The sequence below is a fragment of the Struthio camelus genome, chromosome Z (assembly GCF_040807025.1).
Source record: "Struthio camelus isolate bStrCam1 chromosome Z, bStrCam1.hap1, whole genome shotgun sequence".
NCBI classification, from domain to species: domain Eukaryota; kingdom Metazoa; phylum Chordata; class Aves; order Struthioniformes; family Struthionidae; genus Struthio; species Struthio camelus.
In genome coordinates, this window is record NC_090982.1 from 66,683,315 (window position 1) to 66,749,782 (window position 66,468).

At 42.3% G+C, this 66,468-nt stretch overlaps 1 long non-coding RNA gene across 1 annotated transcript; it reads right to left on the minus strand.

Moving 5' to 3' along the window:
- Nucleotides 1-16,756: 16,756 nt before the first annotated feature.
- Nucleotides 16,757-59,921, minus strand: LOC138064781 (uncharacterized). The gene is made up of 4 exons (XR_011138033.1): nt 59,536-59,921; nt 36,585-36,665; nt 34,070-35,027; nt 16,757-16,925 (listed from the first exon to the last, which is right to left on the minus strand). It is a non-coding gene; the product is annotated as an uncharacterized lncRNA (long non-coding RNA).
- Between the last annotated feature and the right edge of the window lie 6,547 nt (nt 59,922-66,468).

Consider the following 66,468-nt stretch of genomic DNA (forward strand, 5'->3'; position numbering starts at 1 on the left):
CTGCTAAAAGTGATTGCAGAGCCCCTGCAGCCTGTGAGCACCACACACGCACACACACACACACACATGCACACACACACAGAGATACACACAGGCACAGACACCCCCCCCTACACCCAGGCCTTGCTCTCTGCCTTTGAACTTATCAATGTTATAGCCAACAAAAAAAAAAAAAAGAGAGAGCGAAGAGCCAAGGACCCAAAAAGTAGTTAGGCATCAAATTCCTATGTGAGAGTACTTTTAAGCGCTACTGGGTCTGTGTCCAGCTAACTCGTGGTGGGAGTTTGGTTCCTAACAGTCAGAATTACTTCTGAATGTGATCACCGGACCTAGGTAACACAAGCACTTCCCTATGGTTTTCCCAGGGTCTACGTTTGGATAGTGAAATCCTAACTGCTGAAGTCAGTGTTGAACTCCCTGTAAACTTTGACAGGGTCATATTTTCACTCCAAATAATCAGGTTTGCAACAGAACTCAGCTTCTGCTTAAAATAATGTGAAAGAAAGAAAGAAAGCCCTCCTCACAATCCTGGATTTGTAATGAAGTTATTTAAGAAATCGAAAATACCACTGTCATTTTCTTTTGAAAAACCTTCCTCTGAGCCTAGGCCTAGGCCTCTGACGCTGCTGCCTCTGCAGCATGAGGGTTATCAGAAGAGTCCTTCTCTCATCCTTGGCTATAGCTAGGGAGAAGGAACACCTTATAGTGGTGGTGGGTTCCCCAGAGCTTTCACAGCAGTTCAAGTATGGGCAGGTAAGCGGCCTGTCTGGAGACTGGAGTGAGCGGTCTGAGACCGCTATAGCTTTATACCAGTCTGGAGAATTGAAGTTTCTTTATAAGAGCAGCCCAGAACATTATGTCTCTGAAGCAAATAAGCTTCAAGCTGCACGCTGTGAAGGCATCTTTGGGAGGACACCTCTCTACACTCTGAGATCTTTCCTGTGTGCATGCTAGATGTTTTTCCTAGTGTAATTCGTTCTTATGTCCTTGTCCAAAATGACATTTCTCCTCTAGTTATGTAGTATGTGCTGCAGTATCAGCCACTCTTCTACCCCAAGGAGGTAGCATTTCAGTGCTATTTCATTGGCTTGCTTTGGTTTGACAGGTGCCGTGGAAAGGTAAGCTGTACAGTGATGATAATGATAGTAGATGTTAGCTTTGTATGGTAGGTATTTTAAAGTTAGCCCCATTCTGAGGCTGTTAACAGTCGCCTATGAAGAAAAAAGATATAAGAAGGCATCAGGCTGAAAAACTGCTACATGGCTCAGGAAGGTGCCAGTGGCACAAACTCACAGAGATGCTTCTCCCCTGGGTAAAAGAGGAGAAAACAAACATGTGACAGATGCTAGTCACATTGCTTAATGCATGACCAGAAGGTGCTCAGTGACTTTGCTGATGACTGACGTAAAAGAGCCTATGCAAACCAGAATCCTACTCGGTACAGTCACAGGGCTGGATTAAATGATTTCCTTTTTTATTAGAGACTTTACTGTATTTAAAATAATCATCCCAGATAAGTGAAAAGTTGATAAGTGGGCTCAGGCTGCACTCTGCTTTGCAATAGCTGAGCTGTGGATAATTACAAGATTACCCTGGGGGCTGCTCCTTTACTCAGATGGGTTTGAAAAGGCAAAGCTTTGCGACGTGGTGTGATGGCTCTTTCAGAGACACAGGCTTGGGATCAGTCCTGCCTTACTATTACACCTACAGTCTGGTCATCCGAGGGTCTGTGTGTTAGTAGGAGGGAGAGAAGATGATAGCAAGGGAAAAAAGCAGTGTCAAGTGTTACTGGCTGCAGTTAGGCTGAAAGCAGTTAAGTTTCTGATAGTTTAGGTTTTGAAGTATCTTTTATAAAGACGGCTATAAATAAAATAATAATTTATTCATTCCGGAGGAGCGCATGGTAAGATAATTAAAATCTCCAAAGAGAGAGCCTGAGATCATGATAAAAGGAAAAAAAAATTAGGAAAAAATCCAAGAATGAGGCCTCAAACAGCAGATGAAAGAGAATTTCATCTGTTGTCATCAACTGTTATTAACAATAAAACACCTCCCCCTTCCTCTGTCCTTCAAAAAGTTTGTTCCATTCCAAAATGCGTTCTGCCGAGATTAGGCATTTTCCTGGTCCTGAGATTTCATCAGTTTTCCTTCCATTATGGTTTTCTTTCCGAGCTGTGGTAGTGTGGAGCAGACAAGTGCCCAGTGTGATTGTGTTGCTACTGACCTTATAGCGATGCTGTGATGTGGCCTCGCCTCTTCTCTTTGCTGATACTTCATGCTACACAGGCCTGAAAGGCAAAGCCAGGTCTCCCAGTGGCATCTCACTGGCATCTCCAGTAAAGGCTAATTCACTTATTTGACTGGAACCATAAGTGAAACCAAGAAGTTCTGATCTCATATCAAAAGATTTTGCTAGCATCAAAAATACAGAGCACTGTTCACAGAGGAACATCTCAGCCCAGTTCCACCAAAACAGTCCCACTTCTCACTGTCTTTACTGTGGATCTGGAGTGTTTTAAACCATTCTTGCCCTGCATGCCACGAGACCTTCAGAGCCAGGGAGGGCCTGTCACCTGCTCTCACTTGTCACGTTCCCCTCTGCTGGGAGGAGCTGTATGCCAAAGTGACTACTTTTGTAAATAATTTCATCCAGTTCTAAAGCTGTTCCTAAAGAAAATGTTGTTCCTTTACCACAGTTTGACTCTGTACCAAGCCTTGCAGCTGAGTGTCTTCTGTTTCGGGCCCAGTCTCCTGGAAGCTATCCTACATGCAGAAAGTTAAACCTCCTTCCTCCAGATCTTTGGTATTTCATTTCATCCTGTGGGTGGAAGAATTCAGTCAGACCCAGGAACAGACACTACAACTGGGGGTGAGGACAGAGTGGAGGATTGTGTCGCCTATTGCTCTGGAAGATATGTCTGCCCAGGTGAGCACCCAGCTGCCATGGCCTTGGGTCACAACAGGCTTGTGGTTGATGGGACATTTTGTGGCCCCTCCAGCTTGTCAGAGCTGATGGGATAGTGGCAAGGATAAGTGGGTGCCAGTGGGCACCTTCACCCACAAGGGGCACCTCAGGGTGGCCAGTGGCTCCAGGGGACAGGGGTGTGGGGAGACTGCCTCACCAGCAGCCCAGGTCCACGGGAGGGCACTCTCGTTCCACACAAATTGAGCAGCGAGAGCATTTATCTTTCTTTTAAAAAGGCAGTTTAGCTATGACAGGTAATTTGGCACATTTCTAGTTGAAATGTGCCAAATGATTTGGCAGATATTTCACATACATCTGAAAATAGGAGCACCTGCTGCTGGCCTACAGGGAGGCTAGGGATAGGGTGGGGGGAGAAGGGAGGAAGGGATTTTATTAGTTGCTAATTACAGGCCCTGCAACAAAATTCGAGCAGAGGATATGCCAGGCAGCCCTCTGTGAGGGGAAGATGGTCTTCTCAAAGGCATGAAAAACGACTCACTTTAAAATCAGTTTCTTTCAGGCACCTGGCATCTTTTCAGATATCTTGGGCTACTCTATCACCTTTCAATGATTAGGAGCATGATTGATCCAGTTTAACAATCATATTGCGTGACTGTATTTGCATGATTTAATGCGGTGTGACGGATGGAAGTAGATTTGATGCACAGGGGATAGAAGAAGTTTGTGAAAATTCTGCTTTAATGTTCCAGGAACGTTCCTTTTTATAGATCCCCAAAGGGTCTGCTAAAGTTTAAGCTGAAACAGAGAAGGCTTCTGTCACTAACAAAAACTTCATTAAAATACATACAGACAGAATACAGAGAGACTTGAGAGAGTATTTAATTGTGAGCATACCAGCCTTCTGTAGTTAAACCAATTGATTTCCCAGGATTCATCATAGGCAAGAATTTCAGAGTGGGATAAGAAATGAAGAGATTCTAGATTTGTTGAAGATGTAGGTAATTGTAATGTGAAATGTATGTCATATACAAATGAGAAATATGCACTGAAGTTTCTTTTTCCATGTATCTATAAAATACACCCACTTTTCTGTTTGAATAATCTTTTTGGTTTGAAAAATCAATCAAAAGTTGGTCTTAAGGCAGACAACAGTCTAGCCTAGATGTGAATAAGCACTTCTTCTCCTTTGGCAATCTTAATTACCTGTATTAATAGAAAAATAATGCCAGTGTCAAGTCAAACCCAGTATGGCATATAAACAAATTAATAGCTTGTGTAGCAAGAGCTTCGCTTTCCTGTCTGGCTACAAATCTACATGATAGACAGGTGATCAAAGCTGTATTACATTTTAAAAGTAACTGAGTAAGCCACCACAGGTTTCTTGCTTTGTGTCATAGCTTTAGCCCTGTCATAGTATCTCCTTATTAGCTTCATGAGGGGTTTGGAGGTACATTTGATTTTCTCAGATCTCCTATCAGTGCAGCCTTCATCAAAATCTAAAATATATTTTTAATTATCAATACTTATTAAAAAAACAAACCACAATCAAGAACCAGCTGAATAAGATACAGTGAGGAAAGCATGCAGCAAGACCAAGCAGTGAGGATGTGGGCCCAGGGGAGATAAACATTGCACAGGTTCATATATGGTCTGGAAGACGTCCCAGGCTGTGCGAGGCCAGATGAGAGGGGACACTGTGCAGTACCAAGCTGGTGCTGGAGTGTTACTTATGCTTGAAGAACAGGATCACTTCCAATCGCATCCCTTGTATTTTCATGCCGCATCGACTCTTTGCAAACACCGTGCTGACCCAGAATGCCTTCTGTGAATACCTATAGGAAACAATTAAGAAAAATTAAGATTTCCATCAGAGCAAACATGCAACATCAAATGGAGCGCTTTTGCTCATTAAAAAACATTTCCCACCCTTTGGCAATGACTAAGCCCTGTTGAGCCAAGCCTTTGGCCCGCGCTTCGCTCTAGGCCTAGCGCAGATGGTGTGTCAAATCCCGGGGCGAAGGGGCTGCCCGGAAGCCTCCTGGCCAGGACCCCCAGGGCCACGTCCCCTCATCACCAGTGGGCTGGGATGTTTGATGGCCAGTGTGAGTGGAGCGTACCCCAAACTGCTCCACCGCACGGTTCGTGCAGGGTGATGCAGACACATCCTGAAATGCCAGAGGACTGTCAGGGTGCTACGGGGGCTGGCACCTCAGACACGGCTGAAGGCTGGTGTCGGTGGGGGCTGCTGGTGGGGCAGGGCAGGGCACGGCCTGGCTGCCAGGGCCCGTCCCCCGCCCCGAGGGAGCAAGGCACGGGTGGCCGTGGGGCCTGCAGGTCGGGGTCGGGATCGGGCCTGTGGCTGGGCAGGGGCCGGGTGGAGGGAGGCCCCGGGACGGACAGGGACAGTGAGGGCCAGGGGTGCCCGCAGTGCCCTGACAAAGGCAAAGTTATTTTTTCCCTGGCAGCTTCCCTCCTTTGCTCCCCGCCCCCACTTTTCTTCGGAGAGTCCTGAGAATCTGGGCCTATAAATCTTTCAAACTGTGTAGCAGGAAACCAGGTGCAATTTCAGGCTGAAATAATTTAAAATGGTAAATGCCGCTCATTAGAAACCTTATAACTCTTTTTAATAGATCCAAAGGTTAAAAATAAAGAATTTGTTGCTGTCTGCATGCAAAGGGACGTTCCTTTCATTATTATGTTAAGTGAATTTAGAGTTTATGTAGTGTCAGGCCCTGCAAAGGCCTTGAGCCAGCCGCAGGGGAGATGAAGAGCAGCGGCCGCAGGTGACGCTTCTCCGGTCTGTCCCTAACACAAGTCCCTCACTCGATGCAAAGCGGCTGCTTGGATGAGTAAGTGAGAAAAAGTTCATTTTTAGTTCAGTAATAGGCTGCCTCCAAGGGTGTCAACTGTGATATAAGTGTATGTCCAGGGGGAGTCAGGATCACACAGTTATTTAGTACACCAGATCAAAAAAAACCACCTGTAGGCAGCAACAAATTCCCTTCACTTTTGAGATGATCCATATCTGAATTGGAGTTTTGAGGGGAAAAGCTCATTTCCAAGGTCTGAAGCATCAAAACTTGGATTTCTTGTCCATTTGTGTCTTAGAAGCAACCTGGCAACCATTCGTCATTCCCCCTTCCCCTCCCAGGGTAAAGTAGGAAGATGAAGGTTTAGTTTTAGCATGCAATAATGCGTGCTCTGGATATGTATGTGCTGTGAGGATATAGTCCCAATCTAAGAAAGAATAAGAGAGTTGGGCATGAAGAAGAGCTCTGCAGACATAGGAAGACCACTAGATGCTCACTAACAACATAGCAGTGACCGCTAATGTATAATGTGATGTAATCAATCTTTCCCTTCTTGTGTCATATTAAGGGGGAATTATTGGTTTCACAGTCATGCACCTCAAATAACTTTAGCTGAATTATTCCTGTTCTATGCTATTGAGAAAGGTACGTCAGGCCCCATTTTACCATGTTTTCAGTTTCTGTTTGTCTCACCTATGGAGAAGGAATTTTTCTTAATTTAGTATCTTATCTAGTATATCTTACTGGGAGTGCTACTGGGAGAGTATGGCAGAAGTACAACATCCTAGCTCAGCTTTTTAATGATGATTATATGAGTTTTCCCTGAAGGCTCTCATTTCTCTACCCATTAGGATATCTGCAGACCATGTTTCATTCATTGGGAATCCTTTAAACTCCATTCTTCTGTTAAACTTCAGCCATCTCAATGCGCTGCTCCAAAAAAAGAGCAAGTCTTCATCAGGATCTGAGGCAGTGCTACTTAAAAGAGTGCGGTACTCAGGAAAGAGATGACTGCAATCAGTGCCTGGCAGAGATCACTCACCCAGTGCAGGAAAATCCTTCAAGCTGCTTTGAGCTTGGTTTCCACATGATGAGCACAGGTTTGATCCAACACCCGTAGCAATCAATAGAAAGTTTATTTCTGATTTAAGGGGAATATGATCAAATCCTAGGATAAATGCATTGGCATTATCTTCCTGGTCATCTATGATAGATTTTGTATACCTCAGTTACTAATATGATGTGCTCTTCTTTGAGTATATTCTACTTCTTTGGCTTTATTTTTATTTCAGGTTTGCATGATGAACAGGAAATGACAAACATTTCTGGGGAAGCTGGATGGCAGAACTCTAAATAGTGCTACTGTTAATTTTTAAATATTTTTTTCACTCTGCTTGGGAAATAGTGAATTAATGAAAATCGTATCTTTATAATTACAGCATCTGAACAGGGCATGAGTTTATGACATTGAGACAGTAGCAAGGACTGGGTCATCTGCACCATTTTCTCATTCCCTCTGCATTCTCTCTCAAACAGAATTAAATATTTTATTATTATTTTTCTTCTTGATAAAATCTCTAGACTGATAACAAAATAGCTAGAGAACAGTGCCTGCTGGAGTTTCGTAGCTGTTTTAATTTTCCTTCTCAGGATAAAGAGTGAAAAGTGGCATTGAATTAATCCATTCTAGAGAACATCTTAAAATTATAACGAGGACAAAGTGGTACAAAATGTATTCATTCTCACGACTTCTTCATGATTGTAACCAGAATAGCAAATGGCAAAATGTATTAATTCTTATAATAAAAATGTAATGAGGACAGAGGATGGTGCAAGATGAATTAACTGTAGTGGCAAACTTATAACTTTGAGGTATGGCCTTATTTGAATACCACACTGCATTTCTGTAGAAAACAAGTATGTTTAAAATACTGCTGTAGAGGTGCTAGGAAGACACTAATCTGGTCATGTTATTGTAAATCCATAGTAGTTCTCTGCTCTTTTGAGAAACAGTGTTGATGAATAGATGTTAAAGAATTGGGAATCTGGTCCAATGTTTAGTAATCCTAATACTTTACAATCTTGCTAAAGCTGAAATGAGGAAAAGTCGGTTTGAAGAGGCGAGAAAGTCCATAACAGATGCTGGTAAAGAAAGCACTGAATTTGAGGAAGAGGTAATGGGATGAAAATGAGGGTGAGGCTGACCTTGTGGGTTCTCTTGCCACCAAGAGTTAATCCAGCCTGAGGGCAAGATTCCTTGTGGCTTGTGGCTGATTGGAATAGGATGTCCATAACCACCTTTAACTTAGGGTAAGCTACCAGGTGATTTATCACTCCCTTGAAAGACAGGGTTGCAGCGGGAAACGACCAGTTTATTCATGGATTCAGTACCTATTTCACTTGCTTTTCAGTCTGATTTGGAAGAACCCAGTGGAAGAAACGGTGTGTTTGCCACCATCTTCCTTGTACTCACACTGCATCCCTTCTCAGAGTAGCTCTAGCCAACAGTTTTCAAGTTACATCATAGCAGGCATCTGTATATGTTTTGGCACATCATGGCACAAGACATAGCTCTATCATACAGTGCAACACCATGTCAGATACACCTGACCTGTCCCTATACATACTGGTATGCTTATACAATAAAAGCAGTGCCATGCAGGGCTACTATTCCAGGCCCTGGAAGCTGTCTGGCTCCCTCAGGGGACAGCATGGGGCCATACAAGCACTAATGAAACCTCTCTCTTAGCAGGGATATTTAACCCATGAGCAGTGTTGCCCTGACAAACACACTCACACGTGCATAAGCGCACATGTACGCACACACACTCACACACTCCTTCCAGCCCCTGAGCTGGCTCTCAATGGTAAACATGACCCCACTGTAAATGGTGAGGAATCCCTGCCTGATATCAGAGGTGGGTTTACCAGAGATGCCAAGGGGGCTGGAGGATTTTTGCTCCCAACAGCACTTCCAAGTATGCATGCACTCCCAGCCACAAGACATGGGAACAGCCATGCCTGGGTGGCTTCAGCAGCAGCAGCAGCTGCAGCTGCTGTTGAAGTGCTGCTGCTGAAGCTGCTGCAGTGCAGCAGCAGCTCTCAGCCGAGTAAGTAATGCCATAACCACAGCTACATGGCTCTTCATTTCTGTTGTCACTCATATTTTACTGTGGGAGTAAGGGAAACACCACATTAGTGAGGAAAGTGGGCAATATGGGGAATAAAGAGAGTGACGTTTCAGCAGTTTGCCTGGTGGAGTTGGAAGGGAGATACTAGAATGAATTCAGGGATGAATCCCAATAGGGCCTATTTCCATGACAATTTAACAGTCCAGTACCATCGAAAATTCCCCACTGGGTGTGCATAGCTATTACTTCATAAAGGGAAAGGAGTTACAATTTTTGTGAGTATCTAATTGTAAGGGTTTAGAAGATAAGAAACACTTCTCACCATGAATGAAGCAGGCAGCATTTGTATGTATGCATGTATATGTGTATCTATGCGGTTCATAATTACAAGTGGACAGAAATAACCATCTTACAGCAAAGGTAATGACGTTCGTATCATTACTGAGTGGAAGGCCGATATGGTTGACTCTAAAACGAAGTTATCCCTGCTTTTAGTATTGTTTTGGAGAAAATGCTTACTGTTCAGCCACTTAAAATGAAGCAGATAGCTTAGCTTTTAAAGATTATTTAATGATAAAAGGGAGCTAGAAACTGGCTTACAGTTTCCCCCGCAGGGCTCCCACACTGCTAATGTCGTAACGATCACTTTCCAGAGAGCTGGCCACCTCTAGCATTATACTGTGCTGCAGGAATGCCAATTGTAATTAAACATGTTAAAAATACATTTCACAGCCTATTCAGGGTGACAAATACTTCCTGTTCTGTGAACCTGTGAAAATCGAGGCAGCTCGCCTCCCAGATTTTTTTTTTCCAAAGTACTTGCTTCACTTTAATGAGTTAGAAGAACACTGGATTTTCACAGGATTTTCCTCAACTCTTTTCAATGCATTTCCCCCAAAAGGGGGGACCTTACTGTCCCAGTTTTATAGCTGGGGATACTGAGTCACTCTGCAGCCCCCTGCCGCTTTCAACTTGGCACCTAACTGAGCCACTTGGTCCACAAGAACATCTCCTACTAATTATCTATCAATCTTTCGATTGACAAGTACAGTACCCATCTGTTGAGAAAATGTTACTGGGCAAGGAAGGGCCAAACAATGGGAGTAAAGTAATAATGTGATGGCCAAAAAAGGAGGAAACTCACTGAGCACAGGCCAGGCTGGGAGTACGGCTAAACTCCATACTGTCCAGTTAAAAGTAGATAAACTCTGCTGAACCCCTGTTATAGGACCTTCACTAAATCAACAGAGAAGCTGCAGTATCCAGATTTGTTTAGATTAAGGAAAAGAGATGGAGCAGTGCAGAAGAGATTTTCATAGGAATACTCTAAATCCATGGGCAGGAAAACTCACTTGGGAAAATGCACAAATAATAGGGGATGGTGCACGCTCATCAGTTGATCAATGGAGAAGAAGGGACAAGCGTGGTGTGGGAAATCTGCTTAACAGCATTAAAACACACTTGCAATGAGGATGATATGACAGGGTACTTGCTCCACTACCATTTGGGGAGGACAGAGAGGACAAAATAAATGTGTGCAACAAGGATAGGGCTGACAGTTGCTGGAGACCCAGCCGAAAGTCTGGCTGCCACACTGCTTTCAACCCCGGTGCATGGGCACTGGGCTTGGCCAGTGGCGATGGGGTTCGATACTGGAGTGCCTGCCCTCTCTTTTGCCCCATCACTCAGCTGGAGCTCTGGGAAAAAGCAATCTTTTTTTCTCCCACCACGTAGCCCAAGCTAAGGCCCTAAGAGATGTCATCCCTCCATCCATCCAGCATCATGGTGCTGAGTAGCAGAGAGCAGAGCCTGTTGCTTGCCTCTGCAGACATCTTGGTGTTGCACTCGCAGTAGGGAACAGAGCACTCCTTTCCCTGCCTGCCACATACAGCTATGCCCCTCTCCTGCTGCTCTCACAGGAGGAAGTAGCAAATATAGGCAATAACTTTTCTGTGACTCTGGATGCTGTTGTCCTCTGAAAGATGTGACAAGTAGAGCTCGAGGGAGGAAAAGGAGTCACAGACAGTGGGTTCAGTGCCTGACTTGGGTAAGATCAAATGGTGCTTCCCATTAGCTCTAGTGCTGGGATAGAGTATTAGTAAGTGAGAACCACAAATGTGTTAATCAAAGGCTGCAATGATTCCAGCTGTGGAAATCTCAGATCATCTGCTTACTGCCACTGTTCTGAAAGCTTTTCAGAGGCCTGAGATGTTCCCATTCTGCTCGTGCTTGGCTTGAAGGTAAACATGCGCTACAGGACGGTCACACCACAATCTGAAAAACCTCCTCTGAAGGGAGATCAGAAGGATCAACACACTGCAAATCTACAAAGTGGCTCATCCTATCCAAGAGCATCTGACTGATGATCTTTGAATTGGATTCAGCCCACCAAAACAACAGTTATCCTTTCAGAAGGGCCTATGGAAAGCCCCTCTATGACAGGGACCATATGACTTGTTTTGGTTATCTTTTGCTAATCACTTTCTTTTTCTTGTCCCTTCAGTCCCTCCAGTATCACCTCATTGGGACACCATGTCACCTGAAGTAAAAGTGGCTTGCTCTGTGGTCAGTGCATGTTTAGTAGCAGATCGGCACACATGCAGTGAAGGACACACTCATTAAGCGTTCACTCACAAGTAGGAAGCGCATGCTGGTCCTGTGCAGTGTGTGCGATGGGCCACATTGTACAGCCCGCAAGGTACTCCCCAAGATATTAATCTGGCCTGCTCTGCCAGAATGTCCAGGCAGTATGGATTGACCATCTAATCAATCCTTGCTGCTTCACAGACGATTGATTTCATGACTCTCAAAACAACTTTTCTAGACGAGTGCTTATTGTCTGCCCCTGAAACACACTTTTATGACTGTGACAAGTAAATAGGTAGGAGATCAGCATATCACTCTTGCTAGACCTGTTGGACCCATGCGTTGCATGACAAAGTCCATGGCCATAAGGGCTGCCCTGTTTCCACTCCATTATAAACGTGGAAATTCTTGTGACAATAGCCTTAAGTCCTCAATTTCCTGCTACAGAAACAGATCTTTACCCCTTTAGCTGAAGAAGAAGTTTGTTAAGATATATAAGATAATATAAATAAGATAATAAGCAGTGATATATACTCAGTTTTGATCAGCTAAGAGATGACCAGATCTGGACTTTTTTTTTTACAATGTTAGTTGTTTGTGAACTATGATTTAAGCCTCATTATCTCTTCATTCACCACCCTTCAGTATTCTGCCAGTTCTTTTGCTCTCTGTACTGGGAATTAATGAAAAGAATCAGATGATGTGGCTGTCTGTGATAGCATAGGATTGTCCATAATGGCTGATATTGGTATCTCCTGTACAATGTTGTGAGGTTAAGTAAAAAATTCAGCATGCTATACCACAGCCCATTAAGAAATTTAATTCTCGCATCACCCAGGGCAACACCTTTCATTTGTTTTTCATCTTTTCATCAGAGAATGTCAGAATTGACATAAAGGCTGTCAGGTGTGAACATGGGTCAAAATTTCAGAAATGAGGTCTCAAACCTACTAACTTAAGGAGTTCCTCCTTCTTACCTTTGCCCTCAGAAGCAATAAGGAATATTAACTGGTACCAAACAACATCAAATTTTAGGAGGCTTTTAAAAACTAACAGAAAGTTATGACTGACATATATAGCTGAATACTCATGCAATCTGCTGACACAGTAGTTCTAGACTCCTCCGATAATAGGACTCTCATTGACTTCGGATTAAACTGTGAAGCAAGGTCTCAGGTCTTCTAAGAATCAGGCCCTACAGACCTTGCCCTACAGACAATCACAGATCTGTGATTGTCTGCATGTTTAGGAAGTTCTCACATTTTTCTGGGATGGTTTGGCTCATAAATTGGTTTATAATCACCCGTGATATTTTATTTACAGTATTAGTATAGCTACGAGAGTATTAATTTTTTCTCTGTGATAGTTTAGTGTAATTCATGCCTTGCTTTTAATTGCTGGATCAAATTACTTAGCATATTATTTCATGCCACATCCCAAGACAGAGAAGTCCAGAAAGGTACCTGTATGCCTAGCCTTTCCAAAAAAAAAGGGTGACTCAAAGGTAATTTGCCAAACAAAATGTTCTTCTGTTCTCGGAGCATAATTTTAAGAGGCAGAGGGCCAAATAAATACAGTATGTAAGTAAATGCAAATCCAGTAAAATGAAAAGGATTGTACCTATTTACTTCTGGAATGACTGGCCATCTTGGCCTAGATGAATCGAGTGGCACTGGCTTTCTTTAATTAACACTGACGTTAACATTAAAAGGGAAAATGCTGAAACATAATTAAGAGTTGGCATTTAGCCATCTTGCAAGACAGAGAACAAAGGACAGGATCTGCGGTCTGCTGTCTCCAGTTTCCCTGACTCGCACCAGTCTACGTTCTCCCTGCAGCTGGCGGAACCAAGCAAGCACAAAGGTGAGCTTCAAGCTGCCCCCAAGCAAAGTTATGTGCTACAAGTGTCCTTGCTTCTGCTGCCGTCTCCCATCCAAGCTGAAAAGATCTGTCCTGCCATTTAAACCTGCATAACAGCCAGCTTCACCTCTGGGGTGAAGGATTCAATCCTCTGGGGATTCAGATTCAAGCAGAAGGCAGAAAGCTGCCAGGCGGGCAGGAAGTCGGCTGCCTCGTGGCAGGTACTGTGGGAACGGCCAAGCAGGTGGCTAGGGGTGGCAGAGCAGTGGGCAGAGCTGCAGAGAGGGCCATGAAGCACAAGAAGGCTGTCAGCTGCAAGGGTGCACGATTCCTCAGTCCGCCCCAGCCTGGCCCAGCCCCTCCAGCTGGGACGAGGGCCTGGGCTGCTGATGCACAAACACTCCTCTCCCCCAGCTATCTCCTCGCTGCCCGTCGCCCAACACCAGAGCAGGCTGGTGGCAATTATGGTGCATGCAGATCCCCCATGCCCCAGCCTGTTGTTTGCCAGGGCAGTAGATGTGGGGAGGTTCCCCGTGTGCTGCGGTGCGGCCTCTAACCCAGTGGTACAGGGAGCCTGTGGGACGTGCCAGCCTGGCTCCTGCAATAGCAGCTGTGACCTTGGCCACCGTGGGAAGCAGGTTACTGGGCTACATGGATTTGTGTCCTGACCCCGTCCTTATGTTCTTAAGATTAAGCAGACATGCTGTCCTAGAGAATCTGGTCCTTCGTGACCTCTCCTTAAATAACTGCTTTACACATAAGCAGTTAATTAATTTTAGAATAACCTATTAAAGAGTATAAAATATATTCCCATCATAGCTAAATGTCATCTCCTGTAAAAACAAAAGTAATTCAGCAAATAAAAACCCTGTAAAAATAGCACTTGGCGAAGTATATTTTTAAACTTCCACTGATGTTTATTTTTGAAGCCCTGAAATTTAATTCATGTGTTGAATAAATACCCTTCAGATATTTTATCTAGTTATTATTCACATCACAAAGGGTAATATGGTCTCTTCTGTTCTTTTTGCTACATCAAAAATAACTATGGCCATTCCTTCAGACACTGATGGGTTAGCATTTCCCTATAGGACAATGGGAGGGTGAAAACAGAAGAGGGGAAATTGACGTCACATCATTGCTACCGAGAAGCGTGTACTGTGCTATCTGTTTCAGCACTGTGATACACCAAGTTTAAAGCAAAACGGATTCATAGCAAAAGGACATCCGTCATGAATTGTTGCCATAATATGCTACCATAAGGTATGCCAGGACTGGTGTGCTGTCAGAGGCAGTCATCTTATAAAATACATCCCCACTGTAACAAGCATAGAAATTCCATATCTGCGAGTCGTTAAATGGTAGCTGTGTGCATATCCAAAGATGCTGTCACTGATGCAGAGCATTTGTGTAGCAGTAAATAAAGCAGTCCCTTTAATCCTTCTGCTTGCTAGGTAAATAATATGAAAAAGCAGTACACATAAGCAATGTTAAAAATGTGTGTGGCATTAGGAAGAAATGTACCTTAACAGCAATGATATTTGCAAGAAGATAAAAGGATCTGCAAAAAGGGGGAAGTGAGGAAGAATTCCCCCTGAAGGAGCTGCACAGACTGGCCAGCCACCTCTTCGATGGTCCATGCAGGGGCCCTCCTTAGGCCGGCTGTTCAAATTACCCACATCTCTTCTAGGCGAAAATTAAAGCTGAATTGTATTGTTGGAACACTGTTCCTCCTCTTTAGACGCAGGAGGTACATCGGTACATCTATGCTGTGCAGCCATGGACTAATCAGCCAGCCTTGGTTAAGGCACTAGTGGCAGTGTAGCTGTGGCAGCAGACTTGGTGTAGCTTGCAAAGCCATGTAGGAGATGAGGGAACACCTATGTCACTGTCTGTGTCGAGCAGCATACTCCTGTAACTACAGCATTTGCAATAATCAAGATGGCTATTTTAAAGCTAGTTCAGACCTGCCTGTACAAACTGCAGAACAGAAATAGCTTGCAGGCAGCTCTGCTTTAACCTGTTTATCTGTCAGTGTTTTCTATCTCATAATCATATTGTAGAGTGAATAGGAGGCCTAGCTGAGCTGGCTAAATGGTCCTCCACCTCACTGTCCCTCATTTCAATGTATATTACCCGTTGGCACTTCTTGGTATTGTAGACTGATGAGACCAGCTTTGATGTGAAGACTAAGCAGATGTACAAGTCACTAACAGGTTTATTTAAGAGAGAGGCAATTTCTGTCTTTTGACGGGACAGGCAAAACTACTCAGTGACCCTTGCCATCTAGGGGCAAATAGTGTCAGTCTTTTCTTAGAAGAGACAGAAGTCCCTCTCACAGACAAACACAACTGTCATGTTAAGCCTTCCTCATGGCAGTCTCAACAGAAAACTCAGCCAGGCTGGATGCAAAATCTAATCTTTACTCACAATAAGAACAACTGTGCAGAAGGTGACAGCTGTGTAGGAGCTGGAGGGAAACAGGGAGATAGATGTCTGTGTCTAGTAAAACTGGGCACTGTTCTGATGGGAATGGTGAGGCTTAGGCTACTATTCTGGGCCCTCCTACATGCGTAATGAGGTGAAATGTGATCTCTTGAAGCCCAGACATGAAAAGGGTCTGGTTTCTGTGATACTGAGTTGAAGCTGTTCAATACGTTCATCAGTGATGTGGATGATGACGCAGAAAGCCTCTCCAGCAAATCTACAAATCACACTAAATAAGGGAGAATGGCCTACACAGCGAATGGCAGGGCTTCAATCCAGAAGGACCTCAAGACACTTGAGGTTCAAGCCAGCAGCCACTCCATGAGGTTCAGCCAGAAGTGCAGCAGTTGGGATAACCCGAAGCACCTGTACAGGCCTGGGAAAGACTAGCTGGGTTGCAGCCCTGCTGCAAAGGACTTGGGGGGTTGCAGTGGACTACAGGCTGAGCCAGCAGGGCACTCCCCTCGTGAATAAGGCAACCTGCTTGCTGAGCTGCATTAACAGAAGAGTGGCCAGCACTCTTTTTTTATTCCTGTCTCCTCAGTGCTGGTGAGGTTGCACCTGGAATGGAGCCCAGTTCGGTTCAAGAGGGAATTTGGGAATCTGGTTCAGTGAAAGTCGATCAAGATGAAGAGGGCCTAGAGGACCTGACCTGCAAGAAAAGGCTTAGGGAGCTGGTGTTATTTAATCATATGAAAGGGAGGCAAAAGAATAATCTAATAGTGAGCTACAACTACCCAAAGAGGACTTAACAGAGCCAAAACAGAGCTAAATTATTCTTGGTGGTGATAGATGATATAAAAAGGGGCAATGGCTAAAAACTGTGCTTTGCGAGGGTAGGAAAATTTCTTTGCAGTGCAACACTGGAGCAGGTTATCCAGGGAGGCTGAGGAATCTCAGCCTTGGAGGTTTTCAAGACTCATCCAGGCAAAGCCACAGCTGACCTGATCTAGTCTTGGTGACAATCCTGATCAGACGAAAGACTTCCAGGCTCCCTTCAGTCAGCATTTCTGTAATTCCAAGGTTACGTGATTCTACACATTGGGCACATGAGTGGTGTCCCAGTCACAGAGGGGCAAAGAGATCAGAGATAGTGAGCAGGTAAAATCCCTGTAGACAGCAGATCTGCAGATGAAATATATAGGAGCAAGTTATTAGTATTACTTGTTACTTTTTAGCCACAGAAAGCAACAACTGTACTTAGAATGACTTTACATGGCCGTACAACCCTAAATCCTGCAAGCACGCAGCAGGGTTACAGTATTCTAGAGAAAGTGTCCGAAAGAGTGGGGCAACGAGCAATCCTGTCACAGATCTGGGCACTGAGCAGAAGTGAATTGCGAGCTCTTTGCATGTCTGTTCTTTCCCTGTGCGCAGAGCAGGGTAAAAAGGGGCCTGAGGCAAGGAGAAGAGGGCATCATTAACGAGACTTGGGTTTGACTGGAACTGGAATCCTTTTAGTGAGGTGCTAAGTATATGTCCCCTCCCTTCTCCTGGGAAACGAGAAAGACCAGTCTGCGGTTCAGCAGTGTCCCTGCAATGCTGCGGTACCTGTCTGTGCTGTGCTTCGAGCGCCAGGTTGCTCCTCCTGTTCCTCACATGCTGACCAAGCCTCTGTCCTGACTTGTTGCCCCTGGGCTTTGACAAGGCAGTGGGAGCAGCGGGTCCACACATGGCCCACAGGGCAGTGAGTCCCATGCTGGGCAGGATTTAGCCCATGAAGTGCTCTCCTGCTGTATAAGGAGCACCTCGGAAAGAGGGCTGAGTGACCTGGAGGAAGGATCTGCTACTCCTCATTTCAAAAATCTCTTTTTGAAGCCTGCAAAGCAATGTAAGACACAAAGGGTAAGCTTCGTCTGCTTCAGTTTCTGTCTTTTGGGGGTTTTGTTATACACCACGTGACTGTGGGCATACTGCCTAGTTTGTGATGAGGAAAGGCAGCTGCTCCCTCCAGGTCATTTCTGACATAACATGATGAAGCAAGCAGTGCGTTGTACCTGGGCTGTGAACAAACAGGGGATCTCAGTTTCCAGTTGACAAATACATCCATCCACTTAGGGTTTTTTATTTTTCTAATCTGGGGAGCAAATCTCCCATTACAGTGTATTCTCCATGTCCCCAGGCCCACATATATTTTCCAGCAGCTCGCCTCAGCATTCCACATTATAAAATCAATCTCTATTTAAGTAAGAGGAGGATATTTATTTCTTAATTTTTTAATAATGTATTTTGTGATTTGTTACAGCTCTCAGTGTTGTATTATTTATTTATTATGCCTATAGGGTGCCTTGCCACATGGTAATAGAGGAGGTAGAGGAATTAGAGACCTAAGCAAAACCAAGTTCAATAATTTTGCTGCACTGTAGGACTTGGGCTAAAATTAACAAAAGAGCAAAACTATAATGCAGTGACAATACCATAGTGTTTTTGCTCCAGAGTTTGTACTAAGCCAATGAAAGTAAGCTAAAAATACAGAAAGATCAATCATCACTGAAAGCAAAAATCAGAACTGGATCTTAATATAGCTCCCATGGTACTTCAGAATCCTATGAAGGAGTTATTTATTCCGAGTTCTTGTAAGTTAATTGTAAATTTGCATAGATACCTGAATGAAACAAATATCAAAGTTTCCTTTTCCTTTCTTGTCTTCTCTCTGCAAAGATGATTCTCTTTCAAAATACATTCAGAAATCCTCAGCTCAGAGAAAGGAGGCTTGCTTTAGCTTACAAAATACATTTTTATTAGGTGATGTTTCAGCCCGGTTCATTCAGTGGCAAAGCTTTCATCAGCTTCAATAGGGGTAGGGTTTAACCAAGTTAATTTATCACTGAAATCTGAAAAGCTGAAAAGCAAGAGTCTTAGGCCTTGTCTACATTGTATGCTAACCCTCAGGAAAGTCATGGTTATACCTGATGAGGCATGATAGCTACTGCACGCCTGCCTTGTCCATGTTCGTACACTGCTGTTATGCATCCATCTGAACAAGGGTTGCGTACAGTGCAATAAACACTGCCGTTATCTGGGCTCATAGCCCAAGGTTCACAGCCTTGCACTTGCTGGCTCACAGTGCACTCTCATTCTCCACACGCCAGCAGATGAGCACTCCCCTCTTGGGACCTAGGGCTGGGCAGACTGCTGCCCAGGAGGCTACCCCGCTTGTGAGGTGGGCATATAATGTTAGATGCCGTTAATATGTATCCTTGGCTGAAGTTCCTGCTTTTTGTGGGGACAGCGCTGGTCATCCACACCCCTCCACAAACAAGTGCCAGAAGGCATTATGATAGGTGTATCTCAGAGGTGACTTTAGAGCCAATGAAGAAAGAAGCAGCAGTTGACAGTAAGTAGTGACCATAGCAACAGCTGATGGGTCCGTGGGGAACAGAGGCCTGAATCAAGGAAAAGAGCTGCTTTTATTAGTGGGAGCTTCCTATGCAGAGCCAGGGCTATACACGGGACCCCACCAAACTGAAAACAAGTGTGACCAGCAGTGACTGAGAACAGTTGCATGAAGAAAGGCAAAGCATTATATTAGGACCCTCCCTCAGCAAGCTGAATGAACGAGCCAATAATGATCCTATAATATATTGCTCTTGTGTTGTGGGAACTGGCAACCGCAGGCACACAAACCTAATTAGCTCAGGCAAACCAACCTGCTGACAGGGCTGGACTCCTTCCACTGCGCTGAATGACAAAGCAATCATTACTGGACTGTCCAGGCCAGCTCAGATTAGGGATGATCCAATACACACTCTACTGCTCCAGCTGATGAGACTTTAACCTTATGTGCCTCGGAGAAGAGGCAGTTTGACTGCAGCACTTAGGAAGTGCAGGTTGTCTGTGCGATGCACCGTTGGCAGTACCTACATGGTGGTGCTAACAGCTTAACTTGTTTGACTGTTGTGTTCTTTAAATTGCATATGCAGTTGGGTAACACTAGGTGTTTCACATTGGTTGGGGAAATAAGGTGGAGCGGTCTGAGATAGACTGCGTTGTTAAAAATTACGAATGAGGACTTAATTACGGACAACCAACAAATGAGCCTGATGGTGCCACAGGACATGCTACAGCAAAGGAAATAATGGAGGCCATTTTCACTGCATGTTTGAGGTGCAGAGTGAGTCCGGTGTGGCTGACTAATGGGACTGTCTGGCAGTTCTGGGCTATTGGGCAGATGGGAATGCAATAAAGCTAGTGTCTAAAACTTAGATGTAGTGTTTTTGTATGTATGAAAAAATAAAAATCCTTTCTCTTCCAATTTATAAAAAAGAGTCTTATGGAAAAGCAGGTTGCCAAAACCTGTGAAAATTTCTGCTGTCTTTTTTACTGATTATGACAATACAAATCATCATCTGACATCCTTCTTGGTGCACTGGATCTGGTCTAGGGAGGAGCTGGAGCTGCCGGGAATTGGCAGTTTATTGATTGTTTCCCTCAGGAACCATTTACCAGACTTAGCAAAGCTTGTTAAGGTGGAGGTGATTCAAATTTCTCAAGGTTTGACTGTCTGGCTCACAAACTTAAATTCCTCTGATATTTTTGTGAAACTCCATGCCTCATTCCCTCCTCTCAAGGTCGTGTTAGATGTATTTTTGGCTGTTGCGTCTTCTCTTTTGTTTCTCCAAGTCCATGAACACTCCTGGCCTCCACAGGTATATCCTTTTTCAGCACTATTTCTCTGTTGCTGTGAATCCTGTCACTGACCATGACAGTGGTCTCAGCTGCCAGTCCCGAGTGTCATACTTCAGGATTTACTCCATAAGTCCACTGTGAAATCTCTGCCTGTTGAACTTTTCTGTGCTGATTCAGATATCAGAATAATATGAGGACCAATTATTTGGGTTTTTTTCTGCCTTCTGGAGCTCATGAAATGATGAATAATTAGGCAGAGATTTCAAATTCCAGCAGCAAAAGAGTGAGGAATCTCAAATCCTACCTGGAATATTTACAGAGGAAAAAATAAGTTTTACTACTCAGCAGGAACAGTTTCAGTTTATTAGAGGCATTCATATTGCAAACCCATGCTCATCCTGGCTCTGTTGATGGGTTGGTGCTGAAAAGGGCTTCTTCACTTACGTGGCTGCTCAGAAGTCAACACGGTTCATTGCAGAACTGATTGATTGCTGGTAATCACAGGCTTCTGGGACATCGTCTTGACTCCTTGTCTTCTCTCTCTCTTCTCCTGAGAAATTTGCTTGTCTTCATTCGCTTTGGCTTCAAGTTGCACAGTGGTCATAAGATGCTCTCTCCACCATACACTAGTGCATAAGTATTTTAAGGACAATTGTTCTGCATCAAATATAGGGCGAACTTGAGAACTGCAGTTTGGGTGAAACGACATATGTTAAGCAAGGGGATAAGAGGCCTACGTTGCAATGTCTAGGCTTCAAGACACAGAAGATCAATGTTACAGGGCCAAGTGGTACAAAGAATAGTATCCATTGCATTTATAGGCTTATGTTTGAGGTGGATGTCCATGCCTATTGATAACCTCCATATTCTTCTTACTGATAGAGACAACCTGCCTCAGCAGTGTGGTAATTATCTAGCTACAGGACTAGACACCTGGTGTGAACATGTACTGTAGGAAGGAAGAAAACTTGGACAGAGCATGAGGTTAGCACGCAGTAAAGATAGAGTCTTTGTGTGACAACCCTGTTCCTTGTGGATTGCCTATTTTTATTGTGTTAACACAGATGAGATGCAGGACTATATGGAAGTGATATATGAAATGAATAGGAATATCTGTTGACTTTGAAGACTCTTTTTGTTCTGAACACACCACACTGGAGGCTGTTGGAATTAAAATTAAAAGTTAACTCTTGATAGTCCTAAAGATTTTTTCAGCCTAAAGATTTTTCCCTCTATCAGTAGCCTGAATCATACCTGAGAGGAGCTTCTAAGAAACTATTCTGCATATCATTTACTCCCTTGAATGGGATAGTCCCTTGACAGTCTGTGCAGTTGTCACTGATCCTCAGAATTAAGGGCCTGGTTTTCTCCCATTTGCAACAAAAAGTTGAGTGTAACTTATAGGCAAAGTAAAGAAATTTGAGTAATGATCTTCATTCAGACGCTTACTAATTGGCTTCAGGCAGCCAAAGCTGGTTTGAGCCAACTTCATCTGGTTCAGTTTCAACCAGCCAAAAGCTCTCCAGCTCATGAAAGTCAGAGATGAATCTTTGGTATGAACAGTTCAAAGTCTGACTCAATTCAGAGGGAATTCTGACTAGCTAAATTCCTTACAAGTAAAGTGGAACATATCCTTTGCTGAGGCAAAACAGTGTCTCTCTTTCTGTTTATCCTCAGGAGCTTGTGCTGGGAACAGAAAATGTGCTTTGACGTCAGTGCTTCCCAGCAGCCCTGCTGACTAGCTGAACTGCATAGGCAGTCTCCAGCAGCACAAGTACTCTCCTCCGTCTGTAGCAGATGTCATGCTCCCTTCCCAACCAGTAAGACTTACTTTCTGATTCTACAGTCATCTCCCAACACTGTTACATTCTTGATCTGATTTTGGACATCAAATGCTGTCACTCTGACTGAATGAAGGGCTACATCATATACACTCAGCAACGTCCGTTTCCCTCTTGCAAGTAGGTATTCTGGTGCTTCATCGTCTCACCTCACTTATGCCATGACAAAAGAAGAAAAGAAATATCCTGCTGAGCCCGAAAGACAATTTGTCCATCTCAGTATTCTGTCTTTTGACAGTAGATGCTGTGTTGGGAGAGCTTATGAGCCTGGGCAATATGTGTATCTGCATGCACATTTCCACGCACTCCCCCAGCATCCACAGTTGATATATTATGGGATGCTAGAGGGCATCTCCTTTTGTAGTTCTTTTAGTATCTCTTTAAGGATCTGTTGTCCACGAATTTGTCTAATCGCACGTGGAAACTGCTGACGCCGTCCGCCTTCACCACTTCTTGTAGCAACAAATCCCAGGTGTTCACTGCTGACTGCATAAAGAAGGATTTTGCTTCGTCTGCTTTAACCTGATCTACTAGTTTTAATGAGTGCTCCCTAGTTCTAATGTTATAGGATTTAGTGAATAACAGTTCTGAAGTCACCTTATTACTGCCTTCATGATTTTGCAAACGAAATTGTTTCTTTCCATTGCTAGAAAGTAAACATCCCACAGCAATGCCTGAGATTTCCATTCCCTTTGTCGCTTCGGGAAGCTGGAAGTCACAGATTGCAGTGCACTTTTAAGAGAGCAGCATATGTTTTAGACCAGCCTTTTGATGATGAGTGGTATTTTCAGAAGGTTAGCTGCTCAGCTTCTCAAAGGTGCTTGCCACAATTAACATCTGTGCCTAGGGATAGGGATTAGCTACTTTCCTAGCTCGAGTGCTTGTGAAAACACTGCCAGGTACACATCTGCAATTTTAAGTGCCAATATGCCTTTGAAAATTCATAGGTCCATTTTGAAAGCCGAGGGTTGCTGCAGTTTGCATAGATACTTTTCTTATAGGAACCAAATGTCTTGCTGTGTTTTTGAAAGATTCACCCAAAGACTGATTTTCGTTAGAGCTCCTTACTACTGAAATATGTGGCACAACTTTCAGAAGAGTGCAAAACATTTTGATGGTGATCTTCAGGAAGTCTGGCTGTGTATGATGGCATCACAAACTAGTCTGTATTAACATACTCTAAATGGGAATGGAAATCTTTAGAAATCTGCCCCTAAAGATCTGTGTATCAATTTCTCCCTCTGGAAACCAGAGAGAATAAAATAGGATGACCCCAAAGGGAATGTATACATATTAATTAACCCAAGTTTGTAAGGTGCTTGGAGATAAAATGCATTACGGGACTCTGGGAACAAAGCCAAAACACAACTCCCTGCTGGAGCCCAGAGTATTCCTGTGTTGCTCTACCACAGGAACGATCTTTAGATTCTCTTAAATCTGTTGGCTGCCTGTGTTGCTTTATTTTATCTTAGTTGTTGGAAAACAACTTGCTCAAGGCCTTGAGTCAGCGATAAACAACTTTTTTAAATAAAAAAACATGGCACACCCAATAGATCAACTGACCTTTAACCCTGAACATAAAACTGAGAAATGCGTTGCTATTTGCTTTCTGAGGCAACTCTCTGCTCCTTTGCATCCTCATGTGGTGCTGCTGGTGTTACTCTGAGCTAAGCTAGTACAGTGCCACAGTGGTTCAGACTCTAAATAACTTGTAGGCTTCATCTCCTGAAGCATGTTAATAGGTTAAGTTCACTTCACAATTGCTAATTTTATATTATTTCAAAGGATAATCACATATTTATGTATTATTTATTACACAAATCTAGAATTATACATTATTTACAGCAGTATTAACAGCATTTATTATTTATTATGTTACTGTATTAATATATATTATTTCAAGTAAGACTTTTTCCACTGATGTTTGTTGATTCCAGTTATTGGACTTAACATTCTACAGAGTAGACAGTACCGTCCTATGGGTTCAGGCTGCTGAAATCTAATTACATTGGTCAAGAAATGCCATTCACTTTTGCCTTAGAAATATTTTATAACTCAGGGACGCATTGTGGTTAGCTGTGCTTGGGTAAAAAGGAACAGAAAGAGGGCTGTGAGATATCTGCCTTTCCCATCTATATAGTGTACTATTGCAAAGGTCAGTTCCATAATCCCAACTTTCTTTCTGTGTGCAAGTCTCGACAGAGCCTTAGACTGCTGCAGCTACTACAGATACCCAAAGAAATGGAGGCATGCCTGTCCTCTTCCTTTTGCTCCCTCAGCTGGAAGCCAGAATCATGGCAAACATGTTGCAAAAGCCCTAGCCGACACTAGACACTGCTTGACACCACAGAGTGGGTTAGGGAGGTGATTTCTTGAAATAACATTTCTGCAGCAATAAAAGCTGTAGCTTACATGTGGTTAGACCCTCACAAAAATGCCCTTGCCAGAATAAATTATTTTGCTGGGGAACAGAACTACACCAAAAAAAGTCACTTCCAGTCCTGTGTGGCTTAGCCTCACTAACAGACCTCTTCTCTTCTCTTGGAGGGATGGAGTTCAGCATTGTCTGTCTCTAAGAAGATCTGCTCTTAAGTAAATCAGAAATAGATCATAAGTGATTGTGAAAGGCTGGAAGACAACCCTGTAGCAGAAATAGGGACTGAGCCTGAGCAGAAATTTCAAAACAGTGGTGGCTTTAACCACAGTCCTATCCCTTCTCAGAAGCACTGGCAAGCTTCTCCTTTAAAGCACTGAGCGGAGACTCCTAAACCTTGCATCTTTAAGTTGTCTTCAAAGCCCATTTGCTGTTCCCATCCAGATAAATGTACTAGCCCGCCTCTTCATATGTAAGGCAATTTATGGCTGAAATCCAGAGTCTGGTTTGCATAAGCATGGGTGGGCTTTTTCAGGCAGTATTTCCTCTGTTTTATATCTCACTCTTTCCAGCTCCACCACCTTGCTTTAGAAGGCACCACTGGCCACATTCCCATTGGCCAGCGTGCTGGCTCGCAGCTTCTCCCTTCAGCTCTCATTGTGGGAGTTTCTGAAGTCTCTGGAGAGGATTCTGAAGGAGTCTCTAAGACCTCCTTCACATGGTGCTCACCATGTAAATATTAAAGAAAGTAGTCAAGCTCCTAACCCTAAATAATCTTTAATGAAAGCATTCTTCTACGTGGGTTCCAGATATAGTCTGAGGCTCTGAAGGCCTTTAGTGGCCTAATCTAGTTTGCTGATCACTATTTTGAACCTGATTAACCTGCCCAGCAATCTTTATGCTCATGGAGTGCATTATTCTTGTCCTATTCTCTTTAGTTTCTCTGTCTTTTTGTCTTTGGTTCCCTATATCCTATGTAATTGATTCTCTGTAACCAGTCTTCTTTAGCATGTCACAGTCCACTTCTCCCTTTCTAATCTTTTTAGCCTGCTTGACTATTCAGCCTTTTCTGGTTTCACTGTCTGCACCTGGTACACTAATACTGTCTCATTCTTCCTATGTCAGAAAGGCAATTGTGCATCCTGGTTGATCTTCATACTTTTCCTGACTCATTCCTAGTAACTGTGATGGAAAAACAGCTGTTTATCTCAATTAAGTTTTGATTGCTAATTACCATCTACCTGCCACTATTATTCAGTTTCCTCCAATGTCCCCTTCAGCTATTTTCTATGCTATTTTTTCACCTGGTTTCCATGAGAACCATCTCACTATATCTCTATCCAGCCAGCCTTGCCGTGTACTTGGTTGCTGTTAGGAAAGAGTAATCAGAGAACTGCTTACTTTCCAGTAACATTTGAATTTGGAGCTTCTAATGTTCCAGCAATGCTCAGAACATGGAGTAGGAGTCACTTCCTCAAAATGTATCCAGGACTTCCACATATGGATATCCTTCTATTCCGTATATTTGGAATCCTACCCCATGGCATACCATTATTCTATACCCAGACTGTCCAAAATCTTTTCAGACTTACAGCAGATCTTCTACTGTGCAGGGACCAAGGACAAAGAGGATGATTCAGTATCCTTTTCCTTGGACAGCCAGCTAGCTTCCTTGCAAATATCAAACAATTGTTTAGTAGGCAGTTGGACTTCCCATATGACTTCTTTCTTCTTTTTTTGCAGACTGCACTTGTGAGAGCTACCTCTGGAAGGTCACTGCACCCTTCACTTGCAATGATACACCATTTCCATGAAACAGCAAGACAGAAGAGGAGAGGTTGCTTATTACCAAGGGGGTACGTAGCTCTCTGGCAAAGAGCACCAATGGGCCAGGTTTCGAGGAGGTTCTCAGCTACTCAGTTTCGGGGAAGCAGGGTTGCTGGCACCCTTCAGGAGCATGGGCAGGTGAGTGAGCCCTCAGAAATTTTTGAGTGGCAGTGCACTAAAGCACAACACAACTGCAAGGGAGAACAAATTAAAGACAACCTTTTGGGAAGACCAGAAACACGTCTGATACTGTTGTTCCTGTTGCCAGTAATTTGTGTGAAAAACACAGTACAAAATAACGGCATGTTATGTACAGCCTATAAGAAAAACAGTATTAAAGGACTGTTCATGATTGCTAAACACTGTAAGAGAATTCGCAAAGGTGTCCTTCACCACACAGTGAGTAAAAATGCAACACATTTAAATACTACTAGTTGGTCTTGGCCTGTGTCGAGAGTTTTTAAACATTAATAGTTCAGTTTTTGGCAATGTGTGCATCACAAGTCTTGTCTACCTACAGCTTTGCAACAACATTGATAATGACGTCTTCAAAACACTGGAGTTCAGTTAGTGGAACTTCCCTCTGTATGGAAGCACTTGTTTCAGTTCAGGACTTACTTCAGTTTAGGGATATAGCCCTTAAACTAAAGGGGAGAAGTAAACAGCTGGAGGGCAGTACTTCACACTGCTCCATGCAAGGTTTCTGAGAGCATCTCCTAACTTCATCTGATATCTATCCTAAACTGGAACACATGCACTGAAGTACAATGCCTGTGCAGATGTCTGCATCAGTTAAGACCGTCAGTTTAAGGTAACCTGTGCAAGCGTCATTTAAGAAAAGTCCAACATGCGGCCAGAAAATCTTTGACAAGCTAAGCTAGAGTCTCTTGTAGCGCTGCTTGTTATTAGTTATTACATACTTGAACTCATCTGTAAAAAAGGAAGGGGCAAACTCCAGTTTTTAGGCAAATAGTGGATAATTGCAATGAATGCTAGACAAGATGAATACAAAGTAATTGATAAGGAAAAACTCCAAATATTGCATTTTTAGCAAGGTTTCCTAAGAAACGGACTCTTGTGCACTCTGGTACACGCTCTCGGACGTCTCTCTCTCTCCTTCTCAGTAACTTTCCAGCTCATTGACCGGTTTTAATCACAGTTGATTGCAGGGTAAAGGCCTCAGAGATTAAGTCTCTACATGCTTAGTGAAAATAAGCAACTAGATAAGCAACCAGTGCCCCCTTATCCTTCCCTTCTTTCTCTAGGGAATCACTAGTGTTGAGGTTCCTGGGCAGGATCAGAGGTGGAGAAATAGACAAAACAGGAAAAGGTACTGAGAGGAGAGAGGAAATTTGACTGTTAGCAAGGGGAGAGTGACATCTTAGCTCCTGAGAGCAGAGAGAAAAACACATTTTTGGCATCTGTAGAGTAGAGGCGAATGGGGTATGAGGAAGATTTAATGAACCCTAGATCAATATCTCTTTCAGACTAGATTATTGCTTCTAACCTATTTTGGCTTGAAGTTTGTTGCTGCTGGGTTGGACCAGGGGAAGGAATGGTATGTCCCAAAACATGTCCACTTTATCCAACTGCATTAGTTTGTCTAAGAAAAGATATTACTTCTCACTTCAAAAGCGTTTGTATCCTATCCTTAGGCCAACCACACCACTGCTGTTAAATTGTTGGCCTCTTCTATTTAATTTACTGCGTGCTACCTTATGCTTCCAATGTGTTTTCAGTAGCTGGTAAGTTGACCTGGACTAAATTCAGCCTGTAATCAAGGTAAGAAGATCTGTCTCCCACATGTAGCCCATTAGACTAGCTAGGAAGGTTTCAGATACAAGTATTCGATGGAATAGGCTTCTTAATAACACTGTGCTGTGGACAAGGAGTCTTGGCTTGTAACAAACTGAGGGTATGAAGCTTGTACAAACGTCAGGATTTTTATTTCCCAATATTACTGGATTTTCTTTAAAACTTTTCATCTCTTCTTAGCTCAGTGACTTCCTATATTCCTTCATGAGATGTATTTGTCCCACATATTCCTGCAGCGAGGCAAATGCACACGCAAAGGTGGGGCAGTTCTGAGAGGGAAGGATCAGAGCAATTAGAAAGACGCTGCCTTTGTCACACTAGGGAGTTCGCGCCTAATATTAAGATGATATTGTCAAATGCACTCTGATGGCAAACAAGGCTTGTTGAGGTTTTTGCTTGCTTTTGTGTTGTAAGGCTTGTAATTTTGAAGCTAGCTTACACGTACACACTAACGTCCACCACTGACTTCACTGGTAGTTACATTTGGTCCAGATTGTTTACAGATTAGGGGCAAGTTCCTGCCCTAGAAGGATGCTGCCGTCAACTTCAGTGAAACTTCACCACAGATATATGAACATCAAAAATAAATGCATTGAAAGCCCTGAGAACCTTGTTAAAAATCCTAAAATACTATTATGTTTATCAAGGTACAGTCAGGTCTGGTTAATCACACCCTGTTTGCAAACATCCAACTTTATCAGTTTAAAAAAAATATGTCAAATCTTGTTCACAAGTCCTATTAAACTAGTTTCTACTTTAATCTGTGAGATGCTCAGACAATGCCAATAAACCAAACATGATTTAATCAATTCTGACTATTCTGATCTGACAAGCACCTTCATTTGGAGGCTAGTTATTCAGCTGTCCATGGAATATTCACGGATCCTACAAGATATTTAACTTTCTGTCTATACTTGCCAGAGATTTCCACGAGTCTGATAGGGCCTGTTGCCTGCTATGCATGTAAGAATAGTATTAACCTTTTAGGAGTAATAGAGCAGAATCAAATTATGAGCTATAGTCAAACAAGCTTTTTAAAACTTATACAGAGGGTTTGTTGTTTCTCCAAGTGTGGGGGAGATTCCCTCTCCCAGAGGGAGGGCTGCTGAGGAGTCATATGTGGGACACAGTTCTAAATATTCCTCTTGTGTAGGACGCTTGCCTATGATCAAAGGCATTTGTGGTTAGTAAATTTAAATTTTGCACCTCTCTCTAATTTAAAACTGAGGAGCCATCTGAATGCCAGTGGTGCCAATCAGTATTTCTCTGCTACCTCTCTTGCTTGCTCATATTTTTTACAACCTTACCTGACTTAGATTTGCCTGGCTTATGTGTGTTATTCCAATATCATTTGAATTTGCTTATGTAAAGAATGCTAATTGAGTGGAAAAAATAATCACTTCAGTTTATTGAAGTGCTTGCAAATGTGGGTTGCCACTTTTGCTTGGATTTTGCAGCAGAGTTTGAGGTCAGATCATTTGATATTTGGCAAATATAGTATAATTATCATCTTATTTATACTGAAATTTTCTGATTCTGCCTAATCATGCAGAGTTTCACTAGCTGCTGTTGCAATATCTGCTGTAGCACCGAACATTTTTAAATGCAGCTGGGCCATATTGTTTTGTTGACAGGTTTTAACTGTGATGTGAAAATTGGTTCACTTAGTACCCTCTCTCCAACTTGCCTGTTAAAATGTTAGATTTCTTTTTGATGAATAACCCTTTGGAGTGGAGTGGAGAGTTTTCTCATGGTAGAGGAGAAGACGACTGAATGCCACAATGATGGACATAGGGTGTCTAAATAATCCAAATAATTAGTGCTGGTGCCATTGTCATGGACAAAGGACAACATTTTCATCATTCTGACAGGGACACTGGCTGCCCCAAAGCGAAAGGCACTTGAGTAGCCCTTCCTCTTGTTTCAGCTACAGTCTGCCATGTGGGGCTGTGCATGGGGTGGGCATCCCAGGCAAGATCACAGGTGAGGTATCCTTGTGGAGCAGGGAGCCAGCCCTGGGGATTCATGACTCAGCTCCCATTCAGCTGGGGGGCTTAATTCACCTTAAAAATCATGAGATTGAAAGCATAATGAAGTCTAGGTTGATATTTATTCTAGATATCTTCCTCAAATGATGAAAATATGATAGATATGATATGAAGAGGTTCATCAAATGAGCTAGAAATATCACCTCTCACATTTTGTATTTTCTTTTTTTTTTTTCCAAAGAAAGATGAGATTTAGCTATGATCATTCCAGAGAATGGATTTTTTCCTAAAACTTCTAAAAGAGTCTGGAGAATCCGCAGTAAGTTACACAAGAGCTGGTAGCAGTAGAAAGGCACAGTTTCAGCTTTGAGATGTGCCACTCAACTCGTCCCCTTTGCTCATGGCTATTCCCATCAGCGTGCCCTCGGCAGGGCGGGAGGCCCGGAGAGCGTAGGTGGTGCTTCTGCAATGACTAGGGCCAAAAAGGCCTGGACTCGGCCTGGGAAAGGAGGGGGCTGTGTGGGGAATGCCTCCCCAGGTCAGCAGTGCCTCATCAACATCCGTTAGGCCGGGTGGCTGCAACACTTTTGAGTCCTGCTGAACTTCAGATGTAAAAGCAAATCCCAGCTAAGTCAGTGGAATGATTCATATATTTAAAAATAAGAGAGTGTAGAAGTTTGTAGCACTTGGAGCTTAGTGTTTTTAGACTTATACTTGCTAGAAAGACCACCAGAGTCAATTAAGTGATCCCTGCTGCATCCAACTTTGCAAATATATTTAGCTTTGCACTTTTGAAAAAAATGGACTTTTCAAAAAAATGGAACAGTAACTTAATTCTTTCTTGTCATTTTTTTCAATAGGAACTGGGTAGTTAAAGCTATAACATTAGCAACTTGAGCTATTTGAGTGAAAATAAGGAGAAGCATTAAATACAGAATTTTTCTTATTCGTAAAACACACCTTTGTCTCACTCTTATTGCTTCAGAGTTCCTGAATTCTTTATATTTTACCTAGAATTTTCTATTCCAATTCCCTTTTGACGAGGCTACATCATTATAGGCAGAAGAGAAAATGATCAGAAAATTATTGTCTACTGTTATGAAATACTATTTTAAATGAAAGTAAATTTGTTACCTTAATGTAGACATGCAAGCAGGCAGCCTTCCATCCCCAAACTGTGTGACATGCTTGATTTTCTCAACATTTACAGAAGCTAAAATTACTAGTTTTTGTGTTTCAATGTGTTTCACCCATTGAAGACAATGGAACAAACTCCTATTAATTTTGTGGGAGCATGATTTGGCCCCTACTGACTTTATTTCTCTCTTTTCTCACCTCTTTCTTTGGCACAGCAGGCAACATTATAGCTTCCATACAAAGGATACAGCCTGAAAAATAGCACCTTGGCTAAGGAAGGAGAATGATTTAAAAATTAATGGAGAGACCTATTACTTTTCTGTACATACTGTACTGTATACAGCTCTAAAAATTATAGCTCCCATTATTTTAATGCACCAAAGCCTTTTTTTTTAAAGGTGCTACTTTCCAATTTCTGTTCTTGTTAATAATTTAACAATTTAAGAAGAAGCTGTAAAAGTAATTTATTTCATTGTGTCTGTTTCTCCTCCGAGAAATGGTTTTCAGGTTTGTTTGTTTTTTTGCTAACTTTGAAGAGTGGAAGGGAGAAAATATCCTTTGATTATGTAGATTTCTCATGGAAGCTCTAGTGCGTTTATAGTGGAAAATACTGAAACATATCACTTGCGGATTACATAACTGAGGAAAAGAACGTATCAGAGAACATCGCTGCCAGAAGTAAGCTCGCTGACTTTTTGTCCTGCTTCTCTATGTCAACCTGGAGACAACATAAGATGAGGAAAAGGAGGCCCTGGTTAGCTTACAGCATGTTAAATTGCATCTGCATTTGCGCTGAGTAGGATTTCAGATGAGGTTAACTGATCTAGAGAGGCATCTGATGAAAAAAAAAACATTTTTGTCCATAGTATAGACATAATACCCAAGTAGCTAACTCTGGTTGATATTATACCCTCTCTTGGGGATAACTTTAACTAGCTACAGCACTTACTAGGTCCCTGCCTTGTCTCCATAGCATTTTACATAGAGATCCTGCATAAAATACACTGTTTCCAAGAAATGACATGACTTATGTCTCTTTCAGCCGCCACTTCAAGTTCTTAACTTATCACAGAGGAATAGGGTCCGTTTTCTCTTTCCTGTTACTGAAGCTTTCTTTTATTGTCTCCTCTATCCTCTTTTTTTTTTTTTTAATCACAGCTTTCTCCTTGTCTCACCCTGCACTGAATGAGCTCCGGCTTGGTCCCCAGCACTTGAGTCCTGCCTACGCTTTCACCATTTTAATTCTGCAGTTAACGACGTTGTGCCATTGTGCCTCATCGTTCCATGAGGCCATAACCTGAGCCCATCTCAGATCCCCTCAGAAAGCTCACCATGGGCTGCTAGCATCTTATTTTGTTGATGCTGCCAATCCCATATACAAGATTCAAGAATTAGGCTTCACGTCATCATTGTGAACACACTGCTAGTGTTACTTCAGAGCTCAGATGAAACTGCAAGTCTCACCTCTGTTGCTTTTTGTGATGTGTCATCACTGTAATGCGTTAATTAAAAATGTGAAGATACTCAGGCCAGAAAATTCAACATGGGCAGCCTGATCCCATATCACAGCACCTCAGCAAAAGCCTCATTCTGACATACTGAACGGTTGTGACTTCTGTTGAAATACAATTTTTCACCATTTCCTTCACTCACTTTCTTTGTATCTTTTTTACTGTTTAATCTGAAAGTATCTCTCCACCTGTCATGATACTTCTAACTTTTCTTTCCTCTGCTTCCTGACAGGTGAATTGTTCCAGTGTTGCCCGCTCTGTTCTGAGAGGGCATTTTCTGTGAAATGCACACTTGAAGAAAAACTTCCTCCAGTAGCACTACAGCCCGACAATTCATCTCCAGCTTCCTTGTGGTTTTAACTGTGTAACTCTGCAGTAATGACCTTCACTAAAGAGTTTGTGGCTCTGTTGCGGTTGAAGTTGTGCCCATGGCTAGAGGAAAACAAATGCTCAGAGGGTGATGCTTGGTTTTGGGTCACGGGTGAGGCTTCCCCATCTCTGTGGCCCCACGGCATGTAGCATGAATCCCACATTATAACCAGGCTGTCCCCTACTGGTGTGGCAGGCACAGCCCCTTCAGTGAGGGGAAAACCAAAACCCTTAATAACCCTTGGGATATTCCAAAATATCTAATCTGCCATGGAACATATATTCCATTAACTCTGATATAACAAGCACACATTAGAAATTCTATTTCTTGCATAGAAAAAGTTTAAATGATGGTCTGAAAGCTATCTGTAGGGCCAAAGAAATTCAACTCTGAATTTTTCTTCTCTGGTATCTGTAATTTAGCAAGGATTTCACAGAACTTTTGTTATTGCAATAATACTTTCAGAATAAACATGGGAAAAGAATTGTATTTGCCACTCAGTAAATCCAGTCAATTCAAAAAAAAAAGTAAGTAATTTGGTCTACAGGAAAAAATGTTCAATTTTTTAACAAACATAGTTTTGACAAAATGCTGATTTCTCACTTGTTTCTAATAATATTTTTCCCTCTTTGTTTAAAATGTGTGGGTTTTTATTTATTCTCTGACTTCCTGGCACATACCTAGTGAAGAAACTATCACAGGAAATCCATCTCTTACATAGTTTATAAATATATTTTTAAGAGTTAAAAAGTTTATGATTTTAAATCTAGAACTGACTCTGAAATAATATTGCAGTTCTCAGTGGGGTGAAACTGTGAGGCAGAGAAGTGCGGGAAGTGATGCCATCACTCAGGAGCTCCTCCGTGGCTGCTGGTGGACTGTAACACTCTTCAAGGAGGGCTTGGCTGGACCAGGCTGGCCAGGGTAAGAAAGTACCATCATAGCACTAGTGAGCAACAGCAAGTACTTGCAGGCTTGGAACCATCTGAAGAATTAAGGAGGCAAAATCATCCCTAAACCACCTTTTCACCTACTCTGATTTCTGTGGTGGTTGGGAACTAATGCAAGCTTACAGGGATGGAAACTGCATTACAGTTCCCTGAATGCTTTTTTGTGATAACGCAGTTGACCCAGGGCCTTATTTTGTTTCACTTCCATATGAAATGCTGGTTTATGTGGCATGTATGACACTGAATACCACCAATGAGCAAAGAATCGGTTCAAGGCTTCATTTTCTCCACACTATATCGCGCTATAAGAGACTGTTAGAGATAGGCATACACCAGTTCCTGCATCAAAATGGTTAGTTTACAAAGGACCTCCATTGTAGTACTGATAGCTCAGTTTTACAGGCTCTCATCAAAACAAGCAAAGTCTGGAAGAATTATATGGAGTATATTTTGACATGTATGTCTCAGAGCACAGTAGGACAGGATTCTTCTTCTATTCCTTCACTTCCTACTGTCTGTCATGTAGGACTTTGCTTCAGTGTTTCTGTATTTTATCCCAACAACGAGCGGGAAAGATTCAGGAAGGGTCCCACTGATGTCAACTCTTAAATCATATTGATTTTGGTGGAAGTCAAGTGAAACCTAAATGTAAAAAGGCAGAAACACAGAAAGTAGTGGTTTCTCATGTTTCCATAAGATGTTGGTCCCAAAGGCTGGGGGGTCTTGCAGGTGCAGGTTCTGTGTCACTGGGCAATTACAGTCTGCTCAAAATTTCAAGCTAGGAGCTGAAAAAAGAAAAAGATATTCAGAGTCCATTTTAACAATCTACATCTATAGAAGTGTGAAATGGAAACAAAATTGGTTTGGGTGGACGCAGTCAGTGATGGATTAAACTGAAAATGCGTTGCTGGTTCATATGAATGGAACCAAAGCTAAATGAGAAAGCCTGCATCAGCTAGCAGAGATGGCCCTTTCCATATGAGTTTTACTCCTGTTGTGGAAGTGGTACCAGTTCAGTTCCCTCATAGAACACTTTCTTTTCTCATTCTTGGAATAATTTCCTAGCAGCGTATCTTCTCTATGGGAAGCAGGGAGAAAGTGCATGTCATGGTATAGCTGGAGCCTGATGCATGTCTGTGTGAATGTATACCATCCCCATGCCAGTGCTATAGAGATTACCTGGAAAAAGCAGATTCATTTCCCGATTATATTGTTTTTGGAAGGAATTTTTTTGGTAGAACTCTTCCTCTTTGAAAACATCCTCTTTGGGTAAGAACTGCTCCATAGGGACCATACGGATGGGGCCATGGCTTTGTTGGTGTGCTGTAGCTAAGCACACGGTTAAGGAAAAGCCAGGGGGGGGTAGTTAGTGCAAGGTGTTGATCAGAGTCAATGTGGAGACAGAAAGCCTTTGCTAGCTCTCCTGTGTAGATCATGGTGATCCCACGCGATGTGGGAAATAGATCTTAATCTTTCCAGGGAAATATCATTCCCTTGGCACAGTTAGGGAAAACCCAGCAAGAAAAGAGGAGGTGGAGAGTCTGTTCTGTAGGGCTACTGTCACGACCACTGCTGTGAGATGAGATACTTTAGCCTAGATCCCAAAGCCATGAGCACTGAGATGCTCAACTGCATAATGAGATAATTATTTAAACTTTGTGCCTTTGGCATTAGAGGCATAAAAAAGGCCTTCAAACCATCTGAAAGAAAACAAAGCATGGTGCTCCATTACCTTTTTTTTTTAATAAAATCTTTCTGTTGTTTCTGGAAAATAGGCTGTTGCAGATAAGTAAATATTATACATTTTTTATATATTGTATTGCATTCATACACTAAACACAGGTGGAAAAGAAGCATTACAGTCCATTGAGTGCTTTATATGAGTTTTAAGAATTGTCTAATACATTTACACAGTTGACCTGTGTGACTATAAAAGCATGGTTCTGGCTGTGGTCTGCTGGATAAATAAATGTCAATGTTTATATGTTTTTGAGAGAGATTTATTCTATTTATTCTGGCCCTCTGCTAAATTTCATACCAGTTAAGAACAAAATTATACCACAAGAAAATCTCTCCTACCTTCCAGTAAGAGCATAAATGATCTTTAAAAACTGTCCCTAGAAAATGTAGCAATAATCTTGTAGTCTTGTAGGTAGTGTGAGCAAAATTCAGAGTTAGGAAGCTCTTAAGTTTCTGCTTTCGGATTTGGCCAGGATGCCTTTGTGGTCCTTGGTTTTAGCTATTCCCAAAAGCCTCCACTGGTTTCACTATGCTGACATTAGGCCCCTAGTGTAACTGTACTGCACTTGTGAAAGGCTGGCCACATTTAGATGAAAACTTACCCCATTTTTATTTTGGAAGCTGGCTTTCTGTTCAGTCAGCAAGCTGGTCTGACACACTCCACAACAATTTGCCTGCAAAATCTGACAAAAAAAAAAAAAAAGAGAAGCAGTAGGAATATGTGTCAGAGCAGGGAAGGTGAGAGGTAGTACCTCTTTTAGTGACTACCTGCATTTACATCATAGCAGCACTTTCAAGGTGCCCCAATCTCCTGTTTTTAGATTTGCTGCAGTCTTGAGGGAAGAGTAGCTTCTAAAAATCATGCTAACTGAAACCAACTGATGTAAAATGCAAATAAAAGGTTTATTTCTAACTTCCAAAATAGGCAGTATGGGTTTAGAAAAGGTAATGCTGGAGAAATGAAAGAAAACTACCCTTAGTTTACATACCCTCAAGATCAAAGCTAAGAAAGTATCCCTTATTTGCCTCTAATTATTCAGGAGGCAGTTTGATGCTCCTCCTGATGAAAATCCTTAGAGTGTTTGCACCCCTTTGGAGATGCAAAAACTGGTGCTGGGTCTGATCAAGTGTTATGTCCTGTACTTGACTGGTCCATTAGCAGCTCCTTGACTCAAGGAGGGACCAGTACTCCCTCACCACCCGTAACTCACTAGTGTGCATTTCACTGTGAAGTATCTTTATCTACTGAATCTTTAATTCAATATTAGCTTGTACATTAACAGCCTGACACAAACATCTAGCTAAAGTGTGTTCATTTTACTCATTACTGGCTTTTGGCTGAAGCCAGTCACGTTAGTGGTCAACAGGTTTGTGTGCTATTAAGTCTAGGATGATATAACAGAAGGGAGATGGCAGTTCTGGGCCTGAGAGAGAAACAGCCTGGAGGCGGCAGGACTGTCTGCTGCAAGAATGAGTCTGCTTTAGGAACACAGATTCAGTCTTTTGAGGTCATACTGCACTTTAACTTTGGAGCATATGAAGAAGCTGAGCGGTGATGTTGTTCAGAAAGCAGGCTCAGGGGCCCTGTACTGCCTGGACACGAGATCTGATCAATCTGTACATCTAGATACTGGGAATTAAGTTGCTGTAACAAAAGTCTCTGTGTGAGGTCTGTAAGAGCTCTTTTCCTGGGATCACTTCCTGCTGGCATGCTTCCTGGGATTAACCCTATTTCCAGGCAGCTATCACTTCCCCTCTCTGCAAGAATATAAGAGCTGACAATGGTGAGCATCTGCTTGGAAATCTGGGACCTCACAGCTAATCCTCTGGGGCCCTGTTTTCTAAGAATCAGTGAGAAAGACAAATGGTCAGCACCTCTGAAATCACTTCAGGGAGCTGTGTGTGGGCTTTAATGCTTAACCATGCGATGCTAAAAGTTGACCTAAGTGATGTGAAAACTGTAAGAGGGTCTAAAGTCCAGAAGACGCTAATCTCACCTCAGGACGCTGGACCACATTTTGCCCTTCATCTTCTACAGTGCAACTCCTTGGCTTTATGGCTAGCCAAATATCACACCTCCTTCAACTTGCTTATGTCTGTTACATATTAGGTGAAATGTGATAGGAAAACTCTCCCATTTAAGACACCCTGTAACCTAAGGGAAGTTCTGTTGGGCCAAGAGCCAGAATTTCTAAGATTATCTCTTCCAAAGGCCATTGCCAATATTTCCACAAGGTGCAATTGTCATTATTGAGCTAGGCTTTATGTTCTTCTACCAGTTCTCTAAAGTGGCATATCTAAGTCAATTCACTTCAGCACGCCAAACTGAAATTCCCGATTATGCTATCTGCAACTCCATACCTATTCCATAAATTGAGAATACAACCAAGGTATCCTTATACCGAACGTAGAACACAGCTCCCATATAGCTGAAGTACCTTCACAATGCAACATACGTTCTGCGGTTCTCTAGGGACTGATCTGCACACCACATAACCACCTAGGTGCTCCTCTGTGTGGCCTGTGCAGGGTTTCTGAAGGATCCTGGTCCAAACCATTGTTCTCATCAGAGGGAGAAGAACTGCATGGGCCTCGGAAATTGAACTATTGCTTTTCTCCCTCAAGGCATTGCCCCTAACGTAGGGTAAAATCAGAGCTGGTTTTACCTCTTCTGTTCCTATTCTGTATATAAGCTGAGAACTTTGTTCAGCAGGATTGTTGTTGCACCAATGTCTTTCATTCAAATCTCCTTGGCCTGGCGCATGCACGTGGCCAGCCTGCACTTACTGGATGCTCATCGATTTCCTCTCCAGCTTCTCAGGATGAAAGACACCAAACAGGGCTCTCTGCCAAGCCCTCCTGCTGGCACTGTGATCACATAGGTTAATGTCTTTCACTGTTCTTCAGCCTGCACCAATTATTTTTTAAAGTTGAGGCTGAAAAAAAGATTACAGCAGATGTAACTGTGTGCAGATAGGTGAGTTAACTTCTTGAGCCATTTGCATCAGATATCACACATGGAGCTGCACTAGTTTTGGCAGACCTCCATTCTGATCTCTAAAGGCAGCATTCAGCTTGCTTGTTGGGGCCTGAGCACCGTAAGGCACTGAGAAAAGGGCCTGAAGTTACACCTCCCTTGCTCTTCAGTAACAGAGCAGTCCAGCGGTGAGTTAAATAGAGAGTGTCAGCCGAGAGACACAGCTTTGACAATAAATTTCCTTGCTTTCATGGATCTAAAATAAATCAGACTTCACAATGCACCCCTTAATGTAACTTTAATGCAGTTTTTGTGCATTAATTCCCTTCAGGTCCAGTCCTTGTCATTAATATTGTCTATTGGCAAACAAAGAAGGATTTCTTAGAAGAGAACTTTGCCAACTGAGGAAAATATTTGACTTGCCTTGGTGGTGCCAAACAGTTTTGTTTGCATTTTTCAAGGACATTTGAGAAAACAAAAGTATATTACTACAAATTTAATTTTATACCCAGTGTCCTTGCTTGCAGCCTTGCACTGTATCCATTAGTTTCAATGTCTGTAATTAAAAACTGCAAGGAATGTGTATAGGATTAATAGGTCCTAATTTTCATTGATGAGTTCTAAGCACTTATCAAGAAAGGAATCACAGAATTGGCTTTCCCTGTGCTTTATTTTGCCGTACTGTCAGATTTTGACTGAGAATCTTGTTCAGATTATTACACACATTGGTATTTATAACAGCTATATTGGCACAGACCAGGTATAGGCAGCATTTCAGACTCTGATGTCTGCATTGGTTCAGTATACACTACTTGTATCTTTCATAAATTCAGTGTCTGCGCTCCTGAGAGCTGATTACAGGAGGAGATTGTAAAGGCTGTCTTCCACATACATGTTCAGAAGCAATGGATGACATCTGTAAGACTGAACTAGCATACAACTGTGTGCCAATTCCCCAGTTAGAAGAATGCTATCATTTGGTCCAAGGGAAAAACCTTTGAAAAGCAGCCCTGCTATGTATGGCCACTTTCATATTTATACATACATATGCGCGTGTGCGTTTATAAGTGTGTGCATGTGCATGTATATGTGTATATAACCATATTGACAGCCATATATTTACATACATATATATAGTTATGTAGTTTAGAATGATTTTATTGTAAAGTTTGGATCCACTACCAGATCTAAACCCACCCACTGAGAGAAAGGTAAGGAGCAGTGTTTTGACTTGGAGAATGAATCACTCTAGCGGATATTATGCTGCATCAGTAGAAAGGTTGCTCACAAACACATTGCAGTGGTCTGAAGCATGTGCTGGAGGCCTCAGTACAGCTCTGGATATGGCCGGACACATCTATGGAAGAGGCCTCACTGCCACATCCTGAGTCTCAGCTAAGTCGGTGCCTATGGCTTGCGCTTTTGTCAAGTTCTAGTTCCAGACAAGGGATGCAGGTGCTACTGCCCTGAAAGGTGAAGCATCTTCTTTTTAGACATCTAGCACATGGTAAAGCTACCTGACCCGTCTACGTGGTGCCTGGGGAGAATTATGCACCTCACATGAGATCCAGCACCTCCAGCAGGATAAGGGAAAGGATACAGCCATGAAGGTCTAAGCGTAGAATGGCCTGATGCTAGCCTGTGGGACTGTGTGCTCCCTGGGGTGACATGGGTAGCATGAAGGACGCCTGATGCCCTGTCCTGTGCTGAAGGGTTTTCATGCATTTTATGCATTGGCCACTTAAACTGATAAGTAGTAAACAGTCTTAAACACAGTCTTATTACAAGCAATGCCTTCCTTCTATGCCTACAGTAGCCCCCTCTCCTTCTCCATGGACCCCTTTGGCCAAAAAGAGCCTAGAACACAGTAGGTAAGGCTACCTTCACAGAAGGGCATGTATGCTCGAAGGCAGAAGTGGGAACTATAATTGGGTCTTGGGGGAAAGAACTAATCACTTTGCCAGCACAGAAAAAATAAGAAGAAACTCCGTCTTCCAGGTATTTTATGAAGTAGAAGTTGCCTTTACATGTATGTGGAATCTAGTTCTACAGGTTTGTGCCAGAGGCTTGGTGGACATCTACTGGATATTGTCCCCTGAGGTAACAGAGCTCACCTGTGAATTAGGATCAGAGAAACCTTGAGGTTGGAAGGACCCACAGAAGGCCAGCACACCCTTGCTCAAAGCACAGTCACTTCAAAGTTAGATCCAATTAACTAAATCCTGTCAAGGAAGAAGTGGTTTTCTGCAGAACTTGTAAGAGGATTTTTAAGATTAAAAATGTAAAGAGATAGGTTAGGACAACTGCCACTGGTATGAATCTGAAAGCATTTCCTCCTGTTATCAGGAGGAAAAAAAATTCTTTACATTGTAAACATATTATTATCATTCTCACATTCAATCCACTTCACAAATACTGGGTCAAATGCTGCTTACCTTACTCAGGCATGTGAATTCCACTCACCGGCATGTGAAGCTCTTTATGAGTTAAATGAGCAGAATATAGCCAATAAAATACAGCCAACACAGAGCTGGTGCTCTCTACCTGAGGGCTGGGTGTTGCTTTGGGATTAATATCCGTTCTGCCTTGGAAGAAATGGATGGAGGGGCTGCACATGAACATGGAGGGGCTGAGCACTCAGAGCCGGGAAGCACGAATGTTGCAGGCGTGGGGCAGCTGAGGTCGATGCACTGGCCAGGCGTTTCTCCTTGGGAGCAGGTGTGGCTGCTGTGGTACAGAGTCCTCAGCACATCTGAGGCAGAGCAGGAAGTCTGGGGCCAATTAGATATTAACAGATGCATGCTGTGGTATGTCACATTTTTCTCCTGAAGTTCAAACAGTTTCTGTTATGCCAGACAGTGAGATATTCCAGATGGATGGGATGATGGGTGTTGCTCTGATGAATGGTGAGAGGCAATGGCCAGACACCAACTAGCCCTGCTGCCGGGGCAGGAATAGATGCATGGGACCCACATTTAGTTCTCCTCGCCTTGGATACCCCTACTATCACGCTCCTGGGGAAAGGGCCCTGCTGTTGTTGGGATGCCTGGGGCCCCACCACATCTTCAGGTGTACATAGGGGTCTGTAGGAACTGTGAATTGAGTCACTGACTGACTGATACTTGAAGACCCGCATATCCCTGCTGTGGTGATGAATAAGCTGAACACCTCTGATGAATAGCAAACAAAGAAACTGAAGGTGACAGGATGCTAGACCTGAGAGAAGTGAGCTTGGTCTGCTGTGTCTGATCAATTATTTCCCTATGTCGCTCCACTGACAGCAAGCTGGGTAAGAGAAATGCTGTCAGGGTCAGTAGATTGGCTGCTGAGGCAAGGAGTTCATATGTTAAAAGCTTTAGCAGCTGAAACATATGTTAATCTGCATTACACATGTACACACAGGTACACTGCACAGAGGGGGAGGAGGTCGGCTGGTCTCTGAGTGAAGCGCTCACCATCTCATTGGGGGTCTTGCGTGTGGCTGCAGACCCAGCATACATATCCATCCACATGCATATGCATATCAAACACAGTTAATGGTAGATAATAGCAAAGCTTAATGAGCTTTCTACATCTTATCTGGAAAGCATTTGCATTTTTTAAGTCAATTTTCCATTTCTTCACAAAAAAATTTCAAAAGCTGCATTCTTGTGTCAAGCACAGAGCAACTGCTCTAGGTTTCCATGTAAGTTCAAGGTAATGATTGAACTTGGTATGTCTGCCAGCTGTGTTGTTACAACATCTACAGAGGAACATCGAAGGTCTGTGTTAGTTTGGGACTCACAAAAAGTAATTCATTATGCATAATGGTGATGTTGGCAGTGCATGCCAAATGGTTAAATCTAATGTAGCATACAGTTTCATTAAGGCACAACAAAATTAATCTATCCCTTCCCACCAGGAGGTTTAAACAAAAGCAATGGGGAAGGAGATGCACGTAAAAAGCAGCAATTCATTAATGAAATGAAGACATGTAAAATAATTAGGCTTATAACAATAGATTAGAGGACTAAATTAACCCTTTTATTCTCTGTGCAATATTCGCAAGTCAGAATCCTAGTACTGGGCATTATTATGCAAATGCATTTTTAAGTGTCTTCTGATTTCCTTCCAGGGAAGATATGCACATGCAGATCAAAATGAAGCCACTAGTTCCTTTTAATAACTTTATTCTGGTTTGTGGAAACTGCCCACGGAGACTATTTGCATTCAAACTGAGTGACTTGACTTCAGATCTGTAATGGGAAATTGCAAATGAAAGAGTTAACTCAAAGAATAAGGGAGAAGGAGCTGCCACTAAACTGGTGTACAATAACTCGTGTAATTAATAATGCTGAAACTAAGGGACCAATCTAAATCAATGGAGGGATGGAGCTTTCTCCTGCCCGATTAGTGGTGATAGTTAAAAGGGACAATTGTCTTTCCTTAATAACTCCTGCATCCCCAATAACATAGAAGAATTTTATAAACAATGGTATGTCCAAACAATATAGATGCTGCTTGCTTAAAGGTGCAAAGGAAAGAAAAAAAATTTTAAATAGGTTACATTTATTCTGAAATAAGAGAAAATCCCCAGATGCACAGATCTTTGAATTAACCAAGTAATCAAGAAGTTCCCTGTCCTTCTGTACCTTAATTTTCTAATTTAGCTGAACGCAGCAGGAGCTTTCCCTCTACTTTCTGTTTATGGCTATCAGCTCTGTCCCAGGGAGAACAAATCCTCCTAAGGGCTCAGCAGTACCGTGCACCCCAGGGGCTGGGTGAATTTAGGGCACTGTGAAGCCTTTGGGGGAGCTCTGCAGTGAATCCTGCCCTGGGGAGTAGAGGATTCCTGCAGAAGCTCTAGGACATACCCCATGAGGACACCTCCCCACCCCCTTTTGGGTGTACGGAGTGGCTGGCACCTTTCTGGTAGGTCCAGTAACTGTCTTGAAGGATCCTGCTGTACTGTACCCTGCCAAGAAGGACTTCCCCAGATGGGCTGCAGCTGCTGCTAGTCTCTTGCTCACTGGCGTATGGCCCTTTGAGATCCAGTTTGCCAACTGCCATCCTGGGGAAAATTGCTCCCATTTCCAATTCCCAGAAGACTGTGCAGGAGCTGTACTTCAAACACCTGGGATCCAGTTTCCTGAAGGGCATTTGGAAGAGCAGGTCTTGACATTTGCCCTCTTGAATATCAATCAAATGCAAGGGGGATGGAGGGAGAATGATGTCAAAATTCTGTGAGCTGGACTCTAATCTGTATTTAGTGTTGGCTGGATGTAAGTAATAAAGCATAGATATCACGTGCCACCATTTGGTCTCACTAGATAAAAAGTAAATAATAATAAAAATAATAATAACAATAAGAGCTGGAATGTCTACTCTCTTGGAAACTCATGTGAGAGTTCCTGGGGACTGGTAAATACAAAAAGGAACATTACAACAGCTCAGCATGTAAATGGGGAACCCAGAATTTCTCTCCAGTTTTCAGAAGTAACACTGACAGTATCTAGAATGGGAAAAAAAGTTTGCAGGCAGCATTAGTATCACAAGAGGTAGCCTTGTGGACAACTTGAAATTACAACCCTGAAGAAAATAAATCACATCAAAATCAGCAGCAAGCCCACATAGGAGGCACATTTAGAAGGGCTTGGGCAAGCAGCCGCTGCAGAGCAGGTGAGTGTGCCCCTGTGCAGCACCAGCCCCTCGCTAACCAGCTTATTGCACACATCAATGCACTGGTGAGAGGCACACCAGAAATCAGCTGAAGATGGCAGATAATATCTGAAATGCTGTACTGTTGATAAGGTTTTCTATTACTTCTTATTATTGTTAGATGTGTCTGAAGAAGGAAGATTTGGGGAGCTGTACTTCCAAAGGGCTTCATCCTGAGCCGGCTGGACCTTGCTACACTGTACAGGAGCCCAGCATCCTCTGCCGATCGCCTGAAACTCCAGCGCTCAGCCTGTGGCTCTCAGGGCTTCCTGGGCAGGGGAACAGCATGAAGATGAGGAAAGCGATGGACTTGGTGCGGGTTGGAGTAAATTTCTCTAGCTGAAATTTTCTGTTTGAATTATTCACTCTATGCCAGTATTTCTCTTATATTTTCTACAGCTGCAATCATTTTAGGGGGTTGATTTTCCTCAATTCAGTGTCATTGTACCTTCACTGATTTCAGAATGCATAATTTACCTAGATGTTGATGGCTGATACAGGAGACGATTTTATTGGGGCAGCGGTATCTTGGAAGTCAGTGACAAAGCTCTTATGAAGTCTGCAAGAGAAGGGCAGTATTGCAGGTATCTTCATTATTTAATGGGTCTTACTTAGTGAAATTGGTGCACCTCTTTCTTTCCTTAGCCATTCTCTCATCAAGTGGGGTATGCCCATATAGTTGATGAATTGGCTTTGGTGACATTGTTTCAGAGTTGGCTGACAAGCATTAAAATTAATGGACTTCAGTGTAATTCCTGAGGTAGTCACCACGTTCATTGCCATTGATTAAGTGGGGATTTTAAACACAAATGTGAGGAAAATATTTGGATTTTGTTATTTTTTATTTTTTCTATTGAGTGGTGGTGGCTCTGCGCCCTCTGTATAACTCATTAAACTAAGTGGGTATTATGCAGCTAGTGACTTGAAAACCCTGAATCTAGAGGTAAATGTTGCTAGCTCATGGCTAGGAGCCAGAAGTCCTTGTTGTCTGGAAAGCTGAGATGTGTCTAAGCCAGTCTTAATTTTTAAGAATACAATTCATCTTAACCTCTTAGGTCCAAAGAATTGCCAAGATATATCTGAAATATTTCAGATAATGTTGACACTTGGGCCAAGATGCCTAGTTTTGGAGTAAAATAAGACTCTGTTAAAGTTTCTTCCTTTCTATAACAGCTGAAGGTAAGTTTGGGATGAGCAAGACTGAACCCCGTCTCTGCCTACTCCCAGTTTCATCCTCTACTACTAATCCTGAGGACAGGAGCTCTTGCCTCTGAAACCCATCCTCCCCAGGCTCCTGGGCAGCCCCCTATACTTAGACACATGGCAGCCGGTATGCTGGTGCGCCCCCTTATGCTGCTTATCGTCCATGCCTTCCCAAAGTCTGAGGTGATCCAACATATAGCTGAAGGACTACTTGCCTTCCTCCTCTCCAATGTGAACAACCACTTGTCTTGTGCAGCCCCCGCCTCCACTTAAGTGTGGGCATGCTTAGGTACACTCAAATTCTCTCGTTTCTTCCTTGCCTATTCCTGCGGTTCCTCTGCTACTGCTGTCCTTTGCTGCTCACCCTCCTATCTCCTATTCTACTGCCAGGGCTCACTCTGTCTGTCCTTCTCACTTCCCCACCCACCTGTATCCTCCTCCCAAGCAGGCTCTAGCACTGCAGCACTTGTGCCAGAGCAGAGCCAGCAGCTCAAGGCTTCATTTGCTGCCATCTCCTCTGCCTTGAATGTTACTTCCATAGGCAGCACTCTTTCTGCCACAGCAAACTCTATGCTGTCATGGCCACATGGCATTCAAAAGCATATGTACTGACTAAATTCTATGGGTCTTCCTCTGTGTACCCCAAATACAGAGCACTAAGGGTCTTTCCCTCCTCCCTTGTTCTCTCACCTCCAAAGTCATTGGTCCTAGGTGATGGTGACTCCCAGTGCTCTTTGCTTTGTACAGTACAGCTTCTCAGCAAACTCCCCTATTCAACCATGTCTCTAAATGAAAGGAAAGAATACATTCTGCAAAGCAATATTTATCCATGGAAATTTTTGAATTCCCACTTTCACACGTTATTACCACTACGAAGAAAAAAGAGCCCAAACTGGCTGTCAAATTCACTTGAGTCTTCAAGGCCAGGATTTAGGGAAAATAGGATTTTATTTGTAAAGTAAGTAAATTGCATCTTGGAGCCCCTGAGACATGGTAAACATGGGAGCCAGTGATGTTATTTTCAGGGTTATGCTTTAGAACAGATCCCTCCATCCTTGAGCGATTCAGCCCCAGCCAGACAACGTCAGTGCTCTCCGCAGCTGAGAAGACACTAAAGAAGAGCTTGTTTTTCTCTTTCTCTGTGACTGATCTTTGCTAAAGCAGTGTGATATAGGTGGGAATCTTTTGTGGCCACTTTAATCTATCTATCTGGTTGCTCTGTGCTGCTTCAGTAAAGCAAAGGAGCCAAAGACGGAGACTGTGGCCTTACATCTATTTCAAAATTGCAAGTCATCAGCTGGCAGATGATTATAGTGTATGGCCTTTCTTCCATCAAAGTAATGGAACTTTTGAAATTAATTAATAGGATCCTGAAAAATTCCCAGAGCCTTGTTTTATTTTTAAATTAACACATTTTTCAATGAGATTGGAGATAAGGACCTAAAAACTGTTCAGTTATACCCACATATCCCCACAGAAGAGTTCCCCACTAACTGATGGCAGAATATGAAATGCAAAGATCTGCATGTTCCCTCTCTGTGAGATGGAAAATGTCTGCAGAAAGGACATTTTTTATCTCTCCATATAAAAGATGAGTGTGACTCATTCAATTCCTTTTTAAACTGTTTTATATTTACTGTTTTACATAGTTATTCTGGGCTTCAGTGTCCTCAACAGTTACTTAAAAAGCTGCACTTGCCAAAGCCTGTCAATTATGACTTCAGTCACAACTTGCACAGTCACTGAAACAGTAGTAGAGAAAGAAGAAATTCTGAACTCACTGGGATGTCAGAATTTGCCAGCGGAAGTCGATCTTTGGTGCCATCAATGCCATTTTTTCAAGCAATACTGTTTAAGACAGGTTTGAAAGAAGGCACGGGTCAGCAGCTTGTGTGTTAGCGAGGACAGTGGTGGTGCCAATCAGATGGCATCTGGGGGCTCTGGCTGATGGAGGGGAAAGGAGGTTGCAGACAAATAGGGTTGGTGCTTAAGGAAAATTAACTAGAAAAACATATGAAAAGAGGTTCTCTTGACACGTGGCCAATGAATTCAGTTGATTCAGAAAAGAGCTTAACCTTTGTAGCCCCAGGTGTAAAGTCATCTTTGTTGTTGGCCAACACCTAGGACTACCAATGTGAAAAGTGGGTCACCTGCTCTTTGAACGAAGAAGTAAAAGAACTGGCAAAACTATCGGTCCAGACAGCAGCAAGCACCTAGCACAGAGGGCAAAACAGCCATAGGCACGCACAGACAGGAATGGTCACTGTTCTCTCTTGCTATCCTGCCCTCAGGGACCAGAAGCATCATTAGCATCATGGGATCTCATTCCCAGCTGCTTAGCATACATGTGGAGGATTATGCTCTCACAGAAACTGGTACAAATCCCAGAAAACTGACACAAGTGATGGTGTGCTGACAGTGTAAATGAGATTATAAACTGATTTTAGGGTGATGTATCTTTTCTACATAGATATTTTTAACTTTCTCAGGAAAGTTTTTCTCATGAAATTATAGGAGCCTGCTTTTATACCATCTTGATTAGTTTCTCTCAGCACAGTTCTGCCCTTTTAAACCCTGTCTACTTTTTGGATTCCTGTACCTGCAAGTCATGTTATAGACAAAATCAGGGAATAAATATTATAAGGCAAAAGAGAGAGTCTGTTTTTAATCAATGTTGCTTAAAATTAATCCTTCCCAAAGGTAAACCACAGGGTCAGTCAGTCTCAAGTTGGATCTAGAGCTGGGCAGGAGTTGATGTGAGGTTGGGAAGGGCTTGTCCCTGAGTCCTTCCTGGGCCCTGCTTTGTCCCAGTTCCTGCAGGCTGCCCAGCAGCCCAGTGGGCAGCACAGCTGCCTGAGCTGTCTGTTGGATGCACACTCCTCCCTTCCCTTTCTTCCCCCCCTCCTCTCAAAATCTCATGCAAAAAATCTCTATGCTGACTTTGTTTTCCAGCTGAGGAGCTAAATTTGAAAGACATCGCTAAGATCTTTCTCTTGGAATAGGTAAGGGACTATTCAGCACCAGAAGAATAGTTAAGTAAAAGGAATGTACGCACAGCCTTAGGTAGGAGATAAATATAGATCGCATTACACAGAGATATACCTTTACGCTTACTATTTAAGGTGCTTACACACTTTAAAGCACACATAGTAATTACATTTTTCAAACAGATATTTAAGAAAAAAAAACTTTCTAGAAAGACCCCCAACCCCTAACCAGGCCCAAAACAAAATACATGAAGAAATTGGCAGCTATCCACTATTTTGGGTAGCAGCATGAAGTAATAAAACTCAACCCAGCAACAATAATCTGCAGTCCTTTGTCCTGAAGGAAACAGTGCTATGGATGTGGGCCAGGGAAATACTATAACATTCAGTACTATGAATAAATAAAATTCACTAATCTAAAAGTTGTAAGCCTCTTTACTTGCTTTTACTTTCTGTTGTAATATGTCTTCTTTTATCTCCTTCCTATTTTTCTCAGCTGAAATGTATCCAGACAGAGGAGACAAATGCTAATCAGAGTAAGACAGCCAGGTGTTAAAAAAATTTCCAGCATAACAGAAAGAATATGTCAATCATCTTCCAAACACATGATTTTTTTTTAAAACAGTCAACATATGATTATTTTTTTCAAGTTAGAAAATAAGTAAAACTTTTTCACTTTTCAGGGTGTGGTTTTTTGGTCCTAAGTTCAAGTAATTTCAGTAAACTAAATTCATTTTATTGAATAAGCATTTGTCTGAAAAGTTAAAAGGTCTTTCTGGAAAATTTTAGTCAGTCCTACTACTGATCATTCTAGTCCATTACAATTAAATGATTCTATTTAACAGTTTCCTGGATCAGGTCAGGTAGTTCAGGAGCATTCAGGATTAAGGACTACATCTTCTGACCAGTACCGGGCTAGTCTGGATGTTCAAGTAGCTATGAGGCATCTGGGAACTGGGGTTACCATTGTAGCTTTTCCAGAAAAAAATAAGAGACAGAATGGGTTGATTGCCTGCATTTCACCAGATGATGTTGAAAACAATTTGCCTTTCCAAAAACCTTTGACAGGTTGGTAGGCATGCCTCACCCCCCTTCAGGGAATTTGTGACCACCAAAATGATACTGGATACTTTGATTTTACTTATATGCACCTCAGAGGTACTTTAAACTCACTATTTATTTCCATTTTCATGGGATTTGGTTACTGCATAATTTTAGACTGGAAAGACAGTCACTGCTGCTGGAAGGCATGTAAATGAATGCGGATTTGTGCAAAACCTTTCCTGCTAGCACATACTGGCAGGTGTGCACGTGGTTCTGCTCCGAATAGGCTGAATATTCCTGCCCCACCGTTCTCATTGCTGTGCAGGGACCTTGTGAGGGACAAGATGGTCAGGCAGGTCTCTTGGCATCAAAGGCGGGTCTGACAGGCAGCACGAGAAGACAGACTGACATAGACATCTCCATGTCAAACCAGCTCTCTCTTGATTTAATGGCGGATAATTCTCTCTGAGTTCAATGGAAATAGAATCGGGTCTTTGCTACAACTTATCCCTGAAAGAACAGTCATTATTTAAATGGCTTTGAAGATTCCTATTTGTTTTATTCCTAGCTAGCCCATATTCATTAGATCTATAAACTGTTGTTAAAAGCACTGAAAATTTCCTATAAACTGCATAAGGAGGCTCTGAGCGCTAGGTGACTCTGGCAGGCTACAGAGCCGGAGCCAAACACTTGCATTCCCTCACAAATTGGCCTAAACCTGCTGGACTTTCTGCTGGTGCGCCACCCAGCAGGACCTCTGCTACCCTGCTCCGTCATCCAGCGCTTGCTGACTACACAAAGCAAGAGCCCTTGGGGATACAAAATGCATACATTGATAGGTAGAGAGTTTTCTTATTACAGATTCCAGCACGTTGACCTCAAAATGGAAGATGAGCAAAAGCAACCTCACAGAGTAACCTCAGCCATAACCCTATTGCTTTAGCCAAATCCCCCACCACAGTATCAAGGAAAAGAACGATGTAAGACCATCATCTTCCCAGTATCAGGCTTCTCCTTGTGGCAAGGAGCCTCTTCCAGGCTTTGCTAGGCCTGCCCAGTGAGCAGCGCCACCGTGCAGCATCACTCCCAGAGTTATGCTCACACTATGGCTATGAGCCTCTATAGAGGCAGGCTGGAATTCTCTCCTCTCATCACCACTTTCTGTGGAATTATTAGGAAACAAAACAAAATAAAATAGTCTGTGTCACGTCAAATAATCTACTGCAGTTCTAAAGATCGCATCCACCAGCAGTAACAAAAATGACACTGCTACCCCATTTTCTGAGCTACCTTTTCTCTTCCAAAGGGTGCAATGTGCAGAGTTACAGGCTGCTGTATGGTGATTGACTCAGGGTAGCACCTTACTGTTGTTATTGCTGAAATGTTTCTAAGCCCGTGGGAATCCCTGTTTGTCTCTAGTAGAGGATGTAGCAACAATCAAGTGGCAGACAGACTGCGAGAGGACTGAGACAGTCACAGAGGATTCAAAATCTGCGTCTTCTTTCTATATAACTATCAGCATAGTCAAATAAGAAGAGAAAAAAGAACGGGATCATCTGGGACTAGAATCCTAGCAATTTACTAGACACCATTCCAAGGGGAGCAGAAAGGACAAAGTCATCAGAGAGATGGGTTTGCCTAATGTTAATACAAAACAGCAGCTCCCAGTTGGTTTTAAAATTAAGCTGGAAAGGGTTGACTGGTTTCTTTCCCTGTTCTCAACCCCCTCTCCTTTTTTTCTCACTTTCTTTTAATTTGGACATCTCCCGTCTCCAGTTCCACGTTCTAGAAAGACATGGGATCCCCCACTGCTTTTCTTCTAGTGCATCCTGAAATGATCTGTTACCCTGAGCATTAAACCTGAAGCCATCCTACAAGGAAGTGTGAATGTCATTCTCAGGCTCATGCTTTTTGTATAGTCTCCTTTCCGTTTAACACAAACATCCTGGTACAGCACCAACTATTCCTGTAAGTCCTGTCTAACAAGGACTATGGAGTACGTGCAACAGCATTTCCACTTCCACCCTCCAGCTCTCCTGAGTTCAAGTTTTGATATAGGCTTCACAGGCTGCACAGATTTGTTGCTTAACTCAGTGAAGCACTGCAGTCTTTTGGCTAAACAGATTCTCAGTGTCACATAGCTTATATAAAATCAGCTGACCCTCAATAGTTTTAGTTAACATTACCTTTAGTTTTTCTGCTTTTTACATCTTCAACCTAAAGTGAAGCTCAATATTCTTACTACATACCACATAGACTGAAAATGTAGAAGTAGTTAGTACAAACCATGAGTACCTTAGAATAATATATATTGCCTGCCAATGGAGTGGCAACACAGAGGAGCTTATGAAGGGCAGATTTGAATCTAGCCGTCCCAAAGGTGCCGAGGTGCTGAGATTCAAAAATTCATTCTTTCTAATAAGTCAAGCCAAATGGAAAGTAGGGATCTAGTTTTGGGTTTCCTCTCGGCTCTGGTAGAAGTCTGATTAAGCAGGCTTTTTCACTCCTAACAAAGCCATTGAGAATTGACTTCTGTTTCTGCCTAGGTCTTTACTATATGACATTTCTGCACTTGGAGTATAAAAATGACCAGTAGAATTACTCCCCCCACACCCAAAAAAATCCAAACCATAACTAAGAAGCAAAAAGGAAAAGCTAAGGGAAGAACTGTGTCATTTATCTGAACAAGAGTTAGTTAGAATGAAATAGCTCAATTTCTGGAATTCTAGTGCATGAAAGACTACAATGCTTCTAAAAGGTTCAATAGCAAGAACTAAGAAAGTAGTTAAAGGATTTGCGGGACTGAATGCAAAAGTCGACCTTGGTGTTTGACAATGTACTTTCAATTTCATCAAAAAGGGAAGATGGTAGAGAGATTTAGGGCTAAGCACCTCCAGTTGCCTGCTGTTTGTGGACATGCAAAATGAGTGACTCTACTGCTTTGAGCTTTGAATGTTTAAAGAAATAGGGAGTGGAATATCAAAGCAGAAAAGGTTGTAGGTGAAACCATCTCAGCAACCATTCAAACAACCAGGAAAACTGATTGGCTGCTACAGCTATTCTTTAACTAACCATCAAACAAAACGTTACTGGAAACAAGATACAGTGTCCTTTGTTAATATGATAACATATCACTGCAAATACCAAAATCACTACTGTCCTAGGAAACAGAGCTCAGGCCTCAAGTCCAGCTTTCTGTAGAACACAGAGTGAACAGCAAAATATATTTTGAAGTGGCAGAAACATTCTCTGCAGATTCACCAGAAATCTCAGAAATGGGCACTGAGGCAGTGACTGAAATGATTGGGTGCAAGCAGAAATTGTTGCTTCCAAAGGCAACGTGACACTTTTGTGCTGCAGGTAGGTTAGGGAGGAAGCGCAGAAAATCAGCTTCCTTTGCATAATGCATCAGACAGACACAAGCTGTTTCTCTGTCACTTGCGAACGGGCATGCCCTGTTCCCATACTACTTGTATTCAACACCCTCGTTTGATAGGGAAGCCAAATTGTTAGGTGATACCTTCAAGGCACAATTGAGAAGCATTGTTCCTTTTCTAATTTTATTATTTTTTAAATGGGTGCTCTCAAGTTCCCTTGTCTTACTTGGATAAGGAAAGAATAAGCTTCATGATTACCATTGCTTATATAAAACACTTGTTTGTGGAAATTTGCTGTAATTCTATTTCTCCGACAATTGCTCAGGCTCCTGCACTGAGCACAACCAAGAGCCTTTGCTTTCACTCGACATTAGGATGTGAAGTGGTTTTCTGAGGATGCAGCTGAATATAAATCTTTCTAAGGTACCTGGCGTGCACCCACAGGTTGGTCACAGACTATTTTGCAGTCCTGGTTTGCTTCATTGCATTTCTAACTCAATGAAATCACTGCTGACAGTAGCTATTAAATCTATTAGCTACAGAATGACAGCAAAGTTGTGAAACTTCTGCAGGATATTTTGTTCACATTTTCATGCCCCTAATGAAACGGTCAGGAGTTGTTTGGTGAAAATTCAATAACAGAGCAATGTAAGTTATATTTCTGTTCCGGGGAGCTGGAGACAGCATCCCGGTTCTTCCCGTTCAGCTGAGCACCCTAAGCACTAGGCTAAATCGAGGTCCTCCTCGGGTGCTCATCTGTGACTCACATGCTTGGCTGGACTCTGGCTTAGCTTTGAGCACTGGGACAAGCAGTCGGGTTTCTCAGTGAGTTGGTGGTAAGGCATTCTGCCGAGGAAAGAAAGCAGAGTCACCCACTGCAGGCTGAGAAGGGCTGAAAACACTGACCCTGAAGGGGCTGTAGCAAGTGAGCTAACTTTGGACAGTCATGCAAAGGGTGAGAGTCAACATACGCAGCCTGTTGTAAATAAGGGGGTAAAGAGGTCAGCTTCCAGTAGCTAGCAGTATCTCAAGTTTCTTATCAGTCTAAATGATTGGATAAGATAGATAACTAATAAGGTAGGTAACTAACTTGTGAAGCCTTTATTATCTTCTGGAAAACCTACACAGACAATGGAGAAGTACCTAAGGCCCTGGTCCTTCTTCTGCAGATATGAAAGCCATTTGCTTCACTTCTCTCACTCTGTAGAGAATGCAGGTTGCTATGTTGCAAGAGTGGGTCCTCCTTGTTCTCTGCCTCTGGGGCCAAATGCCTAAAATTTCAGTGAGGGATATCACTGGGCAGGCTGCACAGACCCTGGGCTATCCGTCACTCTGAGGTAGGCAAGTACCATGCTGGTAACCCCAGGATCCCAGAAACTGAATACAGATCTCTTTTCTCAGAGTCTTCTGTTCTCTCTGCACTAGAAAGTTGCTTCTCCTGACTCCCCTCCAAGCTCTGGATTTTCCTTCTGCACACTGGAGGGCAATCAGGCAAAGTGGTGGCTGCTTGTACATGGTGGCTCAAGGACAATCTCCTCTTTGCTTATATACAGACTTTCCAGGTTATCATATCCATTGTGTAATAAAAGCTCCATTACAGAATAATGAGTACTAAACGAAAAAAAAAAATTAAGTTGAAATACTCTTTTTTATTATTTTAACTCTGCTTTTCTTTGTTTTGGGTCCCTTTGGAACAACACCGCTTCTGACAATATCCCATCTAACTACAGGAGGTGGAGAATTACTCTGAGTTTACTCCTACAGAAGATATACCTTAAAATCATTCAATCATAAATTATTTTTATGACTGCAGAATTTATCTACAATGTTTGCAAGCAGAATATGTGACAGCCAGAAACACATATGAAAAACTATGCCTGATTTTCACTCTCAAATGGTAGATGCCTGCTGTGTCACCTTCATGTACATGCAGTTGATTGACAAACAAAATGGAGGAAAATATATGAATATATGCTGTGAGCATGCACCTTTTTGTGCTTTGAGCTTAGATGTCTAACTTCTAGAAAATTAGGTGATGCCTGTCTGGTTTTTGAGCTATTATCCTCTTAGGCAAATATACAATATTGGTTGGGGAAAAAAAATGAAAGAAAAGGAACATTACAAGCTTTATCCAGCTCCTATTAAAATTATTCAAGCCATTGGCTTCATTTGAAGCTGGATGGAGCTCTGTAGAAATATTTTCAAACTACATGGCATATTATTTCAGAAGTAGCTACATTCTTCTGTTCTTGCAAGTGTTTGTTGTAATGTCTGATAAATTTCACATGAAGATGCTGGAGATTTATGAGTTGCCATTGTTGTTTTTGTCTGTGCTCTCCTAAGGCCACAACCTGTAGAGCTCACTTGTCCAACATTTTCGCAGTGTACATTTCTGAAATCCTGCATGTTAAAAATACTACATCATAACAAAACCTCTGAAATAACACCAGGAGACATTGCTCTTGCCTAACATCAGAGAATCACGTGTTCTAATTCTGCTTAAGGAAACCTAATCATATTCAGCATATGAGAAAAAGAGCTGCATGCAGTTTGAGATGACATGATCATTTGCATTGGAGGTAAAAATGAAGGGCCATTAATTTTATAGCATTAAATGAAGAGAAGTGTTAGACCTCTATAATTAGCTTCAATGAACACATTTCAAAGACATCTTCACAAATGAATGTAGGAAATGTGTATCTATATATACTGTTGAGAGAAAATTATTATATTTAGTCCAACCTCATATACCGCATCGTTGCAAATGTAAATATATATGCCTTGGCATATTTCTAGCTCTTTAAAATTGATTTAACTACTCTGCCCTATTAGTGGACATAATTCCAAAATAGTAATATAAAGGTTTCATTGTAACTGTTGATCTCCAGTCATCTGCGGTTCTCTGAATACAAGCAGCGCATTTAAAACCCGTGTGAATTCGTCAGTACCTGCCGCATTGTCCAGCTCTATAACAGCTTATCAGACAGCCACTTTAAATGTACTTAAACCACTTTATACTAAAATAATTCGCTTGTTTTTAGTTTCGGGGGGGGGGGGGGTTATTATTATTTCAAGGATTTTTTGTACTGGGAGAGATTTACTGCAATTGGAATCAGTCATTGCAATGCTGTAATCTAGTTTTGTGGAGAGGTGCTCCACAAAAACCAAGAGAAGTAATCAAATATAAAAGAAATAGGAAATAGTCTCCATTTTAAAAATAACTAAAGAAATCTGATCTAACTTATCAGATCTAACTCAGAGGAAGGGCAACACCAGTTCTTCATGGAAGGTGTCAGTGGTCTATAGGAAGTCAACAAAATATGGAAAACCAATAAGACCAAGAGCTTGAAACAGAGACAAGAAAAGTCCCGTAACCATGGGAGCCCAGGGCTGCCTTGATTGACCAAATAAAAGTTCATTTCACCTGCTGCACTTTCTCTGATGTGATGACCTTTACAAACGTGTTGCTACAAAGACAATTTCTATTGGATTAAACCTCCCTTCCAAAATATTTGCTTCCATTATTTTAGATAACTCTAATAACGGCAGAAATTCTTGATATCCACAGAAATATCAATCCTTTTAAAAGTACTTTCCTCAGAGGTTTTCTTACTTACATTGCCACCTCTACTTAAGCTGAATATTTCTTTCTTCTCACATAGAGCACAAATGCTCTTCACCTCCCTTCAGTAAACCAGTAACTGACTCCTACATTGCTACCTTGCCTCTTCTTAGTTACCTTTCTCAGTTAAGGAAACCCAGGCCTTCTGAGCACCCTTACTATCACAATGTTTCAATGATCTTGTATATCAACTAATAAATTTGGCTGATGTTTTCCAGTTTGTATTAGCCAGCCAAGCGCCCTCAAAAATCCAGTTTTTAGGACACATTGAAAATCCCTGCCTCAATGTAGACCATGGAGATGTCACTGAGGGTTCTTCTGCCATGTATTATACAGTCAAGGCAGTCCTTTAGAAGGACACTTTCTGTGCACCCATTGACTGACCTTTTTCCATCATATCAAACCTTCCTCTCCTCCCCAGTCTCCTCCTCAAAGACAGTGATGTCAAACTTACCTCTGCCAGAGCTGCCTGCCTCAAACAATGTTTTAAAGTAAACAACTAGGCTATTTCCTGCCATTCAGCCCCAGACGCTGCTAGGATGAAGCCCTCTTAAATATCTGCTCTGCACCTGGACTTCTTTCCTTGATCTCCTTCTCTCTCTCCTTCACCGTGATTCCTACTTGCTGAAGGTCATGCTGCAAGCATCTGTGAAGAGCCATGCTGGCCAGATGTTACAGTACAGAGCAAGGAGCTGAAGCCTTTCCGTTAACACTACCCTTTGTTTTGTAAATGCCCATCTCATATTGCAGCTGGGGCCATGATGCTCCATAGTCTGCCAGTCTCTCTAGTTCAGATCAGAGCTGGGTCTGCTCTGGGTAGCAGTTCTCTCATATTTCCTTATCTGCCTGTCCTTACTAACCATCTGTCACTATCATCCATGAAACAAACAACCAAGTTCCTAGCTTCTATATCAAAGCTGAACATTCATTTAAATCAGTAGAATCACACTAGGGACAAATTTGGTCCAGCATCTAACTGGACTATAAAGAACTTTCCCTCAGAAGTTCCCTAGGGCTAATTCAAGCAGCACTGTAAAAATAATACGAAAACATTAGTATGAGGGAGAATATGGAGACAGAGGAATAGGAAATCTGGGCTCTTCTCGTAGTTTGACCACTAACAAAACATGTGACTTTGGACTTTCATCTCTTTTTCCCCTTCCACCTTTATCTGCTTTCTATATTTAGGCTGTAGGCTTGCTGTGGCAAAGATTTGTTCTTACTATGTGTTTGTACAGCACTTAGCACAACAGGGCACCAATGACCACTAGAATTAATGAAGAACCCCTAAAAGCAGTAGATCTAATCCTCAGAATGCCTCTCATGGACCTTTTGATGGTCCTTCTGATTTGTGGGCTGAAAAGCAGGTATGACAAAGGAAAATGAGAAAGAGATAGCTAGGCCTACACAACAAATTAGAGACTGACAAACTGTGTGTGTAAGAGGTAGGGTCACTTGGCTGGATGGCCAATAGGCTGGGAGGCCCATGGGACACAGCCCATGCGGCACCTCTGCCTGGGGTCTGTTTCCACCTCCCTGGAGGAAACAGAGGACAGCTGTTGGAGCAGCGAATGCTCGCCAGGGGTCAAGCACACCACAGCCTACAGGTGGCGGAGAGGACGGGCCACCAGTGGGCGAGCAAATGTCTGCACATCTGCAGCAGAGGCTGCTGCTGTGCTGTCTGTGCGGGCAGGAGCGGGGCAGAGCTAGTCCACGCAGGTGAGCTCACTCTGCAGTTTCTTGCTCCTGCTAAAAATATGAGACAACAGGCATTCTCGGCTAGCAGCCAAATCCCCATCTCTGCATGCATATAAGTGCCTCCAAACTGGCAGGACCATCATGGGCTAAATCAGACTTTAAAACCAAATTGCAGACAGTCTTCTAAAGGGAAGAGAACATTCAAGACAAAGAAGGACAAGATTAATACTAGGTAAAACGTAAACACCTAAATAGATAAAAAACAACAAATTGATCTAAGAGGATAAAATATAGTGATAGGTGAAATGAAACATACGAATGAACAAACAATAGTCAATACAACCTGCATATTTGGGGCACCCAGAGAGAAGGTAGTCAGGCTCTGGGACTCTAAATATTCTGGCTCTAGCAAAATCTCATTTTCTGCGGGGCATATTTAACCACATGCAGAAAATCTTGTGAGATGAAGGCAGACAAGACAAGGAAAAGGGACAGGATGGGTCTATTGATCTGCACAACCTTTTATTTTGAGGGAAACAAAATCCAGGAAGATTCCAATTTGCAACTGAAAGAGCAAAAACCTTAAACAGAAAAAATAGAGCGCCAATGTGTACTGATCCACCAGCTACATTAAGGAAAGCAAATATTATTGAACTAGCAATGTGTGACATTATAGCATTTTTATACAGGCTATCTGATAAAACAAAAGTACATTAAAGAAGAAAAAAAAGGAAGACACCACAACAAAGCACTGAGCTAAGCAACCTGAGACAATGAGAGTATCTTGGGGATAGTTAACCAATTTAAAATTAGCCATGCATATTTCTCTACCTAGAGATAAACCAATGAGCTCCAAATAGTCTGACCTGGTAAAAACAGGATGAAGGAAAACAACAGAGAAATAATTTTTCAATGTGGTCTCAACAAAGCACCGTAAAATCATCATACCTGAATAATAGGTCTTCCTGAAAGCAGCCCAGCAGCCCTGTCTCTGCATCACTCAGCACTGCCTTAGTACTTCACTTCATGTGAGGCAATTACTAGAGGCTTTATTTTGCACGGACTAGCTTCTGTTAAGCACCTAGAAAAAAGATAGACTTGCAGTTTTATCTGCTTTTCCATAGCACTCCAGATCACAAAGATTTCTCAGTATCCAGAGGTTCTTTCTTCTGTCTACTCAGAAATGATTAGCTCTATATATACTTTTTCTCCTCCCCAAATTTTGTATAGACTGCTGGTCAGGGAAGGTGAGGATTCTGTGGTGGTAGTAGAGCTATGATAGGTAGAGATGCTTAGATATTTGAAGACATTTTTGTAAGAAATACTTTATTGCTAGGGTGGCTTTTATGTTTTCGTTTTATAGCAGAAATTCCAGGTGCATCTATGTGGATATACTGAGCTCCTGAGCATGTTTTTTTTCATTTTCAGATATGCTATATTTGTGCCCAGACCATATGGCTCTTTCTCTTTGTTAAGCCTAACCACATGGCAAGATTTCTCTAGTTCTGCCACAAATGCTGGGTCTTGTTGACATGTGTGGTGCCATACTAAAGCCCAGCTAATCAACAGTCTCTACGAAGATGAAGGAAAGTGACTCTCCAACTATTATGCTTTACCAGTTTTCCTAATGCTTCAAGAAATTCATTCAGAGGAGTTTCTGACCACGTGAAGAGATCCTACCAACTGACTTTTTATTATATTTGTTCTGTATTTCTAATAATATACCTCAGGGGTTTTGGAGATATTGCCTATGCGGAATCCCCAGGAGGGAAGGTTTCCCAGCTCATCCTCACATGCTAGTTCAGTGAGATGGAATGAGGAGCTGCCGTTTCATGTCAAAGATTCGGTGCATCCCTTTGCATTTGTCGGCTCTGCTTTAAATAGGTAGCTGAGAAGAAAATACTTCTCCATAAAGGTGAAGCTAGAAGCAAACAGAACAAAGAAGACTTCAGTTTGGTCTTGAATCTAGTTCATCTCTACAGCTGGGCAAGGCTGCAAAAGAAGGGAGGCTGGTGGAAGGAAAGAAGAAAGGAAGGAAGGCAGGCAGGCAGGCAGGCTGGTCAAATAAGCTTTTACATGAGCACTGCATGTTTAGGTGATGCTCCTGTTCAGGACCTGAGTCCTAGCTACTTTTTGCACCCCCATGGCACAGCGTGGACTGCCAGGGTGTCTATTCTTTACTGCTCACTCTGTATGCTCAGAGATTCAGAGCTCAAGCTGTGAAATTAAACTAGGAACTTAAAGGTGTGGACAGAAGGTAAGCTAAGACACTTTCTAGCATTTGAGTGTGGGCTGATCTGTCAGTACAGAAACAACCAGTACTATTTACATCTCATCCAGGGAAAGGATTACTGCAAGATATATTGATGCCTGGCAGTAATACTGGCTTATGTCTGTTGAGATTATTTCCCAGGCATTTGGCCACACCAGGGTTGCTGGAACACATCCCTCTTCAGGCAGGCACCTGCTGCTCCTCATGGGGGTGGTGGTGGCATGCCCCTGGTCACCCAGCTCCTCTTGATGCTTTTCTAGCTTTCAGGTGGGGCCCCATTTATCTGACTGCTCAGTGTTTGGGGGCTTTGGACAGCTGAATGATGTCAGAAATGTGTCTGTAAATGCTTGAAGTGAAGGGTCACGTCACTGAGATTAATGAGGTTTTACAGGTGTGTTTTATTCTGTTTTTTGTTTTAGGGTTTTTTTTTCTGGACTTGCTTGGAAGCCCCTTGAAGTAAGTCGAGCTGATATATGCTTGGATGTATTGCTTTTAAATCTGGGGCTCATTTTCTCAATATGTGCTATATTCTCAATATGTGGATGTTATTTTTAAGTATGCAATTCATGCGCCTGCACAGAACTGTGTGCAAAATCTGCATTAAGGTCTGGACATGATATACTTAATAGTCTCTCTTGAAGATTTTCTCTCTAACGGCTTCTAATTTCTTTGGTTTATTGTTCACTGTATGCATGTGGAGAAGTGTATGTCTGGATGATCTGGAGTTTTTGACTTATCAATTATGTAACGATTTATTTACTTAGAATTGGAATTATAAAATATGCTAATAGTTCATATCCTCATTATTACAGAAAGTCACCGTTATTGAGGAAGGAAGATAAAAGAAATCCCTCTCCCACAACCCTATCTAAGGATACCTCCCTACGTCCCAGTCAGCTTTGTCTGTTAATCCTTTCCCCCATCATTCCTAGGAATGCATAACTTAAGGCACATTTACTGATAACTTTAAATTATGATACAATTTTTGTGGCTATTTTCTTTAAACTGGCAGATTCTAATCTTTCATCCCTGAAATGGCAGCCAACACTCTGCTCCTTCCTGATACATGATTTCTTTTATCATTTTATTTTGAAATACATATAATAAGTTATGCCTTTTTTCTATTTCTCCAAATAAATTGCATTTAGGTTTCACACTCCCAGGGTTTTACTCCTATTTCTGAGTGGGAAAAAATGGGTCATTACAAGAACATAATCTCTTTGATTATTTGTGAGAACTAGAACTGGAGTATGATTTTGGATAGAGATGTGGGACTTGGTATTAGTCATTCCAGAAGAGGGCATTTTAAATAGACTGACACCAGTCCTTGTTGTTGCTTTTAACCTGCAGAGATATATTAGCCATGTTTTAGTATTACATGCCATTCCAGTCAGACATGCCCAATCTGCCAGTAAATTCAGCATTATTTCTATGCATGATTTAGATGGCTGCATTGTTCATTGACTGCTCAGGACCAGGAGCCAGGCAAAGCTCTCTCTGCTCACTCTCTCAGCACCAGTTGGTCACAGCTATGCAACACAAACACTGCCGTCAGTCATTCAGCCAGGTGCTTTTGGAGCCTTTTAAAGATACAGGTTACCATGCTTCCTTCTTCCAGTTAGACATAACATCAATAACAATTAACAATCATATTGATATATTTAAAAATCATACTATCGATGTATTAACTAACCTAACTAGAGATGCTAGCCATTGGATAGTGGTAAACCTGTTGGTTCTTTCCAAACCATACTCTTATTCTCACTGTTCCAGGCAAGAATGACTGAAGTTTGTGTGACACCTTTCTTTGACAAAATGTTTGATTTTGTATCCCTTACCTGTGCGGCTTCCGGGATTGGAAGAAGAGGTTAGCTACACTCTGTAGTTTGTGCCTGTTTTAAGGGACACCCTCACATATCACCTGGCACTGATACCATCTTCAGCCAAATTCTCAAAACAGTGCCATTTTTGTCAAACGGACACAGTTTCTTTGATCCCAAATCATCATTTGTTTGTTTTCTCGCTTCCGTCTTTTTGTGCATCTGCAGTCTCCAGCGGAGCTGGTATTAACTTCTAGCAACACAAACATTCTGATTTTTCAGGTTTTGGCTGACCAAAAGGGCAGCAAGGTACAACTCACACACACTTCTTTGATAATGTTCTGTAATAGAAACACTAAATAACTGTAATACTAAATGTAAGTGTTTTAATATTTTGGTACTGTTTTCCACCAAACCAGATGAAAAGTAGTAAGAACTAGTGATTACCGTGCCCAAAGAAGAGCTTACTTGCTTGAAAGTCCTGCTCTTCAAACCTAAGCCGCCTTTGTCAGGCACTGCAATGTCAAAGTTTCTACGTCTAGTAATAATAGTTGTGATATGCATGATCACATCTTTAGTTATATTGTCTTTTATGGTGGAGACAATCATCTGTGACAAGTCTATGTTATTTAGCTTTTTCCAAGAGACATAAACACATCTACAGGAACTCCACTTTTCATCTACCACTAGTCTGGCCTCATTTCCAACTGCATTTCTGGCATTTGCAGTCCCCATTTCATTCGAAGGTTTTTTTTTTTTTTAAAGCTGATTGATACATATATAACATCTTTCCCTGGATTTTTGTTCTACTGCTATTGTCAATGCTCTGCCAAGTGCTTTTGCAATAGCTAGATCTCTCCTAGGATTACAGTCAAACAGTCGATCATAAATCTTCAGATAAAATGAAATCCCTTTAGTCTTGGATAACATTTGCCAAGCCCATTTTGGTCATCCTGATAAATGTTATGTGGCCAGTCTCTGCTGACATTGGCCTCTCAGAAATAAAGTTCTGAAACCTTTTACATGCACGGACTAAGCTCCCTTGTCCACGTAAGCGAACTGACTTCCAGTTTTTATTGATACCTATAGCATGTATGTTACAACTCTCCAGAAATGACCTTACAGAGGTGTGAGGACCATATCATCATCCTCTTTGGAAGCATCTGTGAATAAGATAGGTTTAAGCTCAGGGTGGGACCTTGATAATTACCTCAGTTTTGCAAACTTTTGTTAAGGTTTGCATTTATGCCTCTGACATTCTTGGTCAGTAGCTCTCTCAGGATGCTTTTCTAAGCAGACAGTTTAAGCCCAAATGCCCATATATATGTCAGTATTTCCAGGAATCTTTATATTCTCTCTGTCAATGTAGAGGCACTAGTGATGGCTTTAACCTTACCAGGACTTATATACCTTGCTATATGATATGTCTCCTTGTATATAACTTAATTTACAAAGATTTTACTTATGTTTATCTAACTTCCGCTCAGCAGCTCTTTCCTAAGTAACCTCTGCTCATGCTCTTCTATTCTTTTCCTCTAGATCAAAGAATGTTTTTATATAGCCTCTCATAACTTCTGTACAATAAAAAATGCACTGTAGTATTTCCTGTGAAATATATATGAATTATAATGTGAGGACAGTATATTGTAGGAACATGCCAAATATTGCTGGCACTTAAAATGTAGGAAATTATTTTCCATTGAATTTCTCTCTTCCAGTAAGGAGAAGAAAATGACCAGTTATTCCCACATGAATTTAATTCTTTATTGTATATATAACCAAAATATTCTGCCATTTTATTGTACAATGACCAGTTACCATTTCTGTTCTGAGGGATCTTCCAGTCACTTTAGGATTCCAGAGCAATGAATCTCTCAGATATTTCCGTGTCTGTCCTGGGTGAAAGGAGTTTCACCACAGGCCTGAAGCATGAGATAGATGGGTTCCTTCCATCTTATTCAACATGCAATAGAAAGCTTCCTTTTCCCTGAGGAGCCTTCCTCTGCTTCCTCTTTCTCAATGGTTGTGCCTCTCCAGAAAGTACAAACTTTAAATGACACCAAAGGAGTGACACATTTTCCCATAAAACCAAATCCTTTTCTCCAAGATAAAGGTGTCAGTTGCCTTATCCCCATATTTCCTTCTCAGGGAAAAGATCACCCTCTAAATCTTCAGTTTTATTAATCATCTTTGCTGCCTATACTTTTCTTTCTATGCTTACATGAGAGTTTCTAGCACCATGGGCACATGTTTGTTACTGAAAGATCCACCTGAGGTCATTTTGGTGAGGAGGGCCATCCAGCCCTGAAACAGGTTACTTGGAGAGGCTACAGAATCTCCATCCTTGGACATTTTCCACACTTAAGTAGACAATGCCATGGCTGACCTTACAAGGTGCTTGCAAAAGTCCTGCTTTGAGCAGAAGGCCAGATCAGGTGTCTCCACAGGCTGTCCCTACCAACCAACATTTCTGTAAGTCTAGCAGAAAAGTTAAGGGCCTATCCACCTTCAGCTGTGATGCTGGCCAGTACTTCTCAGAGGACTTTCTAGGAGCCAACATTGCTATTGTCAGCCTCTATCTAAGCAGTGCACTATGCAAGGTCTCGGAAATTTTTTTAAGTTGCATAATTCACTGTAATGCCTCCATTTTTAAATGCTGGGCACTATCTTGATTTGTGTTGTTTGCCACAACTTCATGCTAGTTTTTATGGATTCGAGCTTTGATCCTGGTGACTCTGCCACATGTCTACTTTCATGCTGCTTTGGATTCCCCAGTGCTCATTGTGGACAGCTTTCTCCACTTCCCATGAGCTTCAGATGGAAGTAGCTAACTATTTTTTGCCTGGCAAATTCTAATTGCCTTGTCAAATGCTATTTCTGGATCTTCCAGTTGCTCCTCTGAGTGTCTGTCACAATAGTCTCACCCCTGATCAGGGACTTGATTAACCCCTCCAGCCAGACAGCGAGATTGCCTCCTTAGGGTTTGATCATTCAGAAGACTTCTGTTTTCTCCTTCTTCTTTTTGTCTCTATTTAAAAACATATAAACCATATGTTGAAGACTCATATGAAAGCCAATACATTCATACAAAGTGCACTATTCCTCAAATTTATGTATGACAGTTTCATAGTTAGCCCTCTCTGCATGAGTTAACTGAAAACTATTAAAAACATCAAGTGCCTGAGAATCACTGATTGCCAGAAATAAAGCCAGTTTCTGATGATCTGCCCTCTTGTTGGCAGTTACAACTTGCAGAGATAGGGAAAATTCCTGCCTGAACTATCTCCAGTTCTCCTTGCCACAACCAGCAATTTTATTACAGGGTGTCTAACTGCTCCCTTCTGACAGCCAGAAATTTTTCCTAAACTCATTTTATGCATAGTGACAGGTATTGTTCAGCAAGCAGCCAGAGTCAAGGCATCATATAGACTTCTGCTTTATTTGCCCACAGCATGAAGTAAGAGCTGGTCCCACTGGTTCATCTTCAAGCCCCTTGGTGCTGCTGTTTCACGCCAGGACATCCCCCAGCGAGTCGGATGGCAGCTGAACTGGGCCTTTCCCCACTTTGCAAAAGTTTTTCTCAAGGGAAGGCGGTTAGAGACCAGCCAACGGCTGGTGAGGCCCACGGACACCAGGTTCCTTGAGCTGATAGCCTCCTTGGGTGAGACTGCGCCATCCTCCTGCAGGCGATGGGGGCATCTCCCGCCTGCTGGTGAGCAGCTGGCTGGTCCTCTATGCAGAGATGTGGTTTGCACCAGACCTTTCAGAAAGCCCTCTTACAAAACCTGG